General features: G+C 37.1%; 2 protein-coding genes across 2 annotated transcripts; one reads left to right on the forward strand and one right to left on the reverse strand.

Moving 5' to 3' along the window:
- Nucleotides 1–15,326: 15,326 nt before the first annotated feature.
- On the reverse strand, nt 15,327–24,966 carry LOC124182980. Its single transcript, XM_046570872.1, has 4 exons — nt 24,819–24,966; nt 17,316–17,495; nt 16,959–17,124; nt 15,327–15,867 (listed from the first exon to the last, which is right to left on the reverse strand). The coding sequence occupies exons 1-4, from the start codon at nt 24,928–24,930 to the stop codon at nt 15,666–15,668; spliced, it is 660 nt and encodes a 219-aa protein (XP_046426828.1). The 5' UTR covers nt 24,931–24,966; the 3' UTR covers nt 15,327–15,665.
- Nucleotides 24,967–52,218: 27,252 nt separating this feature from the next.
- LOC124182975 lies at nt 52,219–58,521 on the forward strand. Its single transcript, XM_046570865.1, has 4 exons — nt 52,219–52,476; nt 52,559–52,969; nt 53,065–53,205; nt 56,527–58,521. Exons 2-4 carry the CDS (start codon nt 52,586–52,588, stop codon nt 56,821–56,823), a joined length of 822 nt encoding a protein of 273 aa, XP_046426821.1. The 5' UTR covers nt 52,219–52,476; nt 52,559–52,585; the 3' UTR covers nt 56,824–58,521.
- Nucleotides 58,522–72,089: the final 13,568 nt, after the last annotated feature.

Genomic DNA, 72,089 nt, shown 5'->3' on the forward strand with positions numbered 1-72,089 from the left:
CAATTAGACTTGGCATACAGAAACATGAAAATAGAATACAAGGCATACATAAAACCATACGACTTCGCGAACTTCGACCAACTGGAAATAGCCGCGAAAGAATGGGAAGCAAACATCGAATGGGAAAACACAAGACAAACAATATTAAATAACTACACACACCCACGAGAAACCTACACACACCAAACACACCACACACAATACATCCCATACAAGTACGCACAAACACAACCCCGCCCAGCATTACTCGCAACACCAAATATACCACCGGCACTCACAGACAACATACGACGAAACCAAACAAACCAAAAAAAGCAACAGACTCGATACCCCGCAATCACGTATAACTCACCACACTACACTCCGCAACAAACACAAACACCCCGGTTTGCAACCCGGACACTTCAGATGGCAATGCACACAGGTACAGAACCAGGGAAACGAGTAAGGGTTGACCCAGCAAGGGTGGAGGGCAGCCCCACAAACAACACAAACACACCCGAGACAGTAGCACCTACAACAGATAACAACAGAACGGAAAGTAGATTTCACATCAGAATCGAAATACACGGTCACGAATTAAACGCATTAATAGACACAGGCGCGACACACTCATACCTAGGCGCAGAAGTAATACACAAATACTACACAACACAGACACAGCAATAGACGACACACCCGACAGAACAGCTACAATGGGAAACGGAACACAGGTGACGATAGAAGGAGCAGTAACACTCCCAATACGCCTCGGCAACATAACAAAAGAAATTAATTTCGGATTAATACCAAACTTGGGCTCGCAATGTATCATTGGGAACAGCGGCTTGATGAGATTTGGAATACAAATAAATTATGGAAAAAACACATGGTCACTTACAGACGACCCACAGACACACTACCACATGCAAGCCAGACCACAAGAACTATCAACACCACTCAAAGAATACATACAAATATATCAAACACGAAAAATACGACACCAATCAACACAAACACACACAAAACAAGCAAAAGCAGCAGAAAAATTAGAAGCAACGAAACAACAAACGAACCCGAAAACAACAGAAAGACACGAAAACACAGAAAAAACAACCATAAAACAAAAACCACTAACACCAACACTACCCAGCACAAAGACAAAGACACCACCGGAAAACACCCCCCTAAAAGACAACCCACAGAACACACAAATCACTAATCAAAAAATCATACCCACAAACGCACAAACAACAGACGACACACAAACCGACAAAGAAACCGAACCACAGATATGCGCAGGAATACAAGAACTCACACAATCACAACACACACAACTACAGACGACAATACAGCAGAAAATCTCAACACTACCAGGCCAACTCGGCCTAACACACCTAATCAAACACAAAATAGACACACAAGGACACGCACCCATAAAAGAAAGATATTATATGGTATCACCAAAAATTAGAGAAGCCATCCACACAGAAATACACAAAATGCTGAGAGAAGACGTGATAGAACCATCAGAAAGTGAATGGTCGAGCCCAATTGTCATGATAAAAAAGCCAAATAACACATATCGCTTCTGTTTAGACTTCAGAAAAGTAAACTCAGTATCAAAAAAAGACGCATACCCACTACCATACATGACAGCCATATTAGACAAACTACGGACAGCACAGTACATATCAAAAATCGACTTAAGCCAAGCATACTTCCAAATACCACTCGACGAAGACAGCAAACACATAACAGCCTTTACAGTCCCGGGAATGGGCTTATTTCAATTTAAAAGAATGCCATACGGACTGACAGGCGCACCGGCGACATTCCAAAGACTACTAGACAGACTCATAGGCCCAGAATGCGAACCATATGCATTCGCATACTTAGACGACATAATAATAGTAACGCAAACATTTGACGAACACTTACAAAGACTAGAACAAATACTCAAAAGAATTACAGACGCGGGACTAACAATAAACCCAGAGAAGTGCGAATTCGGATGCGCACAAGTAAAATATCTCGGATACATAGTAGACAGACACGGACTACACATAGACCCCGACAAAACACAACCCATAGAAAGCTACCCAAGCCCAAAAACAATAAAACAATTACGGAGACTAATTGGCATGGCATCATGGTACAGACGCTTTATACCTAACTTCGCACACATTACAGAACCACTAACATGACTACTGAAAAAAGACCAGAAATGGCACTGGGGAGAAGAACAAGAAAACGCAATGAACACAATCAAACACGCACTCACATCACCACCCACACTTGCATGCCCAGACTACACACAAACATTCACACTACAAACAGACGCTAGCGGAACAGGGATAGGTGCCGTACTAACACAATCTCTCGATGACGAAGAGCATGTCATAGCATACGCTAGCCGTGCGCTAAGCGAGGCTGAACGTAAATACTCCACCACTGAGAGAGAATGTTTGGCGGTACTCTGGTCAATAAAAAAATTCAGACCATACGTGGAAGGATACCATTTTAAAGTCATTACAGATCACCACGCACTGAAGTGGCTTAGAGAATTAAAAAACCCCACAGGCCGACTTGCACGATGGGCACTAGAACTATTAGAATACGACTTTGACATTACACACCGAAAAGGTACAATGCACGACGTACCAGACGCACTTTCAAGACGACACGAAGACGAAGAACACATAGAAACAATAGAAGACACGACGGACAAATGGTACACATACAAGAAAACACAAGTACAAACACGCCCAGACAAAAACGAATCATGGCGAATCAGAAACAATCAACTATACTTCCACCGCCCTAACCCCCTACACTCAAACCTCCTACCAGACACAAACCCATGGAAACTCGTAATACCCAAAGACAAAATAACACACATACTACACGAAAATCACGACGTAACACAAGCAGGCCACTTAGGGATCGAAAAGACATACCAAAGAGTAGCCAAAGAATATTATTGGCCAGGGATGTACAGAGACACAGTAAAGTACATAAAAAAATGTGACACATGCCAAAGAATCAAAACAATACAAGCGCGACCAGCAGGGCTAATGGGTACTAGAATAATTGAAGAACCGTGGACAGTAGTAGCCTCAGACATCATGGGCCCACTCCCACTATCAAAGCAAAAAAACCAATACATCATAGTTTTCGAAGACCTATACACCAAATGGGTGGAAATTATACCGATACGCAAAGCAAACGCAAAAACAGTAGAACAGACATTCCACTCACGTAATATCACGATGGGGTACACCACGCATACTACTAACAGATAACGGCACACCATACATAAACAAACTCATACGCGAACTGACACAAAAATTCAATATAAGACACGCAACAATCCCCCCATACCACGCACAAGCCAACCCCGTAGAACGAGTCAACAGAACCGCTAAAACAATGATCCAAGCCTACGTAAACAACGACCACACAGAATGGGACATACACTTACAAGACTTACAATTCGCAATCAATACATGTACACACACATCAACTAAACACACACCAGCCTTTTTGAACCTAGGAAGGAAATTAAATCCTACACAATGTCTAAGAAATCAATTAGAGAACGACGACGAAATAGAATTACAAGACACAGGCAGATGGACAGACCACCTGAGACGACTACAAACACTTAGAGACGAAGTACAGAGGCACTTAATAGAAGCAAACGAAAAACAAGCACACTACTACAACCTACGAAGACGAGACATTCAATTCAAGGAAGGAGACAGAGTACTGAAAAAGAACCATACACTCTCATCCGGGCCAGAAAGAACGGCAGCAAAGCTAAGTAAAAAATTCATAGGCCCATACATAATCACTAAGAAAATATCACCCACAATATACGAGTTGATAACAGAAAGCGGTAAAAATATAGGAAAATGTCACATAGAAGACCTAAAATTATATACATAATCAAATAAGCAATAAAAGAACCACGCCCGATAACACATCTTGAAAATAAACTAACATGTGTATTCACCCCACAGAAAGACAACATGGAAAACACACAACCAAGAATACCGGCCCTGATGACACTGCGACTGACGAGACAGAAGCCAGCACCTCCACACACCAAACACACACCACACATCAAACAGCACCACACAAAACACAACCCTCAAACACACCAGACACCGACACCGACACAGACTCCACCACCTCCACCGCAGAGACAGTTATACACATCGAAACAACACATACAACCAGGCCACAGACACAAACGACGGACGACGACACAGACAATAACACCGACACCACCTCACTCACCGAGCCAGACGAACATACACAAACACCCCAACCAACCACACACACCGCACGGGACGCAATACGATACAAAAAAGAAAAAAAAAAAAAGAAAAAAAAAAAGGACAAAACAGAAAATACTAAATACACTGACAACACTAAACCGACGGATGAGCAACGACAGACGGAGGCCAAAGAAACAGAACACAACCCAAAAAAAAAAAGGAGGAGAAGCAACCGCGAGCCACAAGGAACAAGGAACAACGCAAAAACTCACCAAGACCCACACCGACGATAGCCACCGAACCAAAACCAAAAATTGAAGTACAAATAGATTAAGAAAAACACCCGAGTTAGTACAAAATAATATAAGAATAGAATAAGTAGATATAAGACAACCAACAACCCCACACCCAACGCACACCCCACAAATACAACCCGACCCACATCCCCTAACCCCGACAGATCGGAGCAGACGACCACAGAAAACACAGACAAAATGACCACAAAACCCGCCACCGAAGCCGGCTCACCCTATAGGCCTCGCCCCGCGTGGGGAGGGGGGAGTTGTAACGTTGCACCTACAGTGCAAGTCACAACAAACCCCAAACCCGCGAGGAAGAGCCGAACGGGTGAGTCCCGTCCCATCGGGAAACACCCGAAGGTAACCAAAGCCCACCGACGCTCGGCTGAGCCGAGCGCCAGCGAGCAGTACGACCACGGCCTGCGTAGCAGCAACAAGTAAAAAGGAAAGAAATCCCCGAGAAGCGAAGAGGGCGAGAGAGAGAGAGAGAGAGAGAGAGAGAGAGAGAGAGAGCGAGAGAGAAAGAAAACGAGAGAGACACCGACACTCACACAGTTACACGTACACCATTACCCGCACACGCCGACGACACCAGGTTAGCCTGCATTCTACAGCCGATCTGCTCCTCCCCTCGCAATACCAACCCCTTCTACCTCACACTCCCCGTCACACTACACCACCCCCCCCGCAATATCGACCCTTCCTACCTCACACTCCCCGTCACCCTACACACCCCCCTCTCCGCGCGCGTATCTATAAGTTAAGATTAAGTGAAGCTAAGGGCTGAGGCGTGATCAGCCCCCGTTAAAGTCTACAACCCTTTTGTATCTTTCGTAGTTAAGTCGACTCACCCCCCCGATCGCAACACATGTACCCCCCCCCCCCCCCCCCCTTCACAAATATACACACCAAGTTTTACCTATCCTATCGGCCCCGACTTTCTCGCCCCGTCTCTAATTGTTTCCCCTCCTTCCACAGTATTAGTGCGGACTCAAAACCCGTCACATACTTCAGTTCTTTCAGATATTGGAAGCTGTGGGCTTCATAATGTACATAATGCGTTGAAAGCTGCCATGAAAGCAACGGGTTGGAACATCGTACAATTACTACGCGCTATTTACAATTTTTTTGCACATGTACCCGCTCGCAGAGCGGATTACATTCGATTCTCCGGGTCCCGGCAATTTCCTATGAAATTTGCGCAGTAACGTGGCTGCAAAATGGTGCTGTTGCTAAACGAGCCGGCTTGATATTGCAGAATTTAGAGAAATACATTTCTGGAGTTCAAAACGAAAAGAAAGAACCAAAATCCGATTGTTACGAGTTGATGAAAAAGGCCATGAAGGACAAGTTTATGAGGGCTAAGCTCGCATTTTTCCAAACTATTGCTGCTGAAGTAGAGCCATTTTTGACTGCCTATGAAACTGAACAACCGATGGTGCCATATCTTTACACTGATCTGAATGAAATAATTATTTCAATCATGGGCCGATTTGTTAAAGAAGAAGTATTGGAACAGTCCACGTCAGTGTGTGACGTGGATGTTTCAAAAGCGGAAAATCTAAACGAAGCAAAAAATATCAACATCGGACGTGACACTCGTTCAGCGTTTCGGGCAATGGACGGTTTTAATACAAAAGAGGTACTTCTTTTCAGGCAAGATTGCCTACGGTCTCTACAAATGTTTTGCCGAAAACTGCAAGACAGATTCCCTATCACGTATCGTCTGACGAAAGCTCTTTCTTTCTGTGATCCTAGAATTATCCTAGAATCTCGAAACATCGCCTCAAAACGACTTTCGGCCGCCTTGACTGAGTTCGTTTCTCATAAGTGGATCAGTGGCATCTCAGCAGATAAGGCTGACGCCGACTAGACCGCGGCGGACGGCGGCGAAATTTTCGCTCATACAGTTATCCATATAGGTGTTCACACTAGACGGCGGCGGACCGCGGCGGACCGCGGCAATTTTTCGCGAGTTCCAGGTTGGGATGCGCGGCGCACCGCCGTCGTCTAGTGTGAACACCCGACCGATGCCGAAATTCATCCCAAGTATAAAAATAGGGCAACCTGCATTACTCTGATGTAAATGGTTATGGTTTACAAGGATTCTTTTCATTCTCTCCGCTGTTCTTGCGAATAATAAATGTATTCATTTTTACATCTTAAATAAATCCTACGGATATTAAATAAATGTTACGTAAGTAATTACTTCATTTTTAAGGAAATTTAAGTAAATGTGAGTTTTAGAACAACAAGTTACGATCAACGGATTATTTTATGTGAAAAATTTTTTTTTTTTCTTGTTCGGGTATGATGCTGATTTCGTGAAGACTGTTTTTTATTTTGCGTATTAATTTTTATGCATAAGAAATGAGAGAGTATATTTTGAGCTAAAATTTATTTCATTTTTACTATACATATATTATATGTATAATAGGGTGTTTCAAAATAAAAAAAATTTCGATCTTCCAACGGGCCACACCCGAAATAGTTTAGGTAGAAACAAAAATTCTGGCGGAAGATGAGCATTGTCGGTTGAGTGGAAGATCGGGCACATTTGATTTTCAATCCTATTTTCCTTTTTATCGAATTTATGATGGACAATTGTTAGTAATTTTTTTTCGTGTTAAACACTTCTTCATCAGAGCTATCCATAATGAGTAATCAAGAAGTAGTGGCAAATATGCATGATTATTTATTGTGTGCCCATGACGACTGAGACAAATGGTGGTCATCAGATAATCGATAAATATCTCTTTTTCGTAGAAACAGTATCGGCGGGTGGTCACGCGACTATAGTGGGCGCATCTCACAGTAACTGCGCCGCGGTCCGCCGCGGCCGCCGCGGTGTAGTGGGCGTCAGCCTATAGAATCGAACGAGAATTTAAAGCGTTAAGCGCAAAGCCAGCAGTAATCGAACAGCTAAAGGAGTTCACAAGAGACGAGCGGTTGGACAATTTTTGGAAAAACATGGCTGTAAGCAACAATCTTTCCTCAGAGTTTACGTCATTCGTCAAAAAGCTCTTTGTCATGTCACACGGAAACGCGTCTGTCGAAAGAGGATTTTCAGTGAACGGTGAGTGTCTGGTTGAGAATCAATCGGAAAAATCGTTAGTTGCCCAGAGACTTATATGGGAAGCTATTCGAAGTGCAGGAGGAGTTGACAAAGTATCTATCACTAAGCGCATGATCCACTATGCGAGAAATTCTCGTGCTAGATATCATGAAGATCTTGAGAATCAGAAAAAAGAGGTAACAGAAAAAAAACGTCAAGAAAACGAGAGAAAGAGAGCGAACCAGATAGTAAAAGAATTACAATCAAAGAAACGAAAAGTAATGGCAGAAGCACACAAAGAAGCCGAGATATTGGATGACCAAATCCGTGCCATTTCTAAAATTTAATTTATTGTGTTCGTCTATTTCAATTTCTCATAAGTGATATTCCTTTAATTCTGTGATATCGAAATATTTTATGCTAGTCTTTTAATTCATGAAGTAGCTGCAGTTACTAGTCGAACATTTGAATGTAAGGTCGTTACCTATTTCAGTTTTTTTATTATTGCGAAACACATAGAGCTGTAAAGTTATAATATTATTTTGAACAAATATATTAATTCAACCTTCTTTCATCTTTTCGCTTACAGAAAATCGCAGTTTGTTGTTTGTAAATAGATGGTCAGACAGAAAGATATTTACTAGGTAATATTGAGTATTAATGTGTAAAAAAATTGTCATTAATCAGCGGCATATTTCGTGAAAGGTTACTGGAAAAATTGTATTTTCAGGCTGGAATATCTGGAAAAGTCAGGGAATTTCAGATTCCAAAAAGCGTACGAACCCTGTAATTGTGTAAAAAATGTGCAGGTAGCGAGTTGCAAGCCGGTGTGTTTGCCGGGCCACGTACAGTGAGTCGGGTGAGGTAGCAGCTCACGACCGGGCCTGTGATCTGCTAGGCGCCTCGAGAAAATACAGCGCAGCGGCCAAACTGTTTGCGAGCGACGTATAAGCGGCACGGCAATGGGTATTATGCGTCTCTTTGCACTTGGAGTGCAGACCGGAATCCTATACCTACCCGCTTTTCTGTGCGGCGCATCTCGAGCGACGATCGCGTGTATCGGGATCGGGGAGAGCGGCCGAGTAACAAAGTAACAATGTTACAGTATAATGTACCAGCGCTGTTCGACTACTTTTGTACGGAGGCCTAATACCTTATCTCTGGATCAGTTTTCGCCATTCTTACATGCGAGCACTCTTCCTTTATTCAATATGAACGTATCCTCCAAAGGAGATAAGTATTTTGCATGTGCAGTACTGTTTACTAAAATCTCAATGAACTCGATGGTGTTGATTTTCATTTCACTCTTCTAAATATTAAGCTTCGCCTGATAGCTCTATACGATCCCAAGATCGTACCCATTCATTTTCAATCTTCTGAGGACTAATTGTAAGAGGACTTGGTTGTTTCAAGCAAGTTTCGAAGCTCCTCATAATTTCGAATCACATTAGTTTAATGAGTATAAGTAATTTCTAAAGCAAGGATTTTTGAGACGGGCGGTTTTCCACATCATTTTCCAATTACGGCAAAGGTCTGAAAAATATTGAAAAATTAAAAAAATATGACATTCAACCTTTGCTGGCGATATGTTAACGTCAGAATCTTGTCTCAGAAAAGGCCAATGGATTGTTAAAAGCTGCACACTCTTAAAATTTCCGAAAGGTCTTACGACCTGTTCTCTATATTTTTTTTTTTGACAGAGATATCGTACTGCACAGCCTGCACGTGTCCAAACTTTTTGCATCGACCTTTAACGCATTCATTCGAGTGATAAGGGATCGTCTCAGTGTGACCCTCCGGAAAATCACTGATTTTCGCGAATTTTTTTTTTTAATGTTCAAATAAACTAATCGGTCCGGTTTTTTTTTTATAAATAAATACGTTTATGAAGAATACAAAATTATTTTTTTAAAGTTTATTTATTGAGTGCATCATTGTTGTATAAATTGTTGTAATTTCACGTGAAAAAAAAGGTGCTGCACGGTTTCCACGATGACGGCCGCAATTTTGATCTGAAAAAAAAATTTCAAAAAGATTATTGATCTGTAGGAAAGTCGCTATCGCGCTATGGAGGGATTTTTTTTTCAAATTTGGCAAAATGGCGGCGGTTTGAACAAAAAGTGTCGAATGTGGCCCTTTTTTTCGACAGTTTTTCGTAAAAAAAAATAGGAAGTTTTCAAAAAAAAAAAAAAGCTTCCATAGAGCGATAAAGAATGACGTTTAAAATGTTCTCCGGAAATTGGAACTAGATATCTTTAAAACTCTTCCTTTGAGAGTGGAAACCGTTTTGAAAAACACCATTCTGAGAAAAACGCGTTTAAAGATTGAAGTTGGAAAAGTTTACATAAATCGTTTACTTACGATCAATCGGCGATGCCAGGTCTTGATTTTTTTCTTGGGGGTTTCTCTCGTACGTCTATCCGTGGTGGATGTCAAAAACGAACTGAAATGCTTGGACAGTTTATTCTGCAAGGTTATAGAACCTAAGCACCTTAGTACACGCGCAGGTAGAAAAACCGTTCCCTTTCTACAAGAAACGCTGTAGCGACCGTAATAATTTGAATTTCGATTTAAAAATTTGAGAGAATGTTTAGAACAGTGTATACTATACGATAATGCAAAAAAAAAAATTTTTTTGAAAATTTCACACTGAGACGATCCCATAAACTGTTCAACGTGAAACCATCCATATATAATGAAGGTGTGAGCGCGATTGAAGATATACATATTTTTCACGGGTTCTATATCGAAAAAAAAGAGATACGCATTTTAGGATTTTTTTTCACACACTTTGGAAAACAGAGGTGATGGAAAATTTGAGAATTTGGTGATTTTCCGCTTGGAGACTCATTTTCAAGAATGAATTTTAATAAAATAATAGTTTTGTTGAAAATTATTCACAAAAAATTCATATTGTTTTAAACAATCAAAATGTTTAAATCGTTTCTTAACAATTGCCCCCACCTCGTAGCGAGTTCGTAGTATCATCATGTATTCTACGTCAAATTTTCTATCAGAAACGCATTTTTAATTGATGGAGTAATTATTATTACTATTGGAAAAAAATTAATTTATCTAGCGCGGCACGTTACATTGGCACGCGGTTCCATTGCACGCTTCATTTTCTTGCCTCGAATCGTTTTTCTCTGAAAAATACTTTATAAATTACGAGTAAATGTAAATATTGTACGATTTAATGCAGAACAAGTTACTTATTAACTAATAGTAATGTATTGAAATCTTAATAAATTAATTTTTTATTTGCTACAATATTTTTTATTCATTTATTTTTTCGTTCAACGCTTTATAAAGTCTTATTTGCTAATAAATAATATTATTCAATTAAAAATATAGAACAATCATTCATATTACAGAGAAAAATGATACGAGGCAAAAAAATGAGGCGTGCAATGGAACCCGCGCGCCGATGTGACGTGCCGCGCTAGATAATTTAATTTTTTTCCAATAGTAACAATAACTTCTCCACCAATCCAAAATCCGTTGTTGATAGAAAATTTGACGTAGAATACGATGGTTATACTAAGAACTCGCTACGAGGTGGGGGCAATTGTTAAAAATCGATTTAAACATTTTGATTATTTATAACAATATGAATTCGTTGCAAATTTTCAATGAAACCATTTTTTTTTATTATAATTCATTCTTTTAGCTTTGAAATACAAAAAAAGAACTTTCTTTCTGATATAGAACCGGAGTTATGAATTTTTGGAAATATCTTTCCAAGCCGAAAATCACCAAACTCTCAAATTTTCGATCTCGTCTGTTTTCCAAAATTTGTGGAAAAAATCCTCAGATACATATCTCTTTTTTTATCGATATAGAACCCGTAAAAAAAATTTAGCTAAATCTTTTGATTTTTATGCGACGGTCAATTTTTATCGAAATCGGTTCATTTTGTAAAAGAAAGTCCCATACCTTCAATCAACGGTATGAGTTATGTATTAAACATATGGACACAAATTACATACGGTGGAACATATAGGAACAACTATACATATATCTTCATCTTTTGATTAACTTCTTCGACTATTTCTCCTATCGTTTGCATCAAGAAACGGTTTCTCACAATATATACATTGGATCAGGTGTATGTTATTGTGCATCTATTCAAATGACATTGTTTTTGTCTAGGCGATGGAGTTGCATTGGTATTGCTGAATTTGGCTCATTGTTAAATAAATTTGCATAATCGAAAAGTATACGGACTTCTTACGGGGTTATCTGAAAATTTCAGTCTGTTCCCGTTCGTCACTCCATATCTATAATAATATTCGACTCCGCATTGACTGGGAACACCCAGTGAGCGGTGGTAACATGAGTTCTTGTTGCTTCTACATACCGACCGTTTGCCGGATTGGGTTGCGCGGCAGGAAAGGATGCAGAGGGCGCCACTTGACGATGAATGTATCTAGTCAATTTTCCATTACTCAAAGTCCCATAAGGCCATCAGTCTTTATATATCCTCAGTCAACGTGGCCACTGATGCCGCCAATCTTGCGAAAACTGTGGCCGTAGTGATGATAGAGTGAAATATATATCCCCGATTTATCCTGGTGTAACATCCGACCGGAACGTCCGTATGTTTTATCGATTATTATTATTATGTGTCACTTTCATCAACTAACCAAACTTGAAGTACGAGAATCTTGTAACCTGAAGGTATTAAAACAACTGTCTAACTATTTGGAATATCCCTAGATGGAAATAACTATGAAATTCACTAACCAGAGCCAAAAACCATGTTACGAGATCTTCGCACTACAAAGAACTATAATATTATTATACATTATTATACATCATTATCATGTTAACACCATAATTAACTAACACCATTATATCCAATTATTTTATAAAACACTCCACAATGCCATTTGTGCATTCGGAGCTGAGAGCTACACTATAAGCAACTTACGCTATACCATGGCCGTGTTCGAAAATTGACTGACAGTACTGTCAGCAATCTTTCATCTCTTTTGTGCTGCCGAGCTGAACACGTGGCAACGCCCAGTAACAGGCAACCAACAAACATAAGAACAACGCTGCAATACCTTTCAAGCCGATCTATCTTAAAGCCCACGCAAATCGGAAGCTGACGGCGCAACGACCCTACGCCCACACAACCGCACCAACACAGCGTTATACCATATATGAAAAAGCTTGCAATATGGTAAAGAGCTAAGAGCAAGAGCGAACATGCGGCGAAAATGTCGTGCCCTAATTTTAATTCTTAGAAAAAGGGGGAAGGTGCGCAGAAGTTGACAAAAGCTAAAAAAGGGGATCGTTCTGCGCAAAGATCGATACCCATAAAAACAACGACCGATCATCGGATCGTTCTTTTGGTTTCTACTACTAGATTCGTTATCTTTTCCCGGTACAGTCTCGCGGTAAAATCTTTTTGCCTTTTGCATTTAAACTTTTCCTAAGAAGTTACTCTGTCTAAAACTCTAGCGAGCTTCCAGCTCCATTTTTGTTATATCAATTTAATATCTACCAACTTGTAATCCCATTTTTGTGACTTGAAATATGAATCTACAAAATAAATCCAAGTTTATGAAAGCATTCAAATATTACATCCAAATCAGTCATTCCGTTAATTCCTCTCACCAATCTGCGCTGCAATTCATCATATCCAGATTATTCTCAAAAGGTAAGCCAATTTAAATCTTTCATCCAACAATTACTCCTTCCTCGGTTCGTTCGATTATAGCGATAGAATGACCGTTGTCCGGTGTAGTTCAATACTTTATTCGGTAAATGGTGACCCGAACTACTGGTGTGAGTCGCACTGTAGCTGTGTGAACGATTCCAGTGTCTAGCATCTGGAAATTTTCACCAGGTACTTTACCGACGTCACACTGGATACTTCGTCTTTCTCATTCTGCACTTGATTAGCTGGGAGGAAACGTATCGGCCAACCAGGTTGTAGAGCGACAGACACAGGCTGTACATGGCATAACTGCTCTATTTCACTCTTCCGCCAAACTTTCTGTATACGCGAGGCTACTTTCAGTAATATATGCTCTAAGCCTTTAAATTATACACAAACTCTTGCGAAGACTGCGTCCACGGAGCATTAAAGAGAGGCACAATCTGTGACCACGAATATGGTACCTTTTTTCATATAGCATCTAGGTGGCATTCCGATCGCTCCAAGCCCTCCGCGTCCGGCATAGCAGCCATGTTGAATGCAATTTGCAAATAGCGGTTTCCGCGTTGGTGTTGGAGCCCGGTCTTATAGACAGGTCTGGGCACTCCAAGCCCCTTCCCATATAACGCAGCGTGACCGTCTTGAAGCCTGTGTTTCTCAATTTGTGCACCAAAGACCGGAGCGCTGCAGTCTCCGAGGCCGGTGTATACGTATTGAGGCCGTGTTCGAAAATTGACTGACAGTACTAAGGGAGTTACTGTGAGGGACGGGTACTCAACTTTACACACACACTCCGTTTTATTATGATAGTAATAATGAACTTTTATTTAAACGAAAGAACAACTTGGACTCGTATAACTCTTATTTTACAATGATCACTGCTCGAGTGTGTTAGCGTGGTCGCTAGAGCTGTGGCGTGAAGCGTGTCTCTCTTCGTTCGTGGCCAATAGCGTTCCCCCTCGAACATGGCGGCGCTCACTCGAGCATGGCGGCGCTCACTCATCCGAGCGCGGCATCAGAGACTGCTTCCTTGGTTTCCGTCTGGACGCACTCGCCGAGGGGGCCGGAGGCGTGTTACTTGGCGGGACCGACTGGGGCGCCACAGTACTGTCAGCAATCTTTTATCTCTTTTGCGCTGCCAAGTTCATGGACAGCTCTGTCCTAGGGAATTTTTAGTACTGGCAGTCAATTTACGAACACGGCCTAAGTAGGCCTCTTCCTCACTAGCGCTAGCAGCGAAAATTCACAACATCGGTTTCATTTTCGAGCACGGTTTTACAGCCGGAGTGCCCACCTGTCTATAAGACCGTGCGTTGGAGGCACGGAGCCACGGAGTATTAAGGGTATATATTGTCCGTCAAGCGCCTACGTCACAGTCCAATTTTAGTAGATGACTTTGAGCAAATTTCTCCTGCGTGGACCATTATGTTCAATTAGGTTGGTTTTATATATAAATCGCGTCGACTTCATTTCCGGGTTTGTATTTTCCGTCTACTACGGATATTGAGGGTCTGCGCCGATCACAGCGCTACCGCCCGGCAGATTTTTTTAGAACCACTTTTCGACTCGATACCCAACCAAGATTGTGCTCCTATTTAATGCTCCGTGGCTGCGACTAAACTACGAACATAGTGACCAGCCCCCTGACACACACTGCTAAAAGTGGTTCGCAAAATGTCCCTCGATTCTGCCGCCAATTTCCACCACTAGTGGCGCTGGTAGTTGTCTGACAAGCTTGCGCGCAGTCAGCGAGGGCAGCGAGCGTGTCAGAAGTCTACGAGCGCCACATAGAGAAACTAAAAAACGGGGACAAAACGCGTACAATTTTTTAGTATACGAGCACAGGTGAGTGTCAGGGGGATGATAGGGACTAAACCGAACCTTATACAGTCTGTAACTGCAATCATCATTTTAGTGCCGATTGGCTCAAACATTGAGATGCTCAGTTGTTCTGCGTCGTCATTTAGCCCTGGGCTCTTCGTAATACCTAGGATCTTGGAATATACTGCTGAGGAATGAGTAATTGGAGTAAAACTGCATTTAATGAGTCACGTACGGTGAATATATTTGAAACATTTACATTCGTTCATGTTAGTGTACAACAGAGGTAATGAAAATGTACTCGTGCAACATAAATACTGTCTCTGATTGCAAACTTTGATACGTTAGTCTATAATGCCGCCAACTCTCGTTTGAATTGCGAAAATTACCGTCATTTTTGCATTATTAAAAAAAAGTGAAATGGTTCGAGAGTCGCCGGGGTTACTTTACGCAATAAATATATAGCCAACATACATACTATTCAGTCACTTCGCTTATAACGGTGATATTGAAATTGTAAAACTAAATTCTCGCTTGGTAATAAACAATGCATATAGTTAAACACGAAGATTGGGATTAATGAAACGTACATATTTCAACAGTGAATCATTTTCTTCGCAAACCCAAGACTTCTTATGATGACATGCTACATCGTGCCAGTTCACTCCGTCGTTGTAAAATTGATTCAATACTGCCAAGCAGTTTTCAGGTGCTCCCCCTTGAAGCGCCTCACGGTTGTCTGGTTGGGGTTTGCCAATTCTGTTGAGAAACAACATATAGAATAAATATTTAACAACAATAATTTTATAGGATCATGAATTATACCCCAGCTACCCTGTACAGACACAAACAACATGTGCTTTTGTAAAATTTATACAAGAACAGTTGATTCATCGTATAATTAAACATTGCCATGTCTACCAATACGTGTAATTGATTGCTATCCTTTACCCTGTCACATGGGGTCTTTCGTGCTCGCATGATTTCTTGTTGTGTGTATATTTTGTAAAGACAAAGGTGCGCGGCTTTCTTCCTTTTAAGTAAAAAAAAGCGGCGGCGATCTGACAGCGCGCATAAGAGAGAACAGTGTACGTGCGACCTTCGCCGATTACGAAGCTATTGATATTTCCAGAAGGCATAAAAGACCCCAAGTGACAATTGACGTTTGTGAAACGTCACGGTTGCGATTTTTGGTTTTTACTGTTCTTTTCACTTACTTTATCGTAAACAATGTGTCTAATATGTGAATTTTTACCCAGGAATGGCTCAGAAGAATCAAGAGAAGAATTGTATAATTGTTGTATAATTGATGAAAAATTATAAATAAATAAATAAATAACTTTACATTTTTTCTTGGAAGCATAATTATTTAATTTCACTTTGCCCTTGACCCCCTTTAATTTAATTATTATGTTGAAAAATGGGAATTTTTGGAAAAAACGCGAAATATTTCAATTTCTTTGGATACTTTGTTATTGAAATTTTTTTTAAATAAATAATTAAGTAAACTAAATAATGAATTTTCAAATAGACGTCGCAAAAGAACAAGCATGAATTTTTCAGAATTTTTAGGAGCACTGAAAATAGCCAAAATAAGGGTAAGACGCGAAAGACCCTAATACTGGAAATCATGTGACAGAGTAAGGGTTATTTTCGAAGTGAACAGAACAGTATACTCCCATTATTTTCATAAACAATTTTTTCCGATCTGTAGGCTTACTTTTGATGTCTACAATTAGTATGAAACGAGCAAAAAAGAAAATGCTGATTTTATGTTAGTCAGTAAACCATTATCTAATATTTAATTCTGTTGACGGGTTTTTGGCCCTAAAACGTTTTCCAAAACTTACCCGCCACTTGGAGACCAGTCGTTTTGATTGCGGTCAGTTGTCGGTGCCAGCTTTTGAAGTTCGGCAGTCCAGAACCATCCATTAATATTTGGCGGCTGCAGATCAGGCCTGTCGCATCCTTTGAAATCGCAAAGGCGCCCAGAAGTCCATATGTATTTGATGTTATCTAAAATAAAAGGAAAGGAAATATATAACTACGACAAAAATTTTTGTAAGTGTTGAGAATCCATTTGCTACGACATTCAGTGCATTCTTCTACTGTTTTTCTATTCTACCTTATTTTAATCAGCAGTTTTCATTTATTAAAATTAAACTTAATCTTGTTTCATAGTATAACTATTTGAAATTGAAACGCACTCTGCACAATGCGGCTCTTGATAAACTCATTTTCAGCAGATGTTTCCAGAGATACTGCGTCCATACACCGTTGTCTACAGAAGTTCCTAGCGGCCAACCAATCGATTTCTTGACCAGCCGTTCGTGAATCTGCCCAGGAGAAATAGTAGCCTTTTCCATTGAAGCGTTCGTGAATCGTCCCTGAAACGTAAATTTATTTCGTATAAAAACAATTGAATACTTTTTCCAAACACGTCACTTACAATTAGTAGTAAAAAAAAAGCGTTGTAGTTACTGTTTTCCAGCATCTTAAATTAAAAAAATTTGAATTTTTGTCTGCTTCAATTCATTTTCAATGACATTGATCTCAGATCTCGAGTGTACTTTTCAAAAAATGTATTCCACATTAGTGAAAATAAATATTCAGATACAAAAAACGCAAAAAAATTTTTTAAGCTAAATCGGTCATCTTCGAGCTTCTTGTGAAACGCAAAACAAATTTACAAATTCTTATTTTCGTAATATTCGAGTTAATATTTCGACGGTGTATGATTATATGGTTGCTCTACGCCATGCAGGATCCGTCGCATTCTCAGAATATTCAGAAATATCCAGTTTTACAACATCGTAATAAAGCACCAATGCGCGCCATCAGAGATGCATTGACTCGCGGTTATGAGATAGTTTCTGTCAAAGTTGCACTTTGAAATTCCATAGATTTTTCGAAAACTTGTCAAGAAGTTCGATATCAGTTTTTTTCGTGATTTTTTAGGTATATTTCCCCCTTGCAAATCACGATTAAATACTATATTTGCTGAAAACGAATGACCTGTTACCAAATTGAATGAATATATAATGGAGTGTATTTTGAAAGATGAATTCTGTAGCATAAAGGGGACCGAAAATATCATCGTCTCAATGAGAGCATGTTTTGGGCTCTGAGGGCGTATGCTAAATTTTAACCTCATGCAACTTCAAAAATATCGACATTAGGAAAAGTATATCGAGTCCAAATTAATAGTCTCATCAACGGCCACGAAGTTCATCACAAGGGTGAGATGTGCTATATTCATGTGTTTTGATATTTTATCATGAAGAATTAGAATTAACGGTACATTGTGTGATCGAGTAAATTGTAAGTTCGGTCTTTTCTAACAATCTACGTAAAAACTGCACAATTAGTTTTACCAAGTTATAGGGGTTGATTAAATACAGGTACTTATTATCTTTACCGAAATTTGCTTTTTATTAATTACTTAATTATTGGTTAACATTCGGCATTGCTATTTTATATTTATATTATTAAGACTGAAACTGTAATTGACAGCCTCTTGATGGATACCGAACATAAGGCTACAGCGGTTTTTTTCTAAACACTCCTATCTCTCAGTGCTTTCAACAGCCAGAGTACGAACGACAAACCTAATATGAATATGATGGTCTCTCCCACCCGCACCTAGCATTTCCAGGCCTGCATACAAAATGTGTGCCGTGGTTTCTATTATGGGTGGGTTCATAATCTCTACTCGGTCCGGCGGTCCGCCGACGAGAGTGAGGTACTTCACGGACGCTATTGTAAACTTCGGCTGCGAATGAGTCAGCTTACGAACCTGCGCCCGCATTACGAAATTGTTTTTATTGCAAGATTGGCTGCACTTGTCGCATTTCGTAGACCATCGGGTCAGCCACATTCGGTCCGATTAGGACCGGTGACGTTATTTTAGCATACCGCCGGACCGAGTATGTTTATAATAGAAGGGGTAAGCAGCCATGTTGCGTTGGGTCCTTTAGCGGGAGTTGTGAAAATACACAGAAGTAAGCATCGCTGACCGAATATATTTTTGAGTCAACGTAAGCTTTGATCGAAAATATTCAATGACTGCGTATGCACTATGGTTCGGCAGCATCGACGGTGAGGGGTAAGGAAGAAACTGCATTATTTTACTATATACTGAGTTGATTTTAAATTCGGATAACTGTCAGTAAGCGTTGCAGTAAGTGCTGTGTAGCAAAATCACCCGTATACTCATTTGAATTCATTTGAGCAGCGACCAGGTCAACCCTGGGCTCAGCGTCCCCACATATCTTGAATTAAAAATGTGCATTACAGGTGTTGTACAGGATTTTTTACATCTACGTTCAACTCACACAGACGTTCTACGCATGTCTAGTTACTGGGAAATGGACAATTAGTGTCGTAGGATAACGAATTTGAAGAATGTAGAAATGGTAAGAAAAACAATTATTTAATATTAAGAGGGTGCTAGTCAGTCTTTGTCCACTGCGCAAATTATTACTCTTTTATCATTATCAAAGTCACGTATTACTGACGTGAGGAAGCTGCAGATGACGCAATGTCGAAAAGCTTTGTCGAAAAGGGGATTAGCATGCGAAGCGTACAGGGGTCCCTAGAAGTAGAATACAATAGTGTACTAGTAGTGTCGACTAGTGGACGCATACGTATACTTATTGCCTGAACTCTACGTAAGCCTTTGACTTTCATTCACCGCGGCAACGGCGTTTATCATCAATCCACTACCAAACGATAGCAATAACTGAATACATATTATAATCGAAAATACCGCGATGGACAAATACTTTACTATACTACTGATTAGAAAGGAACAGAGTTTGACCACCATAAGTCGTTATCTCTTTCTATATACCGATCACATTCTTCCGTATTTCATCTAAGTTCATACTATATGTATGCCAATGGCTATTATAAAACGTCAAAATTATTATTATTATAATATCGTGATGTATGACTTTCTTAGGATTTAAATATTCATGGTACATACTACGCCATTCTTAAGCTAATGTTTCACATGGAAACAAATTCCGCTTGCAGTGATGTGAAATCAAAATTAAATCATAGGTTTTTTTTCTAAATGTAATACAGCGTATCCTACTTCAAAAATAATGAATGAGTATCTTGGAAACTGTATAGGTGCGTTACATAAATTATAATATGTTTCAAAGCACGAAAATTTGTATTACGCTCTGTTAACCGCACATCGGAAAATGGAATGGAAAATTTACAATATTTTAATTACGCGGTGCAAAGATTGCATGGAAGAATGGCGAACTTGTGGAAAAAACGGAAATGAGGAAACAGTACCCTATCCTGGATTCAGAAACGTGCGTATCTACCAGGGCATTGCAACGTGAAACGAATACTGTGATTCATTACCCGCTGAACCATAAACTGTTTGTACAACACACTTTTCTGAAACTTTCCTAGTTTCGGAGATTTTGAAATGGTTTATTCAAAATAGTAAAACTGTATAATGGCACCTGTGAAAGTACTTTCTCATACAAATCGCTCCATCCATTCTGTAATCAACGGTATTGCCAATTATCCTACGTCTGTAGTTGAATATGAGGTCTCCATCACCAGTTATAAATTATGCAAATAATGTTACCGCAATTCTTTTATTGGACCGCTTAAAAGAATGCCAATGTTTTCTATTATCGTGACACACTTGTTTGAAATTCATGCCATTTCTAAACCACAGTATCGTTCATAATAGAACTTCCAACCATTTATGACTCACAAGAAAAGTTACGGCGGAATTAAGAGGGCACGTTAGTGAAACTGCAAACGATTTTCATTAATATGAAATTATTACAAATACCATGAAAAGTATTGTTCTCTCTCCTTATATTTATGTTACTCAGAAAGTTCCTAAATATTGACGTAGAGCAAAACAATGTCAAAAATTTGTATGGTTGAAAAAGCTCCTTACGTTACATCTTGTTTTACAAGGTATTAGAAAAAATCTTTGACTATTCTGATAGCATAAAGGAATTGGTACACAATTTATAATGTGATGATTACCTTTTCTTTCCAGCTGAAAAAAAGTTTAATCACCTGGAAATATGTTATTTTAGAACTGCTTTTCGAAATATAAATTTTGAAACATTCATTGGATATTAACTTTTTTTTATTTCCACTTGTTTCAGCGATTGAGTAGCATAATTAGGTAGTTATTCGTTACATTGAAAATTGGATACTAGCTTTTTGGTTCTCTACACTACCAGGAAATCTGTGGAATTACTTTAATGTTTCCTGAGAAAAATGACCTCGGAAAAAGCTTTTTGAAGAACACAAATCTTTCATGCCGCTTCAACAAACGTCTAGTGACATTATGAATACAAGCAATTTGGACGAACAGAAAAATACTTTGTTCTATAAAACTCTGTTCATGGTTAAAATTCCGCGTCAATCGAAAAAGCGGTAATTTCACTGACGTGTCCCTTTAAGTGCGGATTCAGTAATATTCTTTCTTTTAGGCATAATTCCCTTAAATTCCCTTATTAAATAATTCACTTAAATCCAACAAATGTCACGGAATTTCAAGTGAATAAACACATGATTTATTCTTCACCGCAAATTGTTGGAACAACTGTATAATGATTCATCATATAACCGTAAAATTCTTTTCTCAAAAGTGAAATCAGGCTCAGAAATCCAATTGTGGTCTTGAGTTATTTCTAGACACCTATTGTATTAGTCATGAAACTCCATGCCTCGGAATGTAGGCTGACTTTGGCTGTTGAATACTGAGAGAAAATGTTTATTCCAAGCGATGAAATAATTACTTGTGAATATTTGAAATTTTCCTATCTGCAGCTATAGGATTTCTAAGCCTAGCTAACGTCACAAAAATTGCATGCATCATAAAAACTGAACTTTGTTGGTAACAAAAAATTGCTAAGATATATAAAACAAGTTTTACCAGCAATTGAGCGCGTACATTTTCCCATGATACTGAACATGATCTTAAAAACCTAATACAAACGAGTCCATGAAATTATTGTTGTTATTAACAAGCATTTTGGTGAAATAATGTATAGAAATCGTAATGATAATCAACGTACATAACCCGATTTCTAAAACGATATGTTTCATTTTCAACTCCACAAATTTAAAAATACTTCACCAAATGTTTTTTCACCATTTATTATTTCATGTGGTTCAAATTTACTTCTTATGCAACGTCAACGTAAAGAAAATCTATCCATTTTGAGTCGCACCCTTTAGTATTTCATGTACATGCAACAGATCTGTCAATATCTAATAATCACTGAAAGGCACAGCAATAATTATTTCCCGCTCTTGAATATGATATTTGTAGGTTGTATGTTGGAAAATATTTGGGGGAGAATTCATCCATAAAATGGATGTTCTGAAAAAAGTGTATAGCTTGTCAGAAAAATTTAAAAATTGCTATATCGAACGGCTTCGCCGTATATCATTGTTATATCGTTTGCAATCGCACGTAGGGCTAGCAGTTCACAACTCAAAAAATTTTACATCTCCAGCTCCGGTACTGAGTGAAACTACGAATTTGCATATAGGCACACACGGCGAGATATATTATCCTGCACGTTGCGTCGCGTCGTTACAAGGTAAACAGCCTGATGCTCTCGACCTCGTGCTGAGGTCTGGGTTAAAGAAAAAATCATTGTTGATTTTTCAAAGAAACTTATACCATTTATAAATGCGCACGTGCCAAATTTACTGTGTCAGCTTCTCCAAGTCGAAGGCGGGATCAAATTTAGGCGAAAAATTTGAGTCTCGCTGGATACGTACAGTTCAGTACGTGCTTAAAATACTTATCAACGCTTTTCTCTATCAGGAATATTTCATTACATGGCGATCCATTGAAGTCACTATCAAACTTTCTAACTCCGGCAATAAGAGTCGGATACGTGCACAGCCGTTGTTCAATAGTCGTCGTTCAAAAATATGATCGGAACACGTATTTTCAAGTACTCGATATTCCGAATCTAGTTTAAATTCAACTGTTGCGTGTTTAATAAGTAACATTTAATTTCGTCTAGTTACTAGAAAATTTGGGCATAATGGGTATCGTTAGAATAACGATTTAAATATTATTGCAATTATAAAAAACTGTGGCACAAGTAACTTATATGTAATGAGATTTGTAGAGTTGTCAATACTATAAAATTTTATGGCTATTGCAACGTTGAATCTATTGAACGCGCTCGACTATAGAGAAATCAGTTCTATAGAGCAAATGTTTCACGAATATATTCTACAGACTCGTTTCTACAGAAATATTTTTCTACAGAAAGGAATTAGAGATTTACATCAGAAATAATCCTGCAAGAATTATTCTACAGGAGAATTGTTCTACAGAATATTTTTGTACAAAATATTTTTCTACAGGATATTTTATCTACAGAATATTTTTCTACAGAAAGGTATTCGAGATTCACATCATGGATAATCTTCCATGAATTATTCTACAGGAACATTATTCTACAGAATAATTTTCTACTCAATATTTTGCTAGATAAGATTTTTTTACAGATTGTGTTTTACAAAACGCACATTCAAAGCAATCATCGAATCGTCAGAATCATACATTTAATCGTCAATTTCGTACAATTTGATATAAATTAATCCGATTTAATTCAATGTAATTTAATTTAAATTATTTCTGCCAAATTTATGTGTGTGTTGACTGTGTTGGATGTGTAAAACTATAAAACCATTGGGTAGAAAAATTTCTGTAGAACATATTATGCGGAACATTTTCCCTGTAAAACTGATTTCTATAAAATCGAACGGCCTCTAATCTATAATATTTGCTTGGACAACTAAATTTTTTCGGTCTAATAAAGCCAACTTCAAATTATTGCAATACTTACAAGAAAATATAGTACGAGAGACTATAATGAAAAAGAAATAGTATCACATACTAGATTTTCTGATTATAGTCACAAAGCTTATTTTCGAGGTCAATGAAATGAGGCGTCTGAGAAGAAATAAGGATCGACTCAGTAATTACATCTTTGTCACGTAACATTTACACCATACAGTTCTGCAGGAGCTAAAAGTTACAGAATGGTCACATAAAATATTTTCCAGCAATCACCAGTACTATATTTCTTGGTTACGGCAAAAAATGAAAATAGTTAAGGACTGTATAATAGTAACCAATACTAGAAACACGTCTCGGTGTCATCACTTCGGTCAAGTTCACATTACATAAAGCAACAAATTTCTTCGTGTTGAAAAAGAAAAAACAGATCGGAGCTTGTGCTCATTCATTTACGTGCCTACACACATATAATAACAATGACGAATAACGAGCGGTACTTAAACCGCTCACCGTTATTTGGTATAATATTTGTACGCATAAATGTGTCACTAGCTTTATTTAAATAACTTGCGTGTCTCGGTTGGAAGCGTTTTTTTTTTGCAAACTGTCCGTAATATAGCGGGGATAATATTTTATCGATATACAGAGGAATTGTAGAAGGAATAGGGTGCAATCCTGTACATACTTCGCTGACGATTTATCGGAGAAGTAGAAAAAATTCAGTAGCCAGCGTCATTGTAAATTAAGTAAATTATGCATCATAAAATCTATGTAATTTTTCTTGTATCTTTTAAATAATTGCTCTCTCAACTGGCATTCATTCGGAGGCTTTCGTGGCAACTGCTAATCGGTGCAAAGATGTAATATAATTTTAGGTCTTACTCACTTTGCGCGCAAAGCCGGGGTATAGGTGGTTCGAGAATTCTTCCTGTAGGCTGAGGCTGGAATTGTGCCTTTGCCAGAACGGCCAATGCGCATAAAATAAATATGCGTAGCATGATTCTGGAAGTAGATCATACATTTCCGATTAGTATCAGGACTCTCGGGTAAGTGCTTTGCACATCGTGCATTAAACGGTTAGTGACAAGCTAACAGTATGCATTCAGCAGGCTTATGCATTATACGTATTTACTAGCGGGAGTAAGAAATTAATTTTCAAAATATGGTCAAGAAGTAAAACGCTGACAAGTCATCGAGACGTTCTCACGCGTTGAACTGCAGCAGACGACTTTCTTCAAACCGGTCTTACCGCGGGTGATCGCCGTAAGGGCCGACGGAATTCCTCTTAAGCCACCCAATTCCAGTTTTGCTTGAAAACTTAGTTTTGTATGCCTCTATATTACGTATGTGTACATCTGACATATCGACTTCACTATACACGTACGTACATACATACATACATACATACATAACTGGTTAAAAGAAATCATTGATTAGCTTAATAGAAAAGCTAGTGGTTGAAGAAATTCTCGTCCCATTAACCATTCTCCTCTTTTCCGTTATTCACCATCATTCACTCGTTTTATACAAAGACTCTACTGAACTATATAAAAACAATAATTCCATCTGTACAGTTCTCGCGATATTTTTCATATGCTGTTTACTCTGCATTGACAGAAGAAAGAGTTTGATTATATTTCAGAAAAATATTTAGCCTCTGTTGTACAACAGGCTAATGATCGGACATTCACACAAATAGATAAGTCAGGTAACTGAAAAGCGAAAAAAGAATGGACTAAGAATGTTAGTAAAGTACACGTAAAAGTAAAATGCAGATGCCGGAAGATGCTCACCTGAGAACGGTCACCAGTGGACTGAAGTGCTTTCTTTGGCACCCCTATATATACACAATCCTGGCCCCGAAGCAACCGCCTCGGTCAGTACTTTTACCAGCAGCATGTTATTTCCGATACCGCATTACTAATAAACGATTTCATCGTTCGACTGAGAATGTTTTGAGCCTCGGGACATCCGCTATAGGTACCACGTACGTATGTATATACATAAAACCACCTCTCGTTGGGCAAATATTCGGACTGTCGACAGCCTTATACCGTACTATACCTCGTAGAAAAGGTTACACCTGCTCAATAATTTTCACTTCATTTGCGCGCTGGGTAGTTACATTGTACCTAGATATATTGTGTATACTTATATTATCGCATCGAAGAATCGAACCATAGAGTGTTTCGGGTATCCGGGAAATTGTTGAAATATTGTCCCTGAAATGATTATCGAATTTTATTCATGCCCAGAAATTCATACCAAATTTTCTTAATGACTTTGGTATTTCGAATTACTTTTCAAGTGATTAATATTTTTCAATTTCGTATTCTCATATATTCGGAGACACTTGTTCTTTTTTTTTTTTTTTTTTTTTAATTCTGCTTCACATTACATGTTGTTGAGACTACAGTGAACTTGTAGCAAAAAAAAAAAAACGTTCAATACGTTATAAAGACTGATTCTTTCTAGAGTAATATCCGATATGTATCGCTAAGACTAGACTGTAAGTTAAAAGATGTGTGTAATTAAAAATAAGTTTCATTATTGTCGTATCTATTTTATTGTACACTCTGATTTCAGTCACTCGCTTTTACGTCGGCTGAGTATAATTAAATGTTGTAAAACATCCATGAACGAAATGTAAATTCAACTCGATTGCTAACTGATGTAAAGTAAGTATAAGATAATAATAACAATAATAATAACAACAACAACAATAATAATAACAACAATAATAATAATAATTTATTATACATAAATAATTAGTGAATAAATAAATACACAAGTTGAGTTTAAATATTTGTACTTAACGCGACGAAAAATCTTCATTGCTCACTACGGAATTCCAAGAGAAAAACTTTCTCGTCTTTTCATCGGTAAACGTGACGAGACCCACATAATGCACACGCTCGTATTCGTCTGTGTGCGTACGTTTTTATGACGTGTCAGTGCGTACGTGCGTGCGTGTGTGTATTTTTTAAGATACTTGTTATGTACGGATATTTTGAACTGTTTTCCAAGTATAATTGATATTTTCCTAAGGTACCTACAAAGGTATACGTCCGAGTGATTCGGCATAAGTATAAAACGCCAAACGCTGCGGTTCTTCTCGGTCTTCGTCGGGTTGATTTTGAAGACAATGACTGCTATCACCGCTCGCAGCACTATATACGCAGCCTTGAATCGGCCCGAAGTCTGAAGACCATAGGCTGCACTGCGTCGATCGTTCTGCAGGTTCAGGATGGTAATTAGCGGTTCGAAGAAGGTCAAGTTTTGACCGTAACCGATCGTCGTCGCAGCGCAGGTACGATCGGAGACAAGGCCAATTGCTTTTCAAACCGCTGCAGTACACTTTCGATTCCTGTGTACAAAAGCAATTTTTACACGACGTGCCGCGGCGACTTCACCACGGATTTGACCCACGTGATGTACCTGGAATATTATATCGTGTTAAGTTTACACTGCAAGCCTGCGCTATCGACGCTTTATGTATATTTACACGACGTCAGCGAAGAATGCTTAGCTATTTCTCTTATTCACACATTATGCGTATATACACTGTAGAATGTGACGATATAGGTGTGTGTTATGACGTATGATAGATACCCGAAGAAGAGGCTAATCTAATTTCCACTCTTGGCCAACCGTGATATGCACTAGCGACGTCCACTAAGGTAAAAGTAATCAATCAAAATATTTTTCAATTTCGGTCGAAAATATTCATTTAACTTTCACTTTTTACATCAAATAAGTACTTAGTACGTAAGACAATGATAACAATTGTATTCCGTCGTTCATGGGAGTAAAAAACAAAACACCGATTGTGAGGGAAAGTAATCGAGTCGGTTGATTAATCGAATTTGAAAAATAAACGATTATATTCCGTTAATCCGGAAAAAATAATCGATTATTTTTGGTCAATCTTAATATAGACTCGTAGTATTGAATATAGGTGCAGTCGGTACTTGCCAGCTCATTGTCAAATATCAGTGCAGTATGCATATAATATTGGTAAATATTGGTTGCACTAACAGTACCTGATTTCAGTTGTACGTATACATATGTATATAAAAGTTGAAAAAGTGGATAAAATTTGGAAATGAATATCTCGACAACTAATTATTCAATTCGATCTGGATTTATTTTATGACCAAGTATGTACATAAATCGAAGTTTACTTACATATTATTTTATGAGACTCAATTGACAGGATACATTGTTGTTGATAATAATATGAACGAATTTGGACGGTGACATGTTTTTTAGTGCCCACGATTTCTGAAAAATGGCTGGACCGATTTACTTAAAATTCGACACAATGATGTGAAACAACTTATCCTCTTTATCACTACCCCACTTCTTTCACTCATCATATTTCTCTTTTATTTCATTAATTAAATAATTGTCTATATTTTTTACGAAAAGTAAAATTTTGACTTCAAATAATTGCCATTTCCATGGAAACAAAGATACATGGCAAAAAGGATAATCTATCCGAAAATACTGACTCTAGGTTTAAAGTAAGTCAATTGAGTCTTTTTGAGATATCATAGGCGCTGCAAAACATGTCGCTGGGCAAAATGTTTAACGTTATCGTTAATAGCAATGCTATCTATCAATCAACTTCAATAAAATCAAAATGATAATGAAACTCAATATATATGCTTTTAATTAAAACAACCCCTAATTGAGTTATGTAATTGAATGACGAGGTATCAATTCCTGTAATTCATATACGTTGTCAGCTATCGTATACACCTGTTGAAGTGATGTAGGAGCTCTAATTGACTTATCAATATTTCAACAATAATATTTATTATTATAACGGTTTAATATTGTCGTATATTGTTAAATATTGAAAAAAATGTTGTGATCGTCTCTTTCAGCCAAAAAAACTTAGGAAGTAAATCCAATTTTCCAGTATGTTAGTATCACATCATTATTTTCAATTACGTTTTGTAGTTCTTATACAATGCTTCGATGTTTTTGGTGTCGTCTGAATGTGTGTGGAAGTAAGTAAGGCAGTAAGTACTGAAGAGCATTTACATGTAATCTATTCTTTCATATTCGCATCATTACCAGATCGTTTGGTAATTCAAATAGTGATTTTTAATCGTTTCTTCATTCTTTCATAGTAAACTCATATATCTTGGATCGTTAAAATTGCGATATTGTAGCATTATATGTATACAGATCTTCAAGTGTTTACTCGCAAGAAACATCACTTAGATGACACCTTCCGACTTCGTCCTGATTTATACGTATTATAAAGCAAAAAAAATTAACCAACATGTATATTTTTCATCGCGTGTAATTCGTGTTTAAGGGGTGAAATAAATATCCGCAGGTGGCCGTATAAGAGGTCAGTTTTACTGGTTCACTCAGAAGCACAATAGCAATTCGACAGAGCTGCCTAAGTGACGTTCCTGGCCACACTGGGGAGAACTCATCACTATGTTAAAAAACTAAATTAAATATGACAATTTTTCGGTCGTTTATTTTACAAGGGCCCCAGAACAGCTACCTTGGCTAAACTCCCTTCAATTACGAAGTACGATTTCCACCAGTCCTACATTTGGCTAATCCAGTTTTCTGGTTCCTATCGGCTGTGGCAAAATCGAAAGTTACCTCGTACTATGGTACACAAATAATAGAAATACACATACTGTAGGCCACGTTACTACAGGCAAATCCTTGTTTTCGCATCATGCTACTCTGTCTGAATTATACGCATATCAAAATGACCCTGCAGTATACCCAATGTCTAAGGTGTTTGTAGGACTAAGTGAAAGAAATGACTTTCCAATTAGTTTTGGCGACGATAGCATTATATAGCGTGTTGTTCGGTTACCTTGAAGAACTATTACTTGTAATTGCCGAAGCATGTTCGTACGAATCTTGTAATGGGGCAAAATCGTTTCCAATAACGAACAGTTGAACCAAAATGCCAGAACCATAAGTCGACGATTTCAAATCATTGACTCACGTAGATATTAAATTTGCATGTGGAAGGGGATGTCAGACCTTCGTCAAATACGGCAAATTATATTTTACAAATCTTACTTTGTCCGAGTAATTGAATCTCCTCAAACTTTATCAAATGATGGACCTTAGCGAGTGTGTTTGTTCGGTTGTTTGAATAAAGTTAAAAAAATAGACAAATACATTGAACAAAGTTGCAATAGATCTCACTCACTTCAAGGCGATGGTACGCTAGTGATATTTGATCCTAGGTTTTTTGTATTTTTACATCAATTTTTCGACTTTTTCGAGCCAACCCACAAGCATAACTGCAAGCACTATCATTTCCCAAAGTTTGAAGAGATTTCGTCACTCGGAAAGAGTAAGACGTGTAAAATACGATTCGCCATGTTTGACGGAGGTCCGACAGCCCCATAAAACCCTATGTCAAAAGTAGGGTTTTGCGCGTTCATATATTTCTTATTAGGTCGATCGCTTGATCTAAAAATTTGTATATGAAAGAAGATTCTGTTCATCTTCGATCCACTGAAATACGACTGTTTTCTGTCGTAATCGATTTTATTCGTGGCTGACAATAATTTACTAATTCCTTGCGATGTGTTGCATTTGATGGCGTAAAATTATGTAAAGACATCAATCACATCCTTATAAGTATAATCTAAAAGGAGACTTCGGTTATGCTTAATTACTTTCAATTACGTATTTTTTTCACGTGATATATTTTAATGGTATTCGTTAGACTGCTACAAATGATGAAATATGTAGTAATAATCTACAACTTTAAAGTCGTTATAACGTGTTCACTGATCTCTATACTAACTGCGTGGCTGACTCTTATGCTTCCAGCATACTGTAGCTTGTGCTGATAAGAAGCCTCAAAAACTGACACTAACGCTGCGATACTCAAAGTTAGACTAACCAGTGATGTGGGTAATAGCCTATCAGAAACAAATTTTAAAATGGTTCTGTTACTTTAACAAACGAAGTACACAGTGAACCACGCGATTCGTTAGTTCCATTGAGGCTATTGAAGCGCTGTCGTCGATTTCGTCTGCTTCTAATCAACTCAGGCCGAGAACGCTAGTTAGCCATCCAGTTAGTAAGGGGATCAGTGGACGTGCTTGACTATTAATAGTACTTTATATTACAATAATATCATACTACAAGCTAAAGGCGAGCCGATGCTGATTATTTAAAAATAACGGTTTACCATTTCAGAACTACTCATCCCATCAACTTCAATTTTTTTTCTTTTGATATTCCTCAAATATTGTAGAATCAGTCACTGTTGTTCAAATGCCTTTTCAGAAATATTAAATAATCAAAAAAAATGACTACCTTTTACTCAAAAAAATTAATTTCGTGGTAAAGTGGTCATCTTTAAAATTTCTAATAATTTGGGTGAAAATTAGAAAAAATTCGGGTAAAATCGTCGTAAAACCGAAACTTGATAGAACCTTCTGATAAACCCTGTGTGTTCAATGCTGCAATAACCAGGAAGTTTAGTATCTACCGCTATATTCACACTATTACTCGTACTTCATTTTTTTGTAATTTCAATCACATTTACACTATTATTCCATCGCTTTAATAGCATTTTCCAGTATCTGTAATATAAAAAAATGAAATTTTTCTCGGTGTATGAAGGAGGAGCTTTTTCGATTGCTGTGCAACAAGTTACTGTTTGGAGATATTGACAACCAATAAGTTTCTTATGAGTCACGAAATTTGAGAAACAATTTATTACTGTTAATACTAACCAACACAAATTTTTCGGGAATTTATGCACTGTATTTTTCTAATAGACGAACTCTACTCAGCGCCAATTTAATCTAGCGACACATTTATTAATGAATGAGATCCATCTACGAATGTTATGCGTAGTAGGTAATACTGTGACTGGAAAAAACAAAACGTTGCGAGAGTTGAATGACTGGACCAACCTTGACCTGTCTTCAAAGATGGAACTGCCCTGTTTGAATGATTCAAAGATCATTGAACATTCTTCTGCTACAACTTGGAACATTTACTTGAATGACCTCAATTCTCGCTGCGCACCCTCCACTTTCTCTAAAGCTTTGAAAACAAATGGCTGTTGTGGCGAACTCAAATGACAACAAACATAGAAATCTGAGGGAAAATGGGCAGTTCTTATTGCTCTAAACAATCAGACTTTTTTTGAACATATCAAACGTTTTACCTTAAGCCACTCGACAGGTGCACTATAAAACAATTCAAAAAATGTAATTTTCAAAAGCAAAAGCCGGTCATCCAATTTTTTTTAACGTTGCTCAGTTATCAATGATTTTCCATATCAGACGATCTTTCCAGATGTTTTGAAAATTGCCTACGTGAAAACAATTGAAAAATAAATAATACCAGGTACTAGTATTTTTTTGAAAACCTTCTTAATTAGGTACATGTAAAGGTATAAGTGATCTCTGTACCAGCCGTATTAAGAGAGTTGTAATGTATCGCAAGAATGTTGAAACCGGGACAATTTAAAATTTCAAAAATATCTGAGACAAATCTTTGTGAACAACACCAAAGTTATAATCGAAACTGAAATATCAAACAATTATATCTTTCGGTATGAACAACAGATTCGAGAAATAAGATGTAACAAAATATTACTGTTTTTGTTTTTATTTTTTTCGTTTTTTTGCTTTTGAACACCAGAGCATGCCCGTATGCTTCACATAATTTTATTCAAGGCTATCAGGTACTCATGAACGAGAAATTTCTGGGTCACCCACTGCACGTGTCGTGTGTATTATTCTTCCTAACGGTACACCGAATACATATGCTCGGGCATCGTCCGACTATCTTCCTAAAAGAATGTAGGTACCTAGACGTGATTGTATACGGAGAATTCCATGGGAACCCGACCAATATCTGATCTTCACCATTTTTGGTTTCATTCAAATACTCTGAAACACTACCTTGAATTTTCTCAGATTTTTTATTCAAACGGTTGATTATTTACAAATGTTTAAAGTGATTTTGAAAATGATAATCGTTAAAATTGTCAAAATATTTTTAAAGCTGTATTTCCCATTCCGAACATTTCAAGACCGCTCTCATGATGGGCCGATTTTTTGCTATTTATTTTAGCGCCTTGAATTTTTTTGGTCAAGTAAAACGTTATTTAAACTCTCTAAAAATTCCGGAAAAATTTTCAAAACTTTTATAGACTTTCAAATCATTTAAATATATTTAAAACTTTTGTTCACTTCGAACATTATTTAACCTGTTTCATCGTAAATCGATTAGAAAAATAAAAGTTATTACAATTTTTTAAGAATAGTCAGACCGTACAAACAAGGTTTTAGGTGATCAAAAAAGTTGAAAGTGCTAAAAAACTCGTCCATCAGGGTCCTCAGTTTGAAATGTTTTGAATAGAAAATACAGCTTTTGAAAATTTCAACATCGTTCGTTTTCAAGATTATTTAAAATATTTGTAAATAATTACCGATTTGAACACAAAATCTGAAAAAATTCGGACCTCTGTTTCAGAGTTGGGACAATTGTATAAAATTTTTTTAGAAAATCAAAAATGGTGAGAGTGAATCATTGGCTGGGTTTGCATGGAATTTCCCATATACATGTTAGGTATGCGAGATGTCTCAAACAAGGCTAATCACTACATTTCTCCCTGAATTTGGTTCAGCATGCACCTGAAAACATCAACTGAATTCAATTTCTCTCCTATACAAGAAAAAGCTTTAGATAACCCAACGTCGCTACAAGCAAATTTTTCTAAATATTTTCTTCAATTCGGAAGCGATAAGTCATCGAGAAGTTCGCTGACAATTCAATATCTCAACGAGTATATCGATAGTGTACTCATTTTTGTTTCTATTCTTTCATATCTACACTTCTCGCAAAAATTAAGGGAACAACAAAATTTTCGAAATTTTTTGGTGATTTTCAACAGGCTGTATTTCAGTGAAAAATGGTCGTACAAGAAATAAAAAAACAAAGCTTTTGAAGCTTGAAGACTCTAGTTTTTGAATTTTTTGGTTCAAAATTTTTCGAAGCACTATTAGCCATGCAATCCTTGGATAAAGCACGAAGAAAAAATTTTCAAAATTTTGTACATTTTTTTTTTCGCTCTACGGGCATGGAAAAATTTTTGCGAGCTAAACCAATGCATAGATCGCATAGCCTGTTTATTCAGCTTCAAGATGCTTTTTTTTAAACCTCGATACTACTATTTGTCTTCGAGATATCGAATTTTGAATGCCAAAGGATCCTTTTTCACTCAACTGCCGATATCTCTAGAACTACTGGTCGCCTAGCGAGCCGAAGGGCAGTTTCTTTTTCTGCAGAAAATTTCCTACAAAAATCTGTCATGGTTGATATCAAAAAAAAATTTTTTCCACCTGTAGCGTTAACGTGAAAAAAGAGCAAAAAAATGCCATTTTGCCTTTTTTTGGATAATCGACTGTATCTTCGTCAATATTGGGGGGAAAGCTTCGGTTAGAAGAAAATTTTACAGCCTAATGGACCCCAAAGGTCCCTCTAAATGGGTAGATCGATCGGTTCAGCGGTTTTCCTGGACCGATTGATTGAAATTTTGAAAAAATTGGGAGAACAAGGTTCCTTGAGAAACAAAAGCCTTGTTCCCTCAATTTTTTCAAAAGTTCAATCAATCGGTCCAGGAAAACCGCTGAACCGATCGATCTACCGATTTAGGGGGACCTTTGGGGTAGGTACATTAGGCTGTAAAATTTTCTTCTAACTGAAGCTTTCCCCCCAATATTGACGAAGATACAGTCGATTATCCAAAAAAAGGCAAAATGGCATTTTTTTGCTCTTTTTTCACGTTAACGCTACAGGTGGAAAAAAAATTTTTTTGATATCAACCATGACAGATTTTTGTAGGAAATTTTCTGCAGAAAAAGAAACTGCCCTTCGGCTCGCTAGGCGACCAGTAGTTCTGGAGATATCGGCAGTTGAGTGAAAAAGGATCCTTTGGCATTCAAAATTCGATATCTCGAAGACAAATAGTCGTATCGAGGTTTAAAAAAAAGCATCTTGAAGCTGAATAAACAGGCTATGCGACCTATGCATTGGTTTAGCTCGCAAAAATTTTTCCATGCCCGTAGAGCGAAAAAAAAAATGTACAAAATTTTGAAAATTTTTTCTTCGTGCTTTATCCAAGGATTGCATGGTTAATAGTGCTTCGAAAAATTTTGAACCAAAAAATTCAAAAACTAGAGTCTTCAAGCTTCAAAAGCTTTGTTTTTTTATTTCTTGTACGACCATTTTTCACTGAAATACAGCCTGTTGAAAATCACCAAAAAATTTCGAAAATTTCGTTGTTCCCTTAATTTTTGCGAGAAGTGTATTAAAATTGCAATTATTTGCACGTGAGAGTTGCATGCCGTGCGCATAACAGACCTACCTTCGTCAGCCACATTATCCCGTTCCTTATTTTTTGTTGAATCAATTGACAAATGAAGGGCAACGGTGCCAATTTCGACAATGATTCCTTTTTTCGGTTTGTGCAGGCGCCACAGACAATGGCTCGCTTCAGCTATACGTTGAGTACCCACCACGGCTCCTACCTGACTTAACAAATGTCACTTCCAAATATTGGATTATTATTATCCATTAGAGAGTAATTTATTAGTAGTGAAAATTGTGATGTTTTATCACATTTTGTGAAAGAGTAAGTATGTGCAAATAATTCGGTTTGAATTGAGCATATGAATACTTTGTGCAATTTTTGATTGAAATAATTAGGGCTAGGTTAATTGGAATAGTTCGGATAATTTGATCGTAATCTTGAATATTACATTTCACTGTTAGATACCTGTAAGAAAATATCTGAATAATATGATTGGAGCCCAATATGCGTGATTAACGGTGATTTTCCAACTGTCCAAAGATATTAATTTAAGTGTATTGATAATAACGACAGTTATGAGAATGTTGATATTTCTTCTATCCTAGTAATTCAATACTTGTTAAAATTTTAATATTTTGAAGAAACTGTGTATGGAGCCGTGCATGTGTGCGAGGCTGTAAAGGATGGAAGACTGTTCAGTTCAAGTGTCTAAGGTTCAAATCTCCTATACATGTAGCGGCAGCATGAATGCTGTAAGGCGGGTCACATCATCCAGGCGCCTCATCAATCAGCTAAGGTTTGAACCCGGCTCGGTTACATTCGCCTATATTTTTTGAGTGTTTCTTGGCCTTTGCAGTGATCAGAGACACAGGAAATTTCTAGTAATTTCCAGACAAAATCGATCTTACGCCGGATGCAGCCGCAATAGTCTGGGAAAATCGGCCAATCATCTCACCATCAAATCGCAATATTAAAATAACGCGCTGTCTCGAATCAGATGAACGGGCGCCAAGGGCGAAGAGATAATGACTATGCCGATTCGTTCATGAGACTGAAATGGTAATAAAGTCGAGTATTGCAGGACATTGTATTGAAAACCCTTGTACACGCCACAATAAAGAACACTGATTTCCAAATAAAAAACATAGAGCCCTATTTAAGGGAAAGTCCCCAAGTGCCGGACGCATAAAGGTTATTCGTTAATAAAATCGCAACCTTCGTGAAAACAATGGTTTTTATTGTTATGTTCATCTTTGGAGTATTTTGACTGATGTAGTAACCTTGTGAATTATTATTCAACGATAAACTAAGTAAAAAATATTACTGTATTTGGTAGTAAAAACCAATAAGTTAGAAAAGCGGCACCTAGTACCGGACACTGGGGATACGAATGGAAAGAAATAATTAATAAATCTTGCAATGATCACAAATATATTGGTCAGAGAACTCAGGAATATCTGCGCACACCTCATGCACCAGTTCTTTGAAATTTCAGCACTGAATGGTACTTTTTGGTACTATATTATACTACCCGTCATATTTCCACCTACGACCTTTTGAACTGCCTTTTTCATGTTTCCTTCGGATCATTTTCCTTTCTTGAGTATTTTCGATTGGTTAGTTATGGTAAAATATTACTAAAATAAGTAGGAGCAAATTTTACGTAAATAACAAAAATATGAGAAAAAAATGGATGTCCGGTACTGGGGGACAAATCAAGTGTCCGATATTAGGGACCCGTAATGCACGCGTGAATGACAAAATATGTGCTCGTTCGCAATATATCAACTTTCATTGAACATTGTTTAAAAGAATTCATATCAACAAACGTCCCTGAGGAAAAACAAAACGACAGAATCACTAATTTTTCACAATATACGTATGTGAAAATTAGGTGTGACGCAAATGTATGCGAACTTAAACGTGAACTTGTTCTCAACAACGCACGAATGCACGCTGCTGCTTGCGGTATACCCCGATCGCCACGTCCATTGCACGTGTTCGAATCACACAAGAAAACTGCAGATACTGTTTTGACTTTGGGATATACTACGTGTTTCCGGCACTAGGTGCTGTCCGGCGTTACGGGACTTCCCCCTACTAAAAAATCAAACTCACTTTATAATTTTATAAAGGTTATCTAGAGCCCTAAGAAAACGAATATCAGAGATTATTGTAGTGAATTAATTGTTTTATTCAATGTTGATTAATTCTGTACGGCTTAAAGATAGAGATGGTCCGGATGGAGAATAAGACGAAGATGATGAGTCGATATTACAGGTGCGTGATTAACTGAATTATCGTCGTCTAAATGTTCGTTGTAGTCGAGTTATCGAACCACAATCTTACGAATCAAACTATCAGGTTTGTTTCACTATCACCCTCTGAATCCAGGTATTCATGGAATTTCGCGATCTAATATAATCAAATATTCAAATTCATCAAATTACAATTCAAGTAGGCGAGATAACTCTTTTTTATTCGGAACAGGTTCACCAAGTCCGTATTTGCTATTTCGTATTTTGAGCTGCATCAGACTCGACATCTACTATTGTCCGAAATCTGGTATATGCTTCAAATAATTTTTCAGCAGTCATGATGACGACCATTTATGTCAAATATCAATTTAGATGGCAATGGAACGGCTAACGAAAGGAAAACTGAATGACTTCCACGGGCGACCACCTGCAGGTCGCAATTATCAATATAGAACAAAAATAATGATAAAATTTTGAAAAACGATGCCTAAATCTAGTGAAGTACGCAGCATTTTTCAGAAATGTTAATTTTTGCCAAATTGGCGTCAATTTGAAGGAAAAAGTTTTCTCCTTATGAAAAAATCGGCCACAGATCAGTCGTAAAGTCGTTAAATTTCAATCAACCGAAAAAAATCTACGTACTGCTCCAGATTTCGGCATCATGTTTTTAAATCTTTTTCGGTATTTTTTATTTCGCCCGTGGAGTTCATTCAAGTTTCCATTCATCAGGCACCCCACCGCCATTTTGTTTTAAGAGAATTGCAAAAAAAATTGATCTTGTCCTTCAGGAGTTACATGTATGAAGAACAGAATTTAAATATATTAATTGATTTTTCTTAAGCAAGTGAAGAAAATTATCCTTGATTTCGTGTACATAAAGTAGTATTACCCCTCAAGGGACGGGTACAGTTTGGACGGTCTAAGATCATACCTATATTTAGGAATTTTTTTCAACCCTAGTCACTTACTCATATGGAAACTTCCACATTACTTACACGGGGTTACTCAAACCCCAGCCAACTTTGGAACTCTAGGTAGTGATCATCGCCTTATTGAGATAGAGTGAATAGAGATATAGAGATAGACAAGAACATAATATTCTTTAACTAATCCAACTGGAAAAGTTTTCTCATAACGAGAATTGATACATGCAATTTTCATAATTAAGAGAAAAAAATGCCAAATCGCCCCTTGACATACTTTACTTTGATGGGTAGATTCACCCTCTTGAAGTGCTTAATGGCAGATAAAAAAAGTATGTGTCACTTAGTTTTTAGTCTATTATAATAGATTACAAAATAAATCAAATCGGAGAGATCGACCTGGGATACCTTCCTTGTTAGTCCAGTCAAAATGGTCCAAAGTAAAACATTTTTGGCTCTCAGGCTACAAATAAATGATAATATGATACGTTTTTCGACATTTCAAATTGATCTACGTAAGAATTTTCAATATTAGCCCCCTGCGTCAGAACGAATAAACGAATTTAAGGGTTGAAATGCGCATATCTCATGAACGAATGAAAAATCAGGAAAAAATTTCAAACAAAAGTCGCAGAGGAAAAACGAAAGAGAGCGAGCATTACTCGCTCTCGCTCGTAACTATCGCCCATCGCGAAGGATATTTTTGTTTCTCAGCGTCAGCCGAGTTCAAGAAAATCGAGCAATGATAATATTCCATGTGTTTTTTCATTGATTAAACGTGCTTTGAATAAAAACAATCATGCTTTAAGCGCTACATTTAATACACAATTAGTGTCTGTTGAGATTGAGATCATTTTAAGAAATTTCCCTCCCCAGATATTGCCTGTACTGTAATGCTGGACTCAGAGTCTCCTATTTGTTGTCGATGCCTTCTTCATACTATTTATTCGGGAGTTTGGTTTTTCATGAAATTTTATAATATTAATCCTTCGAATATATTGTAACGTTCTAAGACGTTGCGAAAATTAATAGGAATTTGTGAGCTAATTTAATGAGACAAATTAAAGACGCAAATAAAATGTTGTGAAAAAGCTTAAACAGCAGAGAACGTGTTTCTAGTTTAAAGTCTGAAACAAGACTGTTTTTACAATAATGTGGGTTGACGCAGCAACCTTATTCTTATTTAAAGACACAAGAAGTTTATAAACTTCTTTTATCTATGACGACTACTAGATCATTAAAAGGGGGTAAGATGGGTGATTTCACCCTTTGTAACACTACTCCCCCCGAGGAAAAGAGTTGTCCCGACTCGGGAAAGATAAAACAATTGTAAAAGTGATCTAGCAGTCAGTGCTCGAAGGTGAGTTGGAGCTGTGGCTCTAAACATTTAAAAGACTCCCTTAAATAATTAAATAATAGTAAATCCGTTCCTCTGACGAGTACGTCGAGACGGGAAACCGTAACCGGGAAAACTTTGGGCCCAGGCAAGGTAAAGGCTGATTCCTTCTGAGAATTAGCACAGGAAAAAGAATTGGTGACTGGATCCAAGACTTCTTCCAGAAACAGCACACCCTAGAGTTTGAGAGGACAAATGTGAGTGCTGGCAGATCAATCCAAATTCGCTAAGCGAATTTCATAAAAGCACGGATGAGTAGGATTAATTATTCATTTAAGAGAAAAGAAACTATCTTATCTCAATCATTTCCATGTAGTTCTTCAAAACCAAGGCCACCAGTCATCCTCAGGAATCGGGAAAGGTCGGAAAGAAAAGGATGTATGTCAAACAACCTGAAAAAGTGCTCACAAAAACTGACACTAGGGGTTAGTAATATGTGAAAATCAAGCAATCGCTCATCGACCTAGAAAAATAGTCGTGGCTCTATTCACATTATAAAAGAAAACCAAGGCCTAACCGACACGAAACTCGATTTAAGAGAAGAAGTTTATAGAAAGAAACAAAATTTATGGAAAAACCATAAAAACACAAAACTAAAACAAAAACAAAACAAACAACTTTTAATATTGAAACAAATCATTATCAAGTTATTTCCATCAGAAGGAACCTGTCTTCAAGAATTCATAGTCTAATAAACGCCGCGGTATTGGCTCAAAAATTTGATGTCCAAAAATTTCAAAATCTTTCGGAGGAAGAAATAGAAATAATGTTTGAACAAAAATGGAAAGAATTTTCTTGTGGAATGTTTAATAGAAAAGTTGAAAAAGGAAAACCTGACTTTATGTGTCCAACATATTTCATTTCCTAGTAAGTGAGAAAGTGAATATAAGAAACAATTTCCCTGTTTTTAATATAATTTTATTTTTTCTTTGATAGTTCAAGACTAGAACATCTACTTCACGAAGTGAATCTCCATTTAATCTTTTACAACGAAAAAACATTATGTAAAAATTGCAGACAGCGTTTTCTGCATTGAGAAACCAACCGAAGGATGTGACTCTGTAAAAACTGAACTAAAAACAATAATTAAAAGTACCTTATATTTTCCAATTGTTTAATAAAATATTTGATTCAGTGAAGTTTTAAATCCCTTAATAGAAAATTCTTTGAATGTTAAGTTCAAAGGTATAAAATTAATTGTATCCGAGTGACATTGCGACACAGAAATTAGAGTAGACTTGGTCGGCTGTGGATTCAGTATCGATTTAAAACAGGAGCCGACAAAGAAGAAAAGTTTTGTTTTATCAATCAATCATCTTGAACTTCATGAATAGTTCTGAGTAACTCTAAAGAAATGCTCGATTCTTCCTCACGAGAACGGGAACAGATCTGGGCGAAATAAGTTTCTGGGGAAACTCGCAGATAAACAATTAAATCTACTCTGAACTCAGACGAGTGAATGAGAAGAGAGAAATTTTTCAACAATAAATGAGATTCGAAGTCTCAAAAATTCCCCAATCTTCGGTGAGCTTCGATGAAACAATTGCGACTAAATATCGATCTCGCCTTTACAGATACCTTTACAGGTAATGAAGTTGTCTGAAGATGCCTGTCAAACATAACCATTTGAACGTAATGCTGAAAATGATAGTAATATCGATCAGGATCCTGATACATTAAATTTAAAACATTAATACCAGCAACGTCTCGATATTCTTGAAGAGGTTCTAAAAGTGTATAGACCTGGTGTTCGGTTAAAAACCTCTTGGTAAATGTTGATTTTCCGCAACCGATATTTCCTTCAATAATAATTGTAAGCGGTCGAGTTTCATTCAATCTAATTCCAAATAGAAGATTCTTCTCCAGTCGATGACCGACTGTGAAGAAGGTTAAGTCGATCACAGTTGTCAAGGGTGTACGTCTGAAGATCTAACCTCGAAGGATGTTCCAGGTCTTGGAGAGACTGTTCCAGGTTGATCTTCCTCAAATGGAGCAAGACGGTCTAAGTGTACCACTTTCTGACGTGAATGAGGAGATCTTCGGATTCTATAAACAACATCATTCATCCGGTTAACCACTAAGCCTTCCCAATTTCTTTATAGTTTTGGACATCGTCCTTTCTGTCTTCGGGGTTGAAAGAGCCAGACCGGATCTCCGGGATTGGATTTTAAGTCCCTGGCTCGAATATCATAACGATTTTTTAATTTGTCCGAAGCCATAGAAATTCTACTTCTAGCAAAGCTATGAATTTCTTCTAATCGTTGTTGCAAAAAAAAAGCATAATCTGTTTGATGCTGTTTTTGTACAGGAACAGGACCTTTTTCTAAACCTGACGGAAGTCGAAGATTTCTTCCAGTAAGCATGAGGGCTGGCGTTTGTTTTGTCGTCTCATGAATCGCAGATCTGTAAGATAAGAGAAAGAAACGGATCTAAGAGTCCCAGTCTCTTTGATTCTGCTCTACGAAGGACGACAAATATTGTAGTAAAGTTCGATTCAGACGCTCAATCATGCCGTCAGATTGTGGATGCAAAGGAGTCGTACGAGTCTTTCTAACCCCTAAAATCTGGGTAACCTCTTTCATCAAGGTTGACTCAAAATTTCGGCCTTTATCAGTATGAAGTTCCAGAGGAATTCCGTGTCTGCAGATAAACTCTCTAACGAACGCTTGAGCTACAGTAGAAGCTTCTTGATTGGCAAGTGGGACCACTTCGGGCCACTTGGTAAAGTAATCGACAATAACCAAAGCATATTTATTTCCTAAATAGGGTGTAGGGAGAGGTCCGAGAATGTCCATTGCTATTCTATCAAAAGGAGCTCCCGCGTTGTAAACTTGAAGAGAGCTATGTCCTTTAGCTCCAGGCCCTTTCTTTGCCGTGCAGATTCGACATCTTCAGCACCAATCTTCAAAGTCCGTCCGGTAACGCGGCCAAAAGTAGAAGTTGCGTACCCTGCCTAGAGTTTTGTTCAAGGCGAAGTGTCCGCCTGTAGGAGAATCATGGTGAAGAGCAAGAATCTCTGGAACTCGTATCCTAGGAACCAAAAGTTGCCACCTGATTTCCTTCAAGTCTGCAGATTTCCATTTACGATATAAAATTCCGTCAGTTAAGAGAATAGAGTCCCATTGAGCCCAATAAATTTTCAAATCTGGCTCGGCTGAAGATATATCCTGCCAGTCTGGGCGGGTCTCTGTTTCCTTCCAGGACTTAATTTGAGTTAAAGTGTTGTCCTCTTGTTGAGATTTTCTCCATTCCCCCAGGTCTTTTTCAAGAGAAACCTTCCGTAATAAAGGAGGGGGGTTTAGGATTTTCTCTAGACGTGCACATTGTTTACATTCTGGCATTTATTCGCACAGTCTTCGGGAGAGAGCATCAGCGTTTCCATGATGAGTTCCTGCTCGATAACGAATATCAAAATCGCACTGTCCGAGCCTTTCTAACCATCTAGCTACCTGACTTTCGGGGGATTTGAACGAAAATAATCACCTAAGGGAAACATGATCTGTTCGTATCAAAAATCTCCTGCCGTACAGATAATGATGAAAATGAACCACGGTCTTTACAACAGCTGAAAGTTCTCTACGAGTGACACAATAATTTTTCTCGGTTTTACTCAGAACTCTACTGAAATAACTAATCACTCTCTCTTGACCTCCTTGAATCTGTGACAGAACCCCACCTATTCCTGAAAGAGAGGTATCTGTATCCAAAATAAAAGGAAGTTAGACCTCTGGATACGCTAAAATCGGCGAAGAAATAACATTATCCTTTAATTTCTTAAAAGCTTCTTCGCATCCCGGGGGCCAGTCAAAAGGAATTTTGATTCCAGTTAAGTAGTGGAGAGGTTTAGCTATGCTAGCGAAACCTTTTACAAATCTTCTGTAATATGTACATTAGGGTGATTCAGAAAAAAAAAATTTTTTTTCTTCCAAACAGGTTCAAAAGTTTCACTTAGGTATACAAAGACACCAGTTAAAATTTTAGATTTTAATATTAATATTTAGGGGTGGCTCATCGCACTTTTCGATTTGCCATAAGAATAACATAGGAAAAATGTTGTTTGCTTCTTCTAGTTTTTATAACTAGCTAACGAAGTGTCGTACAAAAAATCCAAAGACAATTTTTTGTAGGAAATTGAATGCTCTACAAAAACGGTTTGTTGTCAAAATTTCGTAAAACTAACTGTGTCAAAGTTACGATTCTATCTGCGTTGGATCTAACAAAGTCGAAGATTTTTCGACAGGGTATTGTGGATGAAAAGGAAATTAATGCTGAGATTCGTCTTCAGAAAGCTCTATTTCTCGAATTTTAGAAGTCCACTAAATTCCATTTCTATCCGGACAGAGAGCTATTTCACGATTGTTTGAAGCTAGTCAATTTCTCTTAGTCGAAATAACACAGTTATGAGCTGTAAGAAAGTCTATTCCAAAATGCCTTCATCTTCTATATCTGCTATAAAAACCTTATGTGGAGAGTCGATAGATCCAAAAAGGTTAATTTGGACAGTAACCTGTCTTAAAACCGGGGTCGTCTCTCCAGTGGCTGTTCGCAGGAATAAAGAGGGAACAATCTGGTCATCGGCTTTAAAGAGATCCGATAGAACCACGGTCACTTCCGCGCCGGTGTCTATTACCCAGAGACAATCGACACCATTCATGGTATCGCGTGCGCAAAGACCAGACTGTCGTAGACTTCTAATTAAAAACTGTTCATTAAAAGGGCATTCTCTTTTGACAATTCGCGATGATTTTCGCCCTGGAAAATCATCCAAAATTAGTTTTTTGTACCAGTTTCGGCTGAAGAGCTAGATTGAGGATTTCCTTCCCTAATTTCTATCTCTCTTCTTCGCCAATTTTGGGAATTTGAACTCGAGTTTTGCATCATTTCGCTACTATTCTTTTTAAGTAAAAAGCAATGATTGGCATCATGTTCAATGTTATTACAAAATAAATAAGATAAGACAGTTTGATCTGTGGTAACTGCGCTTCTGATTTCGCGTTTATTACTTTGATTATGAAGAGAACCACGATTTTCACGATTATGGTAATGATTATTATTTTTATTTCTTAGGTCTTGCTTAGTCTTTTCCGAGCGCCCATGACCTCGTCTTTCTGAGGTGTCTTTCGTCACCTCAATCTAACAGAGTTTTCCTGACCCGAAATATTGCTTTCGCATGGCCTCCACCTCGAGAGCTTTGGCCGTTACCTCTCACTGGGAAGTTAGACCTGATGTTCCAACAGCCATTTTAATTTCAGGATCGCTAATTGCATTTAGAAAAGTCTGAGTCGCTAATAAATTACGAGACGGTTCCTGATCTGGTAAAGCTACTCGAGAAAGCCGCTCAATGTCTTGGCTCCTGGTCTGTAATTGAGCTGTGTACAGTTTCGTCAGATGGTCATTTCCGTATCTCAATTTAAGCGCGGAGCTAAGTTTATCATAATCGGAAATTTCTTCCTCTGACAATGCTATCAAAACATTTAAAGCAGGAGTTCGAAGACACGAGGCAAGGCTGTGGGCTTTCATGGCGGAGTCCCACCGATTATGCTTTGCAATAGTATTCAATTGTCTTTCATACTCAGCCCATGGAATTTTTCCATCAAAAACAGACGGTTTTAGAGAGCAAAAAGGTTTCTCGAATATTTGAGAAGAAACCCCAGGAATTCTTGAATTATTTAATTGATTCAAACGAGAATAACGTGGCTGAACGTGAGACAGAGGCTTGGAAAAGCCAACCTCGTTTTCTACCCTTGATCTACAAATTGGAGAATTGTCTATTTCCCTAATAAAGGGAACAGACCTTGTATTGTTAACATCTTGGGGAAGTCCTGGATATTGGACTTCCTGAACAGCAGGAGAAGGAACAGGAGAGAGAACTGGAGTTGCAACTACGGAAACTCGGGGAGTGACGGCCGGTCCTCTAAAGCCGTTCGCCTGATAAACTGATTGAAGAGCCGCAACAGTTGTCCGGAACAACTCGTGTAAACTAGCTTCCGAACGTTCCGAACGTTCTTGTTGGTCTTTGAGTAGTTGAACTAGTTGTTGTTGGTGACGTTCGGCGGTTTCTTGCTGTTGATTCACGATTCTTAGCAGATCAATCTGAGTGAGTGAGACCGCCGAAGGTTCAGGAAGAGGGACCACTGAAGGTGTAGATACTGTTTCAGGGACTCGCGGATTATCCGTGATACAAGGATCATCTCCGCAACTTTTCCTTCGCTGAGAGCGTGTCAAACGACTATTGCTCATAATTAATTCACGCACTGAATTGACTCAAGAAAAACTCAAGATCCCGCTTCTGACACCAGTGTAACGTTCTTTGACGTTGCAAAAATTAATAAGGATTCGTGAGCTTATTTAATGAGACAAATTAAAAGCGCAAATAAAATGTTGTGGAAAAGCTTTAATAGCAGAGAACGTGTTTCTAGTTTAAAGTCTGAAACAAGACTGTTTTTACAATAATGTTGGTTGACGCAGCAACCTTATTCTTTTTTAAAGACATAAGAGGTTTATAAACATCTTTTATCTATGATGACTGCTAGATCATTAAAAGGGGGTAAGACGGGTGATTTCACCCTATGTAACAATATTAACAAATGGTAAAGAAGAATTATTTATGCATTTTGACTTCTCTGGGGTTGCAACGATTGTATTATAACATATAGTGTTCAACGTTAATGTTGTTTTACTTTGTACCATGTAATAAACAACAATCAACAAACGTCGTACAGTAGGTCATGATATGTAAAAATATCACTACTATCGGACATAAATACATAAGCGGGAAAGCCCTCCTTAATTAGTTAAATGTTTGGTAGTTGCATTTCTTTTTTCGGTGTACCTTAGTTGACCTCCTACACGTGAAATAACTAACTATTCATTTGATTCAATTGAAAGAAGATTAATACAATCATTCTGTAGTAGTTACGAATAACATAGCTAATGATTATGTTAATTCTTTTACTAATGTTGTATTTTATTGTCTGCAACAAAATTAACGACGGAGCCAGGAATCGAACCTGACGTCTAGAGATGCTTAACCAGAGCCTTACTCCACTAGACCACCTAGCCGCCCTGACTCTGTTGTCGTTAATTTCTCTCATCACCAGTGAGTTCGAATTTGTTTTCATATGCCTGGTAAGCTATAATGTCATACATAGGAACACCCGAAATACGGCAGTACACAGATCTGGGTAGCCCCTAGCCAACCAAAATGTCCGGCGATCGTATTGCTTTGAGTTTTAGTGAATAATTGGAGAAATTAACTAAATGCCAAACAGTAAGTTATAATGATTTGTTGAATTACTTTTTTTTACAGAACCATGCGACGCTAATGCCTCCCAAAGCCACCCTACAAGTCCAGCGTTGTCTCTCGTAGATTTTTTTTCAAGAATATCCTGCAACACGTGCCGAACGCTGAGTAATACAAAAATCCGAATTTCCGAACGACTTCAAGTGAGCCAGCGTACTATCTAGAAGCCACCAATTTTGGTCGGTGCGATGCAATCTTCGTAATATGGGACATTGGATGAAATTTTGGATATTTCTGAGCGGTAGGCTATCTATACTCAAGAAAGTGTTATGGGCTTCCGGTTTAAAACGACAAAAAACAATTCAATCAATACAGCTCGCAAACTGTGTCAAGCTGTCTCTGTGTCGACGCAGGATCGCCAAATTCTTAGGTGCATTTTGAGCTACTCTACTATAATACCTAATGTACTATAAGTTTGATATTTGAACCTAAAGCATTATTTTTCTCTTCCAGTAACTATATCCTCTCCATTTTAAAACAAATCAGTAAATTATAGGTCATGACGTCATTATAAGTATCCCTATAATTGACCTAGTACCTATGGGTCCTAATTTAACTGACAGTGTACTGGCGTCTGTGTATGGTACTCTCATCCGTTCCACCAGTACCCCTGAACTGTGCCGGAGTGTGTTTGGCTGTGTCGCTGTGCGTTAGTTTGAAATAAATCGATCATTACTTTAAGAGGATTTACTAGATTCCGAATTCTGTTGATAACATTCCGTCGCACCTTGTCAAGACAGTTGGTGAGTATAATTTTTTTTATGACGAATTGGGAGGTTTCTAGCATGACGTAGGTATGGAGTTCTGGAGTTGTTCCGTTCCATGGATACACGTATTGCCTATGTCTCATATGGGGATGAATAAATGAAGAAACATTGTAACAAAAGAAAAACGATTTCATTCTATAATTTTGACAATTTTACAATGAGAATCAACGCTAGAACTAGTTCTTTTTACAAGAAGGCTTTCGGTTAGCAGAATAAAAGCGTACAACTTTTTAGTTCTTGGAATGGTAATTGCAAAACCAATTCTCTACAAGCCCATAACTTGACAACTAAACCTTACGAGAAAAAATATTTTTAAATGGCTGTGTGTATTCATACTTTCTAGAAGTACAATAAGGCCAAATATGTATGAACGAATTTCAGAACCTTAAATTTTTCGACATTGTTATTTTCTGGGTAATTGTTGCAGGTGCTGTTTACGCAAACAACGAGCAAACGATTCTAGCAACAAGATGACTGCAATTTTCCAAACTAGGTTCATATGTGATCAATATTTGACGAGCATGGGTGCTGAAATTCAGAACCTGGTGTTCATTCCACTTTTTCTTAATACCGCACGAAAACGCAAACGAATTGTTGTGATATTCCTCAGTTTTGGGTGACGCACAAACTACGTGAACGATTTAAAGTAATAGAAACGCATTATTTTAGCTATTTACTACATTTTTTACGGTCCTGGTACGGTGTATCTGGTTGGAATCTGGAACGTCCGGAATTGAACCGCTCTCGGCGCATGCGTGGTAATTCATTCTGGTATGTACCAAATATTGTAAATGAGAAAAAATAATTTTTTTTACTGGTAATTTTGATATTTTCTATTCAATTAGTTCGTGGTGCTGGCTGCGCCAACCGATGCGCAAACGATTGGCACGACAATGCTTCTGAAATCTATGAGTCTAAATCTATGATGATTTTTTTCAAAAACGAGAGACCGCGCAAACGAGAGCGAGTGATATTCCTCATATTTAAGCCACGCGGGAACGATCTTAACTACTTTCAGTCGATTATCTTGACTTTGAGTGCTAACTTTATGAACCTCAAAGCAATCGCGATATCTGCCATAACGCTATTAAACTTTTGAGGTTGAATCGGTACACATATATATACGATCATTGTATACAACCCTGGTGTAAGCAGCAAATAAGAGAGAAGGAGACGAAACTCAAGCTTGCGTACCAGTAAAACTTGCGCCCGTTTTTGGCGTAGAGTTAGTAGTACCGATTTCCGCCACTCACCGCGTTCCTATTCTTCGGTCGTTCGAAATATGTAAATCAGGCAGCTGTCAACACCTGGTCAAAACATAATGATCATAATATTTGAACGACCAAATAACACAGATGGAATGAGTGGAAAAATTAGGTACTACTAACTCTACCTTGAAATCTGGCCCAAGTTTATATTCCGGGTTTCGTCTCCTTCTCTCTTACTTCCAGGGTGTTAGGGAGTGAGGTGTACTCGATAGAGAACGAATTTTCGTACAAGCTTGCGCATTCCGTCAGTTGGCGTCACAGCAAGTCATAGTAAGCCTACAGCGCATGCGCACGTTCAAATTACAACATAACCTTAACTATAACTTCAATAAACGTATAAACAAACGCGGTGGGTCACGCATCGCGTTGACTCGCATCGTTTCACGAATTCAATAAAATGTTCAACTGTTCGATTCAGGACTGCAAGAATCATGGTGGAACCTGTAGAAGTGAAAGTAATCACATTTCCGCCATGCGTGAAATGAAGAATTCAGTCAACGTTTCACGTGTAATATTCTAATCTACCTTGGAATCTTTTAACAGTTTTGAGTTTACCGCCTGTTGTGACGTCAAGAAGCGAAACTTTTCTATTGGCTTGTCCGCAAAGCTGCACTGTAGCACATCTTACTCCTTACACCACGTATATAACGAAGCACGTACCACCGCGCGTTACTCTCTCATCCTACCGCTCTATCTCCAACGCACTTCAGAATTCGTCAAGAAATTTTTTGCTAAACAAACTCACGTGAGAAGTCTCTCATTTTCACGCTAGTAAAACTTACAAAATTGCGTGTGTCGCTTACTTTTAACATTTTTACTCCATTTGAGTTACACCATCGTCCCCCTGCACTCAAAATTTCCTCCGCTACATGCCTCCAGATTTGACATCTTGTTCACGATTCAGTTTTGTGGTATAATCCTTTTGTTCTCTGACGTTTAAAATTACTTTGTTACCAGTTATAAAACTTCCATTTCATATAACGTTACTCTAATTGGTTCGTACCTCAGGTCCTACCTGTAGACTCTAGACTTTACCTAGTCTTTCGGTACTTTGCCATTTGCACATAATAACGCTATGAATTCAAAAGTTATAAAAATTCTGAACAAGTAATCTTTGTCACGTTCTTAAAATACTCCATTTTGTTTACAACATTAGTTTTGGCCTCCAATCTCCAAATCTCCAATCTAATTTTTAAATGATTATCCAGTATCTAGTATTTGTAAACACTTTATTAAGAAAATAAATACTTCAAAATATATTTCCAGTAATTTTAAATAACATTGGTCGCACTAAAATCCCCATTTCCCCTCTCGTCATTATCGCAACGCAGCGCCACTTCAGCAGAGCCACACTCAGCGAAGTTCGGCATTCCAAAAGGCAAGTGGTCATAATTATTAATTTTTTTTGAGGAATTAATCCCTGTTATCTGAAACGAGTGATTGAGTTGAGTATTCCAATGCATTCCAATGCTTAACCGGTATTTGGCGACCCAAAACTATTGACTGTGCGTCTAGCTGTATTTTCGTTACCGAATTCCAGCGGTTAATTTCTGGAATTTCCGGGAACTGTCGCTGCGACATGACTCTCCTATTGGTTAAGAACTGGGTAGCAAAATACTGACCTCCGTGAAGTTGGCCCCCGAAGTTGTTATTTTTAAATCTAATTAATGCAATTCGTTTGAGAATCGTTTGAGAGGGTTTGAGAGTAAAGAAAAATCGTTTGAGAGTTAATAGTTTTTCCGGAAAATTAATTTTAATTTTGGGTGTGAAGTTGGCCCCCATATTTTCTATCTCCTCAAAAAATAGACTTAGACGTTTAATTTTTTTTTTAATCGTTTGAGAATCGTTTGAGAGGATTTAAGAGTAGAAAAAAACTGTTGGAGAGTTAATATTTTAATTGATATTAAATAATTATTCAATGTGCGAAAACGTCGGATAAATTTATTATACGACTTTATTCCAAAAGTTCTTTCGCTCTTTGAACATTATTGCTCTCGTTGGAATGTTGCTTAATTTTTTGAAGGATTAATTGATTTTGTTACTGGAGAACACACGATGAAACAGAAACGCCAGTTTCTTCGGCGCAGAACACTCACGACCAGCCTCCAGCTGATTTTAGATACTATACACTACGCATGTACACCGCACATATCCATTGCGCAGGCCGGAAGTGCTCGGAAACTAGGGGAAATCATGGGGAAATCAATCACTCAATAATTATGGAATATCAATTAAAATATTAACTCTCTAACAGTTTTTTTCTACTCTCAAATGATTAAAAAAAATTAAACGTCCAAGTCCATTTTTTGAGGAGATAGAAAATATTGGGGCCAACTTCACACCCAAAATTAAAATCAATTTTCCGGAAAAACTATTAACTCTCAAACGATTTTTCTTTACTCTCAAAACCTCTCAAACGATTCTCAAACGAATTGCATTAATTAGATTTAAAAATAATAACTTCGGGGGGCCAACTTCACGGAGGTAAAATACTGCGGCAGCAGTAGTTTTGAAAATCCGGACTAAGAAGGATATGTGTGCCTGCAAGAATTTAGGGTACGTTTCGAAATTATCTGGCAGCATTAAAAACTCCCTAAGATAGAGGCAGAGCTACCTACGAACTCGGCAGCGCAAAAGAGATAAAAGATTATTGACAGCATTGGGATTTAATATCGGAACGCACCTATCGTAAATGGTTGTAGCTGCATTCAAGATGGCCGCGTTGAGTCCGGCTCAACAGGATGTGGAAATTTTTCATGCCGATTATTTGGTTGTAAAATTCTGTAAGTTTCAGATTTTTTCATCGAGCCGTTTCCGATATCATCGTGGGAGTTTGCCGGATAGATAGAGAGACTGACAGACAAAGCAACACTTCTCTAAAAACCTGTTTTTCGGATTCTAGATGGCCGCGTCGAGTCCATTAAATTCGACAATTTCTGATGCGTTCCAAAATTAGCTTCCAGTGTTGTCGACATGTTTTTATCTCTCTTGCACTGCCGAGTTCGTGAGTTAGCTCTGCCTTTATCCTAGGTAGTCTTTAGTGTTGGCCATCAACACCGATGGTGTTGGCAGCCAGTACAAAACGCACGCTTCGTTGTACATACTCATAGAGTTATAGAGCCCTATGGTCAGTGCCATGGTCGTAGTCTCATCTATCATCTGATTTAGATTCTCGATGTGTTTGGAACAGCCTTATCTACCTGCTTATCTAAACTTCAATAGATAAATGATTGTATTCTACTGTATTTCTAGTGAACAACGTTGTTTTGTGATATCGTAGTGCAGGTTAAAATTATAAATAAGCCGTCTTCTTAAAAAAAATTTAACTTTTCAATATACAACGTCCTGCACTTGTTTTATCCTCCAAAACACTTACATTCATCTGCATTACACGATGGACAATTTTTCTACGCAGAGGTACACCGAGACTAAAATGGAAAGCTTTGATTCTTGTATGATCGATGCTCCTAACCAACAACCAGAAATGGTTCAATCAGTCACAGAACAGTCGCAGCCGCAGCAGCAAATAGACTCTCAAGAAAGTCACGATGGTATGCATCCACAGCATCAGTCAACACCGTTGCCGTTAATACAAATTCAACCAAACTCTCAGCCAAATGCAACACTTACTCCGGTACGACTTCCGGCAATCCTGGATGGAGAATTCTTCACCGTAATCAGAGTTCAGGAGACGAATGTCACAGTCAGATGTCTACAGTGTCAGAAATTGCTCAACGGGAACCTCAAATCAACTGGGAATTTTCTTAGTCACGTCAAAGTATGATACACTTATAATTCATTATTATGTTTAAAGTATGACCATTCCTTTTCATTTATTTATGAAGTATTAATCTAACAGTTCTCTTCTTTCAGAGAGTACACCCGTTTTTGATTGAAAAAATTAAAACAAAATCGAATCAAAGGAAACCTGCCACTGTTTATATAGACATGACTGCTGACTCCTGTCCAGAAATCGTCAGAACTAAGAGAGGATATAGGAAATGTTACAAAAGTGTAAGGTTTTACTGGCATTAGTATTCCATTTATGTGTAGATCCTCGAAATTCTGTTAAATGCATTATCTTTCATATTCCAACTTAATCCAAAGTCGTTATACATATAGACCATGTTGGGTGGGCCAACAAATTTTTTTTTCACACGTGCCTCAAAATTTTAAGTATGTCAAATAGAATATCTCAGCCAAATATGAGCTCTTAATACTGATATTCAGAAATGCCTATTTTATTTTTTCCTTTTTCCATTTAAATAACACAAAATAATAGCGAAATTTTTGAATTTCTTTTTCTATAAAGTGCTTAACTTAAAATATCTAAATTACAGATTTGTAAAGGAAATTTCACGGTTTATAAAAAAGTATTGAGATAACGTTTTCCTACCTCTAACCGATAAGAGATACCTATAAACATTAAGTAATTTTGAATATCTCTTAATCGATTAGAGTTGGGAAAATTATATCTCAGTACTTTTTTATAAACCATGAAATTTCCTTTGCAAATCCGTATTTAAATATTTATAAGTAGAGCCGTTTACGTGCAAAAAACTTCAACAATTTTCCGAGTTTTTTTTACGCTTTAATCACACGAAAAACAGAAAAAATAAAATAGGCGCCTCTGAATATCAATATTATGAGCTCATATTCGGCTAAGATATTCTATTCGAGATACTCTACCTAAATTTTGAGGCACGTTTGAAAAAAAAAACTTTTTTTGCATACTCTCACGTGCCTGTGTAGCAACAGGACCGAAATCATTATATCAAACAGCGAGTGAATCGCAAATACTCACGACAATTTGACTGTCATTGGGATGCTCATTCCTTTGTAAAAGTAGGACATTCCATGTGTCCTAGGTCACCTTCAAACCTTGTCGCCTTTGATATTGTTCCCCTCCTGAGCTGTTCTTATACTATATTAGAGTATAAAACCTTCCCTGATTTTTTTCACAATTTTTCTGGTCCTTTTGCAGAGTTGTCAAGAGTTCAAATTCGATAGTTTATGAAATCTGAGAATTTTGAATCGATGTTATCTTGGACTTAAAATCTTTTATCAGCAAAAAACAAGGTGGTCGATGGATTCATCTTGAATCCAATTTTTCTTTTAAAAACAAAGTACTTGGAACCTTGACAAGAACTTTGATTACCAAAAATTAGTTTGAAGATCAATGAGCGAAATTTCGTAACTATTGTCCATATTTTAAATATCACTTTTTTTCACCTTCTATACATTTTTTAATACCTAACGACATTTCCCTTCAAATGGGGAAATTCAAGATTCATCTACGAAGAAATAATTTGACCATTTTGTTAAAAACTATGCAACTCTCAGAAATGTCGAAACTTTATTTTTTGGGTTCTGTACCGCTATTTCAGATTCAATGACGTGTTCCTACAGATGAATAAAATCCATTTCCACTTGCTGTAGCGGAAAAAAAAACCGTAAAAAACAGTTACTTTCGCGATATTTTTGAACGAAAAGAAAAATGTACAGGGTTATCAGTAAAAGGTAAAAAAAAAAACAAGTGATGAAGAAGAAAAACAACATCTTCAATAGTATGAGAAAAAAAAAAATTATTTAAATAAACAAGTAAACTCGGAAAAACACCCGTTTATTTAGAAAAAGTATAGGTTAGTCGGTGAAACATGAAAAATAGATTCATTTTCGGTAAAATCACAAGTTTAAATTAAACAGGATATGGCAATTTTTCATGCTGACTATTTGGTTGTAAGATCCTGTAAGTTTCAGATTTTTTCAGCGAGCTGTTTCCCAGATCATTGCGGGAGTTTGCCGGACAGACGGACTGACTGACAGACAAAGCAATATTTCTCTAAAAACCTGTTTTTCGGGTCCTAGAGGTTCGAAAATGCTAAGATTCGTTAAAATTAGAAATAGTGATTTTCTACTAAAACCAATATTGTTTTGATTCAAAAACAAATTTGCACATTTGTACGTATAGTCAATCAATACAACTTTTTCGTGTATTCATACTCTACCTGAACAGCCCTAACCGTTTGAAGACTGATTCTATATTATATTATGAGATCACACTTTTGTCACGCACAACATATCTACGTTCATAATATTACTAAAAAAAGAAGAACGAGGTAAAAATGCAAGTGATACTTCAATCTCTTAAAATTGGGCAAACAGAAGGCCACGTTGCAAAGGTATTCAGCCAATGTCCGAGCAATGCTAAGACGAACATTTTCAAATTTTTGATCAATTCAGCATTGCACATTTTGTTCACAAGTTCCTAATAGTGATCTTCATCTGCAGGGGCTGTAGTTCTCAAATTCTGGTTTGTGGTTCTTGAAGAAATGCACATGCAGAGCATAAAAACTATCATCTTTGATTCGAAGATTGTAATTAAGCTTGCTGTAGTAATGTAATAGTGGTGAATTTTTTGGTCTTAATGATGTGGCTCAAAGAGTACTTTTTTTATGATCCTCAAGACAGTAAACTTTTACCGACATAATTATACGTTTTAGGGAAACACGAAACCAAGGATTCATTTTTTTATAAAGTTTAAAATTTTGAAGATTAATCAACCCTGATAAATTCATTTTCATTGATTGGAATTTTTGAGTTTTATTCAACTTGTGATTGAGCTCTGGAATATAAAAAATAGAACTAGAACAATAATAAAGGTGAAGTAAATCTGTAAATATTGCTGGTAGGGTTTCGAGATCATTTTCTGAAAAGCTACCTTTCGAATGCTGTGGCTACAATTTCTTCAGTATTGCCCAATTAAATCATTGGAAATTTGTGCGACTGTTACTTACAGCCATTGGTTACCATATGACGAAAATTTTTTATACAGTCTTATTTTTGATTCGATCAAATATTTCATGAAATTCCGCATCATATTTTGAATGATTACGAACAAATACAAATCGATGCTACTATTTAATCAATAAATCACCTCAATTATTTACTTGACTGAATATCAAATACTTCCGTGATATATCCTTTCTACTTTGTCAATAATAATTTTCTATATAATTCGGTAATAATTATTGTTCATTATGTATGATTATGAATTTCAAATAAGCCATTCATTCGACCTTTAAGATTAAGTTCCAAAAATCCTTTATAATGTTACAGTATTGGAATTCTTTACAGTCGGGTTTAATTGGTGTTATTAATTTGAATCAAATTGGAAAATATTGAAACAAAATTATCTCTGGTTCTAAAAAAGGTCTCAAGACTTGAAGTATTTCACATTTCGATTTTTTGGCTTCACTAAAGATGACTCATATAATTTGAACTTTTCCTTCCTTACTTTGAACAATTAATAATTAATTTATTGTTTTCTCAAAGGAGAAATACCCACCCGGATCAGACGAAGCTTGTGATCAGCCGATCGAATGGTCTGAATCTCCAATACCTCGCAGGCGGAGATCGGAAGAACCAAATGACACTGGTGAAATATTGAAGTTGTCACATAATAACTCATTTGTGGTCGAAGATGAGTATGACGCCATTGGTCGTAATATTGCGGCCAAATTACGCAACATGCGACTTGATCAAAGGATAATTAGTGAAAAACTGTTGAATGATATTTTATTCGAAGCACAACTTGGTAATCTCCACAGAGATTCAAGTATACATATATAAAAAGAAACTGTACATAGTAATATCATCCACTTGGTGTATAATGTGAAAGAAAGGACACATTCATTTTTGGGGGATGGACAACGTATGTGCTGAATTCAATGTTTTGAAAACAGAATCCACGAGCACTGCACTCATCTACCCATGAAACTGTAAGAGTTTCACGAAGTTGAAATTTGTAGCGTCAATGCAACGAATCAATGAAGCAAGGTACCAACCTTTCGCAACCTTATTAATTGGAAATTTGCAGGTATTGCGATTGCAAAGTGAGTATGCTTCGCTTCATTTATAGTATTGTTACTAGCTGAAAAATTGATGTGACGTCGGAATAACTCCAAGTGAGCTAAATTTTCTAGTACACCTACCTTTTATCATTCATAATATGCTGTGAAAAGTTTCCAGCGATCTGTTGTAGACAGTACTTTTGACAGTGCTCAGATTAGTTAAGTTTGGATAAGGATTTTACAACTACAAAGGTTAAAAATGATAAGTTGAGCAAATTTCAAATGTAAAAGATGGTGTATAGTTTTTTTCATAGAAGCAATAATATCTACAAAAACTCAGTATGAAAGTCACAATACAAGCAAATACTACTGTTTTATTACACAAAAAGAACCTGTGAGTTATATTTTGAACGAGAGACATATTGAATGCATATAAGTTGTATATAAAAAAAAAAGTGTTGAAATGCATTATGACAAAAACCTTAATTTATTCGAAAAAGCAGCTGTCAGAATGTATACATTTTATTATAATTAAAGGTTATACTTTTTCTGCTGCTAAATGCGGATTGTTTGCAGATTTGAGAACACGACAACTCAAGGTCATTTTTTGTTTCATTCAGCTCTTGTTTTCCTTTTTTATCTTTCAAAATAATTCTCTCAACCGAAAAAAAAGCTTTAGGAATGAAACCATTGATGTCATCAAACATATTGTAGCTTTGAGGATAACATTCAGTTTTGCAGGCTACTGAAAAATATTGCATTAAATAATTGCTATACATGCTGCTGGAACTCTAAACTGGTCTTCCTGGAAATCCTGTTTTCAAATTTCATACCATTTTTTGTTCAAATCGTAGTCTACGTCTCATAAACAAACAATGGTTAATTTTCCAATGTTATTGGAAAAAGCGACTCTATCCCCGTATCTTTCTTCAAGTGTTTCCTTCATTGTTTTTTCGGCTGACTTATAATGTTCCAATAATTCTTTCAATTTCTTCAATATAAAGTGGTAGTTGTCATTATTTTTTATGTAAGAATAAATGAGTTTCATCGTTACAACAATTTGAGCATCCAGAAGGTGACCTTTTCTGCTTCCTATAGTTAAAGCATGACAGTTAACAAAGCAAACATCGTGGTATTTGGCTTCAGTTTCAACTGAAACAGATTCATAAGTAATGCGTCGTTTAACACTTAGCTGGCACCGTCCTCCAGCATAATATAACTGGTAATACTGGTATACTGGGACGTCTCATACCCTAACCACTAAAATTCATATCGCGAAAAGTACTGGTTATTTTAATTTGCAAAAATGACTAGGTAGTTTGTTTTCCAATTTATGTATATGAGGTATTCCATACCAACTGAGAGGACATTTTCCCTGACCCCTGCTAATTTGCTTCATTATTTTCTATATGATTTTACAACCTAAAAAAAGCACTTGCCATTTTTTTCAGATTTTTCGTCCCAACCATTCTTTTTTTAAAAATGTTACAAATCCTTTTATGGTCCTAAAAAAAACGATATTTTTTATTTTTTTTTTACAAAAATTCACATAATTTCTGGGTCCCAAAACAAACATTTTGAGCCATAGTTCAGAGTGGAGAATTGATTTTTTGTATTTTTTAAATATTTTTTTAGGGGAATAATATTTCTTATTTTGTATGTACTATCTAGTAATAATTCCTAACGGCTCGGCATTTGCCAAACTAATGGATTTTTACGATTTAACAATTATTTATAATCGAAATAGTTAGAATGCTAAATTTTTCTTTTAATTTTTCTGGAATCGGCTTGGACGGTAAACGTCGATCCATTTTCAGTACATTCTTACCATTTTTTACGTAGTTATGAAGTATTTCATGAAATATCGTACGATTTTGCTATCGCCGCCCATGTATATGAGTACGATTTCAATAATTAATTGCAGGACAACCATGCAGACGATCGACTTGAAATTTTTCACAGATGCGTAATCTCTATGGACGTATATTCCTGAGAAATTTTAACTCATTCTTATCATTTTGACAAGGCGAGCCAACCTCCTTAAGACGTTTATCGTCCAAGCCGATTCCAGAAAAATTAAAAGAAAAATTGAGCATTCTAACTATTTCGATTATAAATAATTGTTAAATTGAAAAAATCCATTAGTTTGGCAAATGCCGAGCCGTTAGGAATTATTACTAGATAGTACATACAAAATAAGAAATATTATTCCCCTAAAAAAATATTTAAAAAATACAAAAAATCAATTCTCCACTCTGAACTATGGCTCAAAATGTTTGTTTTGGGACCCAAAAATTATGTGAATTTTTGTAAAAAAAAATAAAAAAATAGCGTTTTTTTAGGACCATAAAAGGATTTGTAACATTTTTTAAAAAAGAATGGTTGGGACGAAAAATCTGAAAAGAATGGTGAGTGCTTTTTTTAGGTTTTTAAATCATTTAAAAAATAATGAAGCAAATTAGCAGGGGTCAGGGAAAATGTCCTCTCAGTTGGCATGAAATACCTCATATACTAAACGTGAAAAAAAATAATAATAAACATGGAAAATCAATTGACAACTCCAAAAAAATCGGAAAAATACATTAGTTTTTACTATTTGAAATTTTTTGTCTTCACAAGTGGGACGTTTGGTACCCCATAAGTCCAGTTAAGAGTCGACAGCTTTTGCCAGTTGGTCACTTCCAGTCACTTCTTTTCTGTGCCATTTTCACGATATTTTCTTTCAAGATAATTGTAGCAACGTGTTTGATTTTCTTTTGAAGCCCTTGCGCTTCCTGTTTTCTATTTTCTCATCCGCATTATCTCCATAAATAAAACCAGACTGTTTTAAATTGAAAGCTAGTTTGTTTGACCGCACTCCGCTTTTTGGCGGGCTATGCGCCAAGGAGTTGGCAGCATTGTTCGAAGAACTTTGCCGTTTGAAAGCTTTAACGCGGAAATCTCATCTATAATTTTTACGGTATTCTATATGCACTGGAATTGAAGTAACAGGACGAAAGATTTCCATTTTCCATCCTCTTACCCGGCATTAACTTCAATTAAGTTCAGGAATCCACGCTCAACCGTCACAGAGTTTTCATTTCCGAGCAGTTCGTTGCAAAAACACAAACTGTTCATTTTTAACACAACTTGTTTCTCATGTTACACTGAATCTTATTTACGTATTGGAAAATACGTTCGTCATCGATTGAGAGCTTATCAAAACTGGCATATTATCCGGTTTGGCTACGAAAAGAAAGCGAAGAGCTTAGCTACTCACTTCAAGGTTTCTTCTAAGAACATTGCATTTATTCATTCTATTCCTGCCGTACCTTCGAAATTGTAACCCGTCTGACTGTGGAATGGAGTACAATAGTAGTGTTTGCTTGAGTATTGACTTTCATTACAAGTTTTCATGGAAATTATTGCTTCTGTGAAAAAACTGTAAACAATCTTTTTCGTGAGAAAATTTTCTTATTTTTCTGTATTTACATAATCTTCTTAGTTATAAAATCAATAGGAACGAAGATATTATCAAAAAAAAATCAAACAAATTATGCCTTTTTCCCTCAATTTTCGTACAAACGTTATATGTAGAACAGATCGTTAGGACTCTTGAACTCTTACTTATAAATGCGGAGGGAACTAGTAAAAAATTCACGTTAGATTTATTCCAAGGTCACATCCTGATGGCAGTGGTCTATCAACCCATACGTCACAGCTAAGTGCATCTCTGACCTTTCCAAATTTGGCAACTAATTGTTATTTAAAAAATAATTCGTTATCTTGACGTTACCAATTTTACGCTCATCATTTTTCAATTAAATCAATTTCACACAAATTACTACAGATATATTTATAAAAACACATATGGAACAACTTATACATTACCTAGTATAACCTAGATGGGCAGCTATATCAACTGTATTTATGACATAATTTAATTCTATTCCATATACAACCTAACATTGAGTGTCGGGTACTTTAAAAAAAATCAATCACGTATCGTTGGAACAACATATTTAAATTACACGCATTTTAACAAACGAAACGGTAAATATTTGCGTGAATTTAGTACTTTCAAAAGAAATTACAGTGTTTTGCTTTCACCAACACAATTTATGTCTACCCCTCAACCGGCCAAGCGAAAGAAAAGCGATGACTGCGCGTTTCCAGTCTAAGTTGGCATATTTATATTTCTTCACGATGAGATTAGCACAAATAATGGTATCCACATGGAGGTGGATCGGTCTAGGAGGGAAAAACAAACTGTTATAATTGAGTTGAGGTGGATGAAATAAAGTGAAAAATCATAAAGTGTTAGACACAAATTTTTTTTATCCTCCTGGTGAGGTTAATGAAACTGGTGACCGCATACCGATCAAAAAATCCTGAATCAGACCAGGCTTTTTAATTTACGAATTTACAGCACGTGATTTCTTGACATTTAACTATCTATGCCAGTAGTTTAGGGTTAGCTGATATATAATTGCGTACGCTGCAGCCCATTCCGAAAGATCTGATCATCAGAAGCTGTTTGAATATAAAGAATTGATAGGTGAGGTAGAGACGAACACAATAAAATAATCCCCCTAAGAGAACGTTAACTATATGTATAATTAAAAGGGTTTGTCAAAAAGATCGCCTGAATACCTTGGATCGAAAACGTTTCACGAAAAATTGCTTGAGTCAAAATATTTCGGATTTCTTACGAAAAATCGGGTGAAAAAATGAGATCCCGGGTCCCAGCCTATTTAATGGCTAAAACCTATGGTTTTTAAATGAAAACCTCTCATTCTTATTATTCTCGTGAAAGATTTACTATTTGTAGGGGTTCCGTCTTGTTTCATTTACGCTGTACAATATTATTGTTGAAAAAAGTACATTGATGTTAGATATGATTTTTACCACCCTTGAGCTGAAATTTTGAATTTGTACCATGTTTTTGAGACCCTACCGTGGCCATAATTTGCTAAAATGTGGAACAATACTAAATTCCGTTCTGCGGGAAAAATTGATTACCACGTGATTTTTACTTTACTACATCATAATACTAATAAAATTTCTATGAATTAATAATAAATTTATGTAGTGATTACTTTTGCAATATGATATTAAAATAAATTGAAATTCCCATTATTAATTCTTAGAATGCGTAATTAAAGTAAAGTAATGACTAATTCAATAGACAATTGAGTTAAAAATAAACTTGAAGTGATAACTCACAGGGGAATTAACCAGGTCTGGGCACTTTAGGCAGTGTCAAAATTATTTTGTGACCTTTGAAGCGCAGTTAAAAGCCTTACCTTTTTAGAACCTAGGATTATAGTAGTTCTATTCGATCAATGTGTATAGTTTATTTCGAGTTTCATCACATACTATTTCCATATATTTTCAATCAACTTACTTGTCTTTTCGATAAAGAATTACCCGAGAGTGAACACCAACGTTTATACTCATCAAATTATCCCAAAATTCCGAATATATGATTTAGACTTAAAAACATTTGATCCTCGCTTTCTTCTTTCTCCAGCGGTTTAGAAACGGGAGGTTACCCATGCCTTCTGCATCCAGTAGACTCGTTTTCACAGTGTCAAAATATTGCGAAAGACAAACACTACGCAAAACTTTGTAATTTACACCTGTCACATCTCTCTTGGGAATGAGAATGTGGTGCTCCGACATCTCGTGGCAGAAAATCTACCGATTAGACCAGACTGTATTTAATTATAAAATATGGTCTTAAAGTTTAAAGTCGGTCTACAATGAAACGTTTCCTTTCCCGTAGAGTTCAAGAGTGGATTTCTATAGGTCGCTATATCTGAAACTGCAAACGCGTGTGTCAGCACTCCCGTTTGACATTCTAACTTCCGAAGCTCGAGCTTGCGATTGGTCAAACGTTTGTGCGTACACTTCATCGTAGGCCAACACTTGCACATTTATTATGGACCGACACGATGTTTAAGTTTTCTTCTCTGTTCTATATGAATGCATTATAAGAAAATGCTAGCCACGTATTCGTAAGATTAATCTAACACGATCTGTATGGGGGAGGGGAGTTCGTCCAGGACAGTTTCAGTTGCTTGTTGACATATTTATGTTTTATTCTTTGTTCTAATTACAAGTAACAACGGTAATTAGAATCAAAGTTTTCTCTAATTGCAAATAAAAGTTACAATTGGCATATAAATTTTGTGTAATTATTTTCAATTGCAAAGATCGTATCGGGATTTCTTCTAATTACAAAGTACAATTGTGATTCGTATTTACTTTCCGATTAAATTTAATTTACAAATGTGACACTGTTTTTTTTTTTAGCCATATATTTTTTTTTTTTTGGTCGTAATTCATGACAACATTCAAAAATCATGTATCGATGAATACCGAATATACAAGTGTATCGAACATCAATCGATGGCTCAAATACGTATGTATTCGTCCTTTTATACAAATTGTAATTTGCGATTAGAAAAGAAATCGTCACTTATTCCTTAACCCCGAAATCTGGATTATTTTTCTGCGAGCCGATTTGATTTGTTCGAATAGGTCGAGAAATATCTTCCACGCGGTTAGTCACCAACACCCCAAAAACGTTTATGAGGATGTTTGTTCATAGCATTGTAGTGACAGGTTCAAAGGTAGTATATAAATTTTTATCATAGATTAGATTAGTAAAAAACGAGCTGGACGCAAATGGCCTGGGATTCGGGATTGAAATTGTAAAATTGTAATTGATTGTAAAAGAAAGGGGAGAAAGTCAATTTTTTTACCTTTCGGCCCTGTAATTACGTCTTCAGGTTTCATAGTTTTTAAACCTTAGCTTACATATATGAATGTAACTTTAATTATGTATACAGTTGTATTGTTTTTTATGCTAGGCTTCGATTTGTGAATTTTTATTTTTTTGTTACGATAATTTCTACATGTTATTACAATTGCAGAGTTCGTACGCACAGAGAAAACCTGGAAAACCGGGAAAACTTTCAGGGAGTTTCTTACAGCAGGGAAAAGTCAGGGAATTTCGAAAATAAAACTGGAATTTTAAGTTTCTTGAAGAAATAAACTCGTTCTTATACGTACATTACTTGATTTCAAACCTCCTTTCGTTTTTTTTCTTACTGAAAATCGTTGGCTGTTGTTTGTAAATTAGTAGTCAGACAGTAAATTAATTACTAGGTAATATTGAAGGTATTAGTATTAATATGCAAAAAAATTGTCATTAATCAGCGGCATATTTCTTGGAAGGTTACTGAAAAAAAATCCTATTTTCAGGCTGGAACACCTGGAAAAGTCAGGGAATTTCGGGTTCCAAAAAGCGTACGAACCCTGAATTGGAAATAAATATTTTGGGTACGTCCAATACTTTTCGACCGCAGCCTGCGGGCTTGGGTCAGCGATTCGACTGCTGATTTTTTTCAAAAAAGTAGGTTATAAAAAAAGATAATTCTCCAAATTTGAGCTTAATATAAGAAAATCTGGTGGCTATGGAAATTTTTGAAGTTTTTAATATGTAATTCAATTTTTTAGGTATTTTCACGATTTTTTTGTGGGAGCTCTATGGAACTTAAAGACTCGAATCAAACGGCATTCCCCTTCTCTGACCTTGTATTTTGAGGAAAAAAATAGTTTTTTTTATTTTATATGAAATATTATGTGGGAAACTTGAACATTTTGAAAATTCACACCTCGTTAACAACTTCGACTTCTAGCTGGAAATTTTCAGCGTTGTTTGGGGATAGAATGGAGTATTTTCCATGAAAATTTCAAGCGATTTCGAGTTGATAGAAAAAAGTTACAGCTATCTGAGAACAGCGATTTTTCAGAAATCAATTGGTTGTGCGAGGCCGTACATAAAAAGGAACGGCAGGGCCCGGCCGAAACGTCGACTCTTTTTATATTCACGTCTTTCAAAGTATTAAATTCTTCTTCTTCCTGACCGGATTTTCGACGAACTTTCATCTTCATAAAAAGGAACGTGATAATTAATAATAATTCGTATAGGTAGTGATAAAGTATACCTAGACGAAAAATTTGAGCCGTCGATTGGCCGTCTACTTGGAAAATTCTTAACTTGGCAGCGTTTCAAAGTTATGCGAAATTTTGCTAAAATAGTAGTTCATGAAAAGGGTCCTAATTAAACTGGATTTTGCTTTGGAGTAAAAAACTATTTTTTTCCTCAAAATACAAAGTCAGAGAAGGGGAATGCTGTTTGATTCGAGTCTCTAAGTCCCATAGAGCTCCCATGAAAAAATCCTGAAAATAACTAAAAAATTGAATTATTAAAAACTTCAAAAATTTCTATAGCCACCAGATTTTCTTATATTAAGCTCAAACTTGGAGAATCGTCTTTTTTTATAACCTACTTTCTTGAAAAAAATCAGCAGCCGAATCGCTGACCCAAGCCCGCAGGCTGCGATCGAAAAGTATTGGACGTACCCAAATATTTTCTAATTTTTCTGAGGAAGGCCCCCCTCAAGACCGAAACGTAAAACACTTGACTTTCTCCCTTTTTTTGACCTTTAATACCGACAAAGTTGATAGATATTCAAGATAAGATCGATAAATTTGTCAACAAAATTACCCAACACTGGGTACGTCCTGTGAAGGAGAAAAAAAAGAGTGGGAGCGGATTTGGTTGAAAATTGTATTACGTATTTATAAACGCTACCTTGAAAGAGCCGTAGTATACAAAGTGTTACATTTATGTTAACAAGTGAATTATGTTTGACACAATCCAAACCTAAAGTTGCGTGTACATTCGTTGACTGAAGATATCTGTACATTGTATAACAAAGGGAGGGCGTGGGGGGGGGGGGGGGGGGGGGTTTCTAGCGAGGGCCATATGAAGTTACACTTTACCTCCTCTCGAGCACTTAGTCACCCTTGACTCTGACTTGTACACCATCATATGACCCTAGCTAGAAATTGCATTTTGAAAAATTGTGGGGAAAAGTGGATCGAAAATTGCTCATTGTAATGATGTCTACGATCGAAATGAGCGATTTTCCATCCACTTTACATGCAAGAAAGGACTTATTTCATGCATGTGTTGAAAAAAATCATTTTTTATACATGTTAGGTAATGAATAAGTTGGAACAGACAAATTGGGTTTGACGCATTTTAACGGATAGTAAAAAAAATGTAGACGTATAGCCACGTAACTTTTAACGATATTGTACATAATATTTATTGCTGTAAATACTATAACTACGTGAACACACAATATACGGAAAAACTGTTTTTATTCATACGATATCAAGTAAATTGCTGCCACATGTAATAAATGTATCTGCAGTGATGACAGCAGGAAGTGAAATTTCACGTCTAGTCTACCTTTAATTTTAAGACTAATAGTGGATAAAGTTTGCAGTTTTAAACGTTGCGTGCTCATCTTTCTATTGTACTTAGATTAATACCTGTCACTTTCGCGCTGCTGCTACTGTCTGCATAGATTCTCACGTGAGGGTGGTTTCTGCGGCAACCGTTTTCATGGTGATCGATTCTCTCGAAAATTATTACAATAACTTTTCAGAATAATGGAAGACTTCAAATCCGATTTTTCCGAATATTATATTGAAACAAATATAACTCAATCACTAATATATTGTAACGTTCTTTGACGTTACGGAAATAAATATGGATCCGCGAGTTTGATTATCAAGTCAAAATCAAAAGCGTGAATAAAATGTTGTGAAAAAGTTTTAATTGCGAAATATGTGTTTCTCGTTTTAAGTCTGAAACAAGACTGTTTTTACAATAATGTTGGTTGACGCAGCAACCTTATTCTTTTTTAATGACACAAGAGGTTTATAAACGTCTTTTATCTATGATGACTACTAGATCATTAAAAAGGGGGCAAAACGGTTGATTTCACCCTTTGTAACACTACTCCCCCCCGACGAAAAGAGTCGTCCCGACTCGGGAAAGATAAAACAATTATAAAAGTGATCTAGCAGTCAGTGCTCAAAGGTGAGTTGGAGCTGTGGATCTAAAAATTTAAAGACTCCCTTTTTTTACTATCTGGCATTTGCCCACAGTCTCAAGGTAAACCACAGAAAACCTTGAGCAGATAGTTGAGCATTAAATAATTTCAAAAATTTATGTGCCTTGTTTTATAAAGGTAAGTGTTATGTGGCTTCATGAATTCGAAGTTATCAGCAACGGTCCAGATCGGTGTCGAAAAGAAATCCAATCCTCTTCATTAAGGATTGTCCAAACGAAACAGGTTCGGGTGAAAACATCGAGGCGGGAACCGAAAATTCCAGGACCAAATAGGATAAAGGCAGATTCCTTTTTTTTTTTTTGAAAATTCATACAGGAAACAGGGAAATAGATGGGTGACTGATCCTAGTCTTCTTTAGAAACAGCACACCCTAGAGTTTGAGAGGACAAATGTGAGTGGTGGTATAATAATTCAAATTCACTAAGTGAATTTGGGAAAATGCACTAATAAAATAAATTGAATATGTATTCAAAAGAAAAGAAACGATCTTATCTGAATCATTTCCGTGTATTTCTTCAAAATAAGGCCACCAGTCATCCTCAGGAATCGGGGAAGATTGGAAGGAAAAGGCTGTGTCAAATAACCTGAAAAAGTGCTTACAAAAACTGACACTTAAGGTTAATAAAATGTGAAAATCAAGCAATCGCTCATCGACCTCGAAAAATAATCGTGGCTCTATTCACATTTCAAAAGAAACCAAAGCCTATTCGATACAGAACTCGATTCCAGAGAAGAAGTTTCTAGAAAGAAACAACCGAAGAAAACAAATTTCAAGTTGCTTAGCAACTCAGAAATAACAAATCATTATAAGAAAACCCTTCGTCCTAGTCAGTTGAACAAGATGTCTATCGTAAAAACACTCTCCGTTTCCGCCTTCATTAATGCGGGTATAATTGTTTCAAACTGTTCGTGGGAGAATACCAAAAGCATGACGCAGCAGGAGTTTAAAATTCATTTTGAAGAACAATGGAGAACTCAAAAATGTGGTCGAGGTGAAACCATCCGAGAAAAGCACAAAATGGGGCTAGTGTGTTTAAATTATTGGATTACTCGGTAAGTTCTCACGAGAATTTTTAGTTAAAAATATATAAGTTCCCCGTGTCTGATTTATTTTAGCGCGGGCATGAAGAATTTCCTCGAACATAAAAAAACTCATTCGACCTTCGCGGGAGAAAGTAAAGCCTGGCGTGAATGTAAGAAGAAATTGTTTTCAACAAGATCTACTGAAGGTTGTAAAGATTGTGAGGAAGTTAAGTCTGCCTTTAAAATTATAGCAGAGCAAATTTTTGAAACTTAATTCCTTTTATATATCATCTCCCGTTTTCATCATTCGCTCCTTTCTTCTATCATGTTCTAATAAAGAAGATTAAATTTTGCTTTTGTCTTTCTCTTAATTAAGAATATTTCTTTATTATTCAAGTCTGAATTAACGCCCGCACGTCATAGAAGTACAAAAATCCCCAAAAACTTGATCGGCCGTAGCTTCCGCATTTATAAACAAGACAGGAGCTGATAAACAAGAAAAGGTTTGTTTTACTAGCCATTCTTCATGAACCTCATGAATAGTTCTGAGTAGCTCTAAAGAAATGCTCGATTCCTCCTCACGAGAACGGGAACTTACTCGAGCAAAAGAAGTTTCTGGGGAAACTCGCAAATAAACAATCAAATCTACTCTGAGCTCAGACGAGGGAATGAGAAGATCGAAATTTTTCATCAATAAATGAGATTCGAAGTCGCGAAAATTACCTAACCTTCGACGAGCTTCTACGAAACAATTGCTACTGAATATCGATATTTCCATCACCTTTACAGGTAATGAAATTGTCTGAAGACGTCTATCTAACATAACCATCTGAGCGAAATGCTGAAAATAATAGCAATAACGACCTGGGTCCTGGTACATTAAATCCAAGAGATTAATCCCAGCGACATCTCGATACTCCTCAAGAGGTTCTAAAAATGTACAGACCTGGGGATCTGCTAAAAACCTCTTAGTGAAAGTTGTTTTTCCGCAACCGATATTTCCTTCAATATAATGATCGTAAGCGATCGAGTTTTACTCAAATGAATTCCAAAAGGCAGATTCTTCTCCCAATCGATGACCGACTGTAAAGAAGGTTAAGTCGATCACAGTTGTCAAGTGTGTACGTCTGAAGATCTAACCTCGAAGGATGTTCTAGGTCTTGGAGAAACTGTTCCAGGTTGATCTTCCTCAAATGGAGCAAGACGGTCTAAGTGTACCACTCTCTGACGTGAATGAGGAGATCTTCGGATTCTATAAACAACATCATTCATCCGGTTAACCACTAAGTAAGGGCCTTCCCAATTTCTTTATAGTTTTGGACATCGTCTTTTCTGTCTTCGGGGTTGAAAGAGCCAGACCGGATCTCCGGGATAGGATTTTAAGTCCCTGGCTCGAATATCATAACGATTTTTTAATTTGTCCGAAGCCATAGAAATTCTACTTCTAGCAAAGCTATGAATTTCTTCTAATCGTTGTTGCAAAAGAGAAGCATAATCTGTTTGATGCTGTTTCTGTACAGGAACAGGACCTTTTTCTAAATCTGACGGAAGTCGAAGATTTCTTCCAGTAAGCATGAGGGCTGGCGTCTGTTTTGTCATCTCATGAATCGCAGATCTGTAAGATAAGAGAAAGAAACGGATCTAAGAGTCCCAGTCTCTTTGATTCTGCTCTACGAAGGACGGCAAATATTGTGGTAAAGTTCGATTCAGACGCTCAATCATGCCGTCAGATTGTGGATGCAAAGGAGTCGTACGAGTCTTTCTAAGCCCTAAAATCTGGGTAACCTCTTTCATCAAGGTTGACTCAAAATTTCGGCCTTTATTAGTATGAAGTTCCAGAGGAATTCCGTGTCTGCAGATAAACTCTCTAACGAACGCTTGAGCTACAGTAGAAGCTTCTTGATTGGCAAGTGGAACCACTTCGGGCCACTTGGTAAAATAATCTGCAATAACCAGAGCATATTTATTTCCTGTATAGGTTGTAGGGAGAGGTCCGAGAATGTCCATTGCTATTCTCTCAAAAGGAGCTCCCACGTTATAAACTTGAAGAGAGCTATGTCATTTAGTTTGAGGTCCTTTCTTTGTGCAGATTCGACATCTTCGGCACCAATCTTCAACGTCCGACCGGCAACGAGGCCAAAAGTAGAAGCTGCGTATTCTGCCTAGAGTTTTATTTGAGGCGAAATGTCCGCCTGTAGGAGAATCATGATGAAGAGCAAGAATCTCTGGAATTTGTGTCCTAGGAACCAAAAGTTGCCACCTGATTTCTTTCAAGTCTGCAGATTCCCATTTTCGGTATAAAATTCCGTCAGTTAAGAGAAAAGAGTCCCATTGAGCCCAATAAATTTTCAAATCTGGCTCGGCTGAAGATATATCCTGCCAGTCGGGGCGAGTCTCTGCGTCCTTCCAAGACTTAACTTGAGTCAAAGTGCTGTCCTCCTGTTGAGATTTTTCCATTCTTCCAGGTCTTTTTCGAGAGAAACTTTCCGTAATAAAGAAGGGGGGTTTCTGTTTTTCTCTAATCGCGCATATTGTTTACACTCTGGCATTTCTTCGCAGGGTCTTTGGGAGAGAGCATCGGCGTTTCCGTGATGGATTACTGCTCGATGACGAATATCAAAATCATATTGTCCAAGCATTTCTATCCATCTAGCTACCTGACCTTCGGGGGATTTGAACGAAAGTAACCACCTAAGAGAATCATGATTTGTTCGTATCAAAAATCTCCTGCCATACAGATAATGATGAAAATGAACCACGGTCCTAATAACAGCTAAAAATTTTCTACGAGTGACACAATAATTCCTCTCGGTTTTACTCAGAACTCTACTGAAATAATTTATCACTCTCTCCCGACCTCCCTGAATTTGTGACAGAACCCCACCTATTCCTGGAAGAGAGGCATCCGTATCCAAAATAAAAAGAAGTTTGACCTCTGGATAGACTAAAATCGGCGAAGAAGTAAGATTTTTTTTTTCAATTTCTTGAAAGCTTTTTCGCATTCCGGGGTCCAGTCAAAAGGAATCTTGATTCCGGTTAAGTGATGGAGAGATTTAGATATACTAGCGAAACCTTTTACAAATCTTCTGTAATAAGTACAAAGACCTAAAAAGCTTTGTACTTGCTCTTTATTTTTAGGTGTCGGCCAAGAAGAAACCTTTTCGATTTTGGATTGGTCGGTCTTCACACCTTGAGCTGAGACGATGTGTCCGAGGAAGCCTTCTTCTTTCTGGAATAAATGGCATTTTTTCGGGCTCATTTTTACGTCTGCTTGCTTCAGCCTGGCGAAAACTTGTTTGAGATTTTGAACTTCTTCAAAGTTCTTGCCAAAGACGATTATACCGTCTAAATAAACGAGGCATATTTTGCCAGTGAGCCCATGGAGCACAGCTTTCATCATTCGTTCAAAGGTAGCCGGGGCATTACTTAAGCCGAATGGCATGACCTTGAACTGCCATAATCCCCCTAAACCCGTGACAAAAGCTATTTTTTCTTTGTCTAGAGGATCCATTTCGACCTGCCAGTATCCACTCTGAAGATCTATGGTGTTGAACCAAGTTGCACCAACTATCAGGTCGAGTGTCTCGTCGATTCTGGGTAGAGGGTAAGAATCTTTCTTCGTTATGTCATTCAGCTTCCTGTAATCGATACAAAATCATTTGGGTCCGTCCTTCTTGTTAACAAGTGCGATTGGTGAGGCCCAGGGGCTAGACGATGGTTCGATGACATCGTTCGTTAGCATGTCTTCCACGAGCTTCTTCACCTCTTCTCGGGCGTTGAGAGCGAGTCTTCGAGGAGCTTATTTTATTGGTGAACTCTCTCCAACGTCGATCTTGTGCTTGACGGAAGTACATCGGCCCTTATCACCACTATTCTTGGCAAAAGAATCCACAAACTGTAATAAAAGAGATCCAACCGATTCTAACTGAGCTGGTTTTAACGAAATCGAAGATTTCTCTACAAGGCTCTGTAAATGTAAAGGAAAGTGATGTTGAAAATCGTCTTGAGAAACTTCTATTTCCCGAATTCTAGGAGGAGT

The sequence above is a fragment of the Neodiprion fabricii genome, chromosome 5, assembly GCF_021155785.1.
Source record: "Neodiprion fabricii isolate iyNeoFabr1 chromosome 5, iyNeoFabr1.1, whole genome shotgun sequence".
Taxonomy (NCBI): Eukaryota; Metazoa; Arthropoda; class Insecta; order Hymenoptera; family Diprionidae; genus Neodiprion; species Neodiprion fabricii.

What these genes read in the sequence shown, in the direction of transcription:
- LOC124182980 (XM_046570872.1), bottom strand. Translation starts at nt 24,930, where the DNA reads ATGCTACGCATATTTATTTTATGCGCATTGGCCGTTCTGGCAAAGGCA. An exon ending in CAAGAGCCGCATTGTGCAGA is followed by an intron (nt 17,125 to 17,315) that starts GTGCGTTTCAAT and finishes CTTTTATTTTAG; the next exon opens with ATAACATCAAATACATATGG. An exon ending in GACTGGTCTCCAAGTGGCGG is followed by an intron (nt 15,868 to 16,958) that starts GTAAGTTTTGGA and finishes GTTTCTCAACAG; the next exon opens with AATTGGCAAACCCCAACCAG.
- LOC124182975 (XM_046570865.1), top strand. Translation starts at nt 52,586, where the DNA reads ATGGACAATTTTTCTACGCAGAGGTACACCGAGACTAAAATGGAAAGC. An exon ending in ATTTTCTTAGTCACGTCAAA is followed by an intron (nt 52,970 to 53,064) that starts GTATGATACACT and finishes CTCTTCTTTCAG; the next exon opens with AGAGTACACCCGTTTTTGAT. An exon ending in ATAGGAAATGTTACAAAAGT is followed by an intron (nt 53,206 to 56,526) that starts GTAAGGTTTTAC and finishes GTTTTCTCAAAG; the next exon opens with GAGAAATACCCACCCGGATC.